At 49.1% G+C, this 71515-nt stretch overlaps 2 protein-coding genes across 3 annotated transcripts; both read left to right on the forward strand.

Moving 5' to 3' along the window:
* The first annotated feature begins 47788 nt into the window (after nucleotides 1–47788).
* LOC100275328 (uncharacterized) lies at nucleotides 47789–48614 on the forward strand. Of its 2 annotated transcripts, none has more exons than NM_001328143.1 (3): nucleotides 47789–47927; nucleotides 48019–48121; nucleotides 48257–48614. In NM_001328143.1, the coding sequence occupies exons 1-3, from the start codon at nucleotides 47870–47872 to the stop codon at nucleotides 48303–48305; spliced, it is 210 nt and encodes a 69-aa protein (NP_001315072.1). In that variant the 5' UTR covers nucleotides 47789–47869; the 3' UTR covers nucleotides 48306–48614. The 2 variants fall into 2 exon arrangements, with proteins under 2 accessions (NP_001315072.1, NP_001333618.1); NM_001346689.1 differs by having other exon boundaries at nucleotides 47802–47927; nucleotides 48257–48613.
* Nucleotides 48615–49072: 458 nt separating this feature from the next.
* Nucleotides 49073–52055, forward strand: LOC100191487 (U-box domain-containing protein 44). Its single transcript, NM_001136919.1, has 3 exons — nucleotides 49073–49473; nucleotides 49644–49944; nucleotides 50363–52055. The coding sequence occupies exons 1-3, from the start codon at nucleotides 49210–49212 to the stop codon at nucleotides 51817–51819; spliced, it is 2022 nt and encodes a 673-aa protein (NP_001130391.1). The 5' UTR covers nucleotides 49073–49209; the 3' UTR covers nucleotides 51820–52055.
* The last annotated feature ends 19460 nt before the right edge of the window (nucleotides 52056–71515 follow it).

Raw genomic sequence — 71515 nt, forward strand, 5'->3', positions numbered from 1 at the left:
TGACAGATACATTTAAATGATAAAAGATAATATGATAAGCATCTGAAGATGAAATATATCCATGACATATACATTTTAAAATTTAGGACAAGGATTTAATATTGAAAGATGCCAGCAAATTATTCAATGAGAACTAAGATCAGTTGGCATTCTAACTTGTACACATAGAATCAGTTATGAAATGAAATGACGTGCCGCAAAAACTAATTCTAAACAAAATCTGCTCCTTCTATATAGAGCGCTGAATTTAACTATCAACCTATATCGCCCTCCATTTGGTGGCAACAAGTAGCTCTCACTTTTGAGTACTTCTGTGCCTAACGACCACAATGTCGATAACAATGACTTCTTGCCTTCTCAGAGATTTAAACACCCCATGAATGCAACCCAACACTAATCTGTTGATATGTCAAGGACAGACATAACAAGAAACAACTTTTATTTAGGTGGCACCATATGTATCTTCAATAAGTAAGCAGGATTGGTGTGGCCTAGCAAGCGGTTGCAGGGCCTTCACATGTGCACACAGTGTCGTTGGAATCATGGCTTGCGCTCCTAGAGATGGGTAAGTATTTCATTAAAAAACCATGAAGTCGCTCCCCCTGTGGTGTATGTTCATTATTCTGCTGGTGTTCTTCGAGAGCTCCGTTTTATATGATAAGCCGCTCACTAAGTGAATATGTTTCACTGCCTTCTAATAGCCTTGGCTTCCATAGTCTCCTGCACAAATGTACATCATCCGATAAAAAATTTGAAGGGCGGGGAAACAGAAAAAAAAGATGGAACCAATCCAAGTCCCTTCTCTTCACCAGCCATAATTGAGTGTAGGGACTGCAGTTCTATGTCTTTTATAGGAATGAGAATAGGAGGGGATTAAGGAGTGAGCGCTTACGTTTGGTGGAGCCGAACATGGCTGCCGATGCTTAGTGAAGCTAGCGTTCCGTTGACGGGACTCAGCCTGCCTCATGAATTATATTTAAATTCCAGGCTAGTACTTGACACAAATATGAACCATGAACTTGGTATGGATTTGTGTTGCTTGCTTGAGCATTTTGCACACTTGAAAAAAAGTTTGACAAGTTTCATAATCCCTATTTGGTAGTATTAGCTCCCCTACATATGTGCTAGATGTTTGGATTGAGGTTTACAAATATGTTGATCTAGTCTCTAAGCTTATACATTGTTTGTACGATTATGCTTTTGTATTAAAATTATAATGATGCATGAATATTTTATGAGAACAAAAATACATGATCTGACCATCCATCAAGGATTCAACGTCCATGGTCAACCCACAAGGACCTCTCTCACTGGTAGCTGCTGACAAAGTAAAGCTACACTGCTACTGTTCCTAGCAAATTGATGGGATGACCAAACGAAGCTGATGGGCAGCATTTTGAGGAGATAGCATGTATTTTTTAAAAAATTGTATGTAATAAACAAAATGGAAGAATACATCCCATTGCAACAATGATCTGTATTCTTCATATTATAATATAGTTTGCTCTAAATTGAGAGGTTGATGTTGTCTTAAGTATAATTGATCTGTATTTATTGTAATAACTCAATATATTTGTAGTAATACTCCATTTATTTTATAAATGTAAGTCTTCTATCTTTCTCTTATTAACATTAACTAAGTCTATAGGGCATTGACTTTAAGTCTATAGAAATTACGTCGATAATTATAAAATTAAAATAGTTTTTATTAAATCCACCATGGCATAGATTATCATAGTTCTGTCATCTAGTGTTGTGTACTTTCTATTTTAAATTATAAGCATAGCACCAAGTAGAACGATTTATAATTTAAAACGGGAGCAGTAGATATTTGTATAACTTTCTAGACAGTTTGACTTACGCTAAAAGTAAAATAATTAGGGCTCTTATGTTATTGGAACGGATGGGTATTATTTAGGATTTTTGTAAGGCTGGTTATCCTATCTAATTTGTAGTCATTCACTGTTCTCTATTTCTAATCGGATACAGAACAATTTACACTATCAAGAAGGGAAACATCAAAGAAAAAGTTACAGTAAAATACAATGTTACCTGCAAAGAATTTCCTTCATGGTAAAAATGAATTGCTGTTATGTTTTACTTGGTCAGGAAAAGAACACACCGATGAGGACAATAGCAGGATTGCAACCACTGCAGTGTAGCCTGCTCTCGCGCTTGTGAGCCTTGCCACACCGCTCGCTGGGTTCGCCGCCTTCTGAGCCTTCCTTTTAAGCGCATTTATCTCAAATTTATTTATTAACTATATTTCTATTGTCAGATAAGAAGGCCTACTAAACCTGCTACCGTTGTCCTTCCTCCCAAAAAAGAACTGTAACCATCCAAAGCTCCCACACAATCCATGTTGCAGACCGCTAGAAAAACATGAACGAAACAAAAGAAGAAAACATGCACAAAATCTAGTAAAAGTAAGAAAGGCTGAGACACTTCTAAATCAGCTTTGGATTTGTGGTAAATCTTAGCAAAGGGAATACTTAATAAATAGACTACAGCAACAAGGTACAAAGAGGCGGAGGCTGTACCTAGAATCAGCAGTGATGGAAGCAGAGCTATCACCATCACCAGTTCTGTCAGCTAAGTCTCCCAATATCTCTGGTAGCTGTCTGGCTAGGCAATCTATAAGGTGGCCTAGGTTGGTTACACAACGAACTTATTAATTGTTTGAAAGCACAAGTTACCTTACCTTCAGGTGCGACGGAGTCTGCTGATGCAGACATGGATGCAGCCTGCGCACATGAAATCGATGAAGGCTGGGTATCTTATCCTTTTTAGAATGCAGAAGCAATTCAGTAGTCTTCAATCATCACCTCTTGTATGAGATGATTTTGTCTGCACAAGTCAATAGATTAGGAGAACATAGATGTTTCTTCATTTTTGCATGGACTTTTGTCCAGACAAGTACATCTGTTTTTTCTTCTTTATGGTATCTTGTTTGAATGTGAAAGGAGTTAACTCCTTGGGAAGGTATGAGTCTTAATTATCACTAAATTTTGAGATGTTTCCCTAGTATTTGGCAAAGAGCAACATATGCTATATATACACAGTTGTGATGCACTCACAACTGCAGATTTTCATTAACATATACCCTGTAAAATCTGTATACCACTTTACCATTCTAAATGTCTTGGAAAGAAGATAGTTGAGAATGTACCATAGCTACAGATTATAAGTTATTAAGTCAACTATATCATCTAAAGTAACTATATGGATTCATGCTTTAAAATGCTTTGGTTCCATTCATATACCATTACAATATAGTAGATGCCAGACCTCATCAGCACTCTACTAAATCAATCTTATATGTTACAAAAACAGGATTTGAGCCTAGCTCAGTTGGTGGGAGATATGGGCGTGCACCCCCCATTAGCTAAAGTCCTCTTTTTGCAATGTACCTAGTTCCTCCTAGGTTGGTTTAGTTTACTGTAAGGGCCTTCTTATTTTATATAAAACAGCAAACAACACTATAGAAAAGCATTGAACTGAAGTAGAATAAGGACATGGACAAATATAAGGAAGAACAAGATGACTGACACTCAACCTATATGCAGACAAAAAAATTGAAAAAAAGAACATAAACGCAAAATAGTCAAAATGGGATAAATGGTCTTAAAACAGATAACATGTAGATACCTTGCACACATCATTCTTTGTGCAAATCAGTATGCGTAATTCATTTGAATGAGTGGCCTCAAAAGTCAAAAATAAAACAAAAAACAGTAGTTCATCTTTGGGTTGTATGGAGACAGTTTATTCCTCAAAAGAAAAAGGGAACCATTGTGTGCAAATCAATCTATGTAGTTCATCTTCGGGTAAGTATTGCACAGACCAGAACCACCTCTTCTGCAAGGAAAAAGGAAACACAAGAAGTATAGGTTCCGTAGTTATCTCCTAATCATCCATTGCTCTCATTTTACATGTGCATAACTGCATATGCTTTAAGAAAAGTTAGCTCCATTTTGAATATAACAACCCTGAAGTAAAGGGAAAAATAATATTAGACTGATGAAAGCACCATGGCAGCACAAATATGCCAAATAGATCCACTATCAGGCACAAACTCAACCAATGAAAAAATTATATCCTTACTGCCATCGGTGGAGCTAACTTTTTTCATTGGTTAGGAGATAGCTCTCTCCGCACTTCTAAATCAGCTTACTCCGCACTGCCATCGGTTCCTTACTGCCAATGAAAATCATGATTTGAGAGCTCTCTCCGCACTGCCATCGGTTCCTTACTGCCAATGAAAATCATGAAACCGGAGCCTTCAGGCACAAACCGGAGCTCTCTCCGCACAAACTCAACCATGATTAGGAGATTGGAGCTCTCAAACCGCAACGCGCGCTTCCTTACTGCGCGGAGAGAGCTCCAATTCCTCACTGCCATTTCAACTTCTTAAATTTAATTAATTAGATCAAACCGATGAAATTGGCATGTAGATTTGTCTCGAAAAACAAATGACAAAATATATTTATAACAAATATATTATAATAAAACTCAGCATTACAGTTCACATTTTAGAGGTTAATGAATGAGGATGCATAAAGGTTGCTCCCACTCCCAGACATTGAATCAAGAAATTTACAAAACATGGATCTGCCAATCCAGGCGGTGGTCTCGGCTGAGTGAATCAAGTTTGCACTAATTTTCTTTCTTTCATGTTGGTCTCAGGGAAGGGGAGAAAAGAGAATAAGGACATTATGAACAACTTCAACAAAATTTGCCAGAGTGAATGCAGCAGCAATGTTCTCTATCACGAAACAGAACCTAGCCAAATTTGAGCCTATCATATCAAGACTGCAGTTGCTTATAACTTTTAGACTGCAGTTTGGGGCCCTCTGAGTAGCAGCGATCTCCTGCTACTTGGCCGCTAGTTGCAGTGTGCCCTGCAGTTGGCACAGCAGCACCATGTCTCCGAAGATAACACCTGCACTACCTTGGCATAGAGGGGGTGAATAATTTTCTAGGACATGCACAAATGTGCTTTGCCTCTCTGTCCTGCTTCACTACAAGGGCTATGTAAGTGTGTTGCACTCACCTACCTGTTGCTATATGTGTAATATATAATGCTAGTTTCCTGTTTAGCACATTTTTCCTCAAACAAGTGCCTATTATTGATTAAAGGCTGAATTGCGACTGCGGGTTTGAATGTGATTCTCGATGATGAATGGGTTCAGTGACATTCATGTATGGCAGCATAGGCTAATTTACTAATGAATAAATTTGTTCAATGACCATTTATGTTGTCAAGTGATTCCATGCACATAAAGAGCAAAAGGAGATTTTACACACGTGGAGTACTACCACATCCAAAGTTTGCTGAATATAAAAACATGTTGCCTTGTAGCACTATTGCAAGGGTTAATGTGTTGACTTAATGATTTGTGGCAACCTTAGTTAATAACAAAGTGCTTCAAAATTTCAGTGGCACAATTTCAGTGCTTCAAAATTTAATATGTGCTTCCTGGTTTAATGCACTTGAGTCAGTAAAAGAATCAACTTGCAAAATAACTTGCCTATTACAATTATGAAAATATTCATATCTAGAACGAGGTGGACGAAAAAATCTAGATTAAATTTTGCTCTCTAAGTATGATAATCAGGTATATAGAGTGTCTGTGTTTGGTTAGCTTAAAAAAATTAGCAAGACAAAGATTTGGCAACCAAAAGTTGAACAAAAATATTTGCTAGAAGTCGTATGAACACCAACCAAACAAATTTATCCTAAAGCAATATTAAGAGAAATAACTGAAAACAACCCTATTAAGCATTTGGCATAATCTTTTAATATAGCATTTGGGATAAAATTACAAAAGAGGAAAGAGAGAAAAACAACAAACATGACATATAGATGGCGTCCAAGCTATAATCACACAGCACCATATTACAAAACAAAAGAGGAAAGCGAGAAAAAAATCAGTACCTTATCCTCACCTAACAAGGGGAGGTGGAGTAGGATCTCAAGAGGCTCTGTATCCGCCGCCATCACAACAAACTCTGATATCCCCCTATTCAAGGTATTCATCGCTGCGCGTAGACACAAAAGACACAACTTGAATAGTATAAGCCTCAGAACTAACAGATTATAGGACAAGGGACGTGCACAATGGATTGGTGTGGTACCTTCGTTCGCTCCCTTCTTGAGCTGCTTGTAGTTAGTGGAGTGCTGGATGATATCGAGGATACCCATCGTTAGCTGCACATCAGCCAGCGGGTACGCCTTCGGGTTCACCGTGGACTCCATCGCAGGGGTTGATCTAGTAGACGGACATGGGCTTAAATACCATCAGATAGTTTTTTAAGTTAGAAGGTAAATAGGCATCAAATAGCCAAATAACTTGATATTAGAGTTTGAAAAATCAGTTTCGCACAGCAGGCAGGAAAGAGATGGTTGGGAATACCTGGAGGGCGTTCTTTGCCGGCGAAGTGCGGCGGCAGCGGTAGCCCTGCTGCCCTGTAGACTTATTCGGCCCGGGCTTGTGGCGGTGGTGTACTGTTTGAGTGGCAGGCTGGGGGCTGGAGTGCCGTGTGGGGGAGCCGAGAGGGGAGGCTGAGGCTGGTGGCAGCTAGGGTTACTTCGCAGTAATATATACGAGCGACGGGAGCAGCTGGCGCGACAACGCGAGCTCTAGCGACGGTCCTCCTCCGTCCGTCGGGACGACACAACCCGTGATTGAGCCCAATTTTCTAGTCTCAGATTAAGTGCAGGCTCACCTGCGACCATGTCGGGTGGGTATGGTATGGCTTCTTCTCCAGCGTGGCCACCGCCGATGCGAAGGGCTGGGCACTGGCGGGTGTGGGATGCAAGGCTGCCGCGCCCTCGGATGGTCGGATACAGTCGCTGTGGCGGCGACGAAGTTGGTGGCCAGCGCGGTGCGAACGCGGCGGCGAGAGACCGGGAGAGCTAGGTCGCTGAGCGGCGTAGGCGGAGGCGGCGCGGGCAGATGGGAAGCGAAGAGAGAGAGGCGGACGCAGCTCGACGCGACTCCGATGCAAACACAACGACGCTGCTGCGCATAAAACATGGACTACAAAATCCATCGACCTCCAAATCCAATATCACGATCCCCTGGCAAATGGCACAGAATCTAATTGCAGCCCGCGTCGGGCGAAGGGAGGCGCGGCGGCCGGAGCGACGGCAAGAGGCGGCGATACCCGGACGGCGCGGCGACGGAGGCCAGGTCTAGCGGATCCGAGGCGCGCGGCACCGGCGGCTGCCCCACGAGATGCGGCGAGAGGCGGTGGCGCACGGCGGGGTTGGCGGAGGTGCCTGGGTTGCCCATCGCGGCGCTACCCTCTGGAAGGCCTGGAGCAGGAACTGCCGGAATGCCGGCGGCGAGTGCGAGGGGAAGCCGGACTGGAGGCGGGCAGAGGCGGCGTGGGAGTGAGAGGCTGGAGGGAGCGGACTCAAGAAAGCTCAACGGGATTCAATGAAAAGTTCGGGTCCGTGAAGGGGCTGTGCACCTGTGCCTTTTTTTTCGCTTCCACGCGGCGGCACCGTATAAGGCAGAAATCCGCCGATTGCGGAGAGGCCAGCATTCCCGTGTAACTTTTAACTAGAAGTAATACAAATCAAATTATACTACAATGCAGATATAAAAAACAAAGTCTAAGAAATGAGTACAATATTCATGTGTTGCGACAATATAAATCATATAGAAAGCTAACTGCTTCAGTTGATCCAAGAAGAGGAGAGCCTAAAGCACACAAAACCATATATTCAGATACGTGGACAAAATATAGAGCAATAAGATGCATAAATGCATCGAGACTTACATCAAACTATTCAGACAGCTGTGAACCTGTGATAGTTCACAGTTTAGACAGAATTGGACGGTTTAATGGTAGTAATAAAACATCATGAGTTATCAGATTGGCCAAACCAATTCGTGTGGCCAATCTAATGTATTCGTATAATTGATTGTCAAAGCAAAAGATATTTGACAAAACAACTCAGTGGCCTACAGAGTGGAAGATAGTATTTCTAGCTAACCCACTAGAAATCACTTTTCCTCTTTGAGACCAAACACATGAAAGTATATAAATATGACTGATGGATGTGTCCATGGCTTCAAAACCAGAAGATTAATCAAATGGACTTTAGCAATGTAACATACTTCATGCGTCAGTTGATATCTTACTAATTAAAATTTTGTCTTGATCAGACAGAAGATGGCACTTTTGGTCTATAAAACTAGTGACTCTAGCATCTTATTCAAAGGTTTACCTGATACTTTGGTCAAAGTGAATTAAGGTGTAGATAATCTGTTATATCTGCAATTCCTCCACTAAGTTTCCTCACCTCGTTTCTTGCAGGGCAACAACAAACATTGTAATATCTGGAATGGGAACCATCATCACCATTATAGGCAAGCTGTGTACTTCAGATCTGAAGAAGGGCTGAGGAAAGGTAAGCATGTCCATGGGCATGTGCATTAGAATTGGGTTTTACTGATCTGAAAATTGTTGTGTTGGATAGACTGTCATATGCAAATATCATGCACTTCTAAATCAGGTAATACCTGATTTTTAGAATGACTGGCCCACTAAAATGAGTTCTCTCTCAATAATTCGCTTAAATGACTAAGGTTAAACGATGAAATAACTGAGTATTTTATATAATGACTGACACCAATAATTATAATGACTGACCTGAGAAAAATACAATAAATTGACTTTGAGATAAATATATCAAGTGAGATATAGTTTTGAAGTTTTCGTTACAACGAACACGATGGTAAAATCGATTTTTGATTTTGACACTTGATTCAATAGATATTAAATTTTAATTGGAGCACTCAAATATGCGTGTTTGCGTATTTTTTTTTTGAGGAGAACTGTGGCTGCATCGTGCGGGACGCTTCCAAAAAAAATTGTCAGGCTCGATTTGTTATAGGCCGTTGCATGCGCGTGTCCACACAGTTATATAAATTTTAGCTCTCTAAATCACAGATTTAAGAAGTTAATAACTTTGGGTGTAAAAAATATGAGTTCTCCAATAGTTCTTTAAATATATGTTGTAGTTTTGTTTTGTATCTATCCATATAAAAAAATAAAGTCACAAATGTCATCAATTACCTTTATTATCTATATAATGCAGTAAACATTTTTGTTTAGGGAGTGGCTAAATGGTTGCCAAATGTATAGAGGAAATAAGATTAGATGAGAAGTTATTAAATTTAGAAAGTTCATTTAGAGAACTGTTGGAGATGAGTTTTTGTGTTAACTACTTAAATTATTGATTTAGAAAGTCTATTAAAGAACTACTGGAGTTGTTTTAAATAGTTATTTGACATTTGGCAACTAGAATGACCCTAAGCAATCTCAACCCCGTCGTCGCCACACCCGTAGCCTTCGGCATCCATAGGCCATAAGGCTGGCTCCAGCAGTGTCCTATAAAACCTCCTGTCCTCTAAATATAGAGGTTTGTCAGATCCTTTATCCCTCCAACAAGAGACTCTAAAATGTCCTCTAAAATTTAGAGGATGCCATGCATGCGCTATATCTGACGGCAAGTCTCTCGTTCGCTATACACTGTTCAGTCACGCGCGTCATCGGCATCCGTTCTCTCCCGCGCTTTTTTTACGTCCTAGAGCAGTACGCTTCGTTAGAAAAAAACAATTGGTACTGTAGGTTACAAAATGATTTTTGCATCAGTCATGCGCTATATCAGTACGCGTCATTTTTGCATGCTACAAATGATTTTTTTTTATATCTCTCCCGCGCTGTACCTCCTGGAGCCGTACGCTTCGTTAGGAAAAAACAATTAGTAATGTAGGTTAGAAAATGTAATTATCTAAATAAGTTCCTAAATCATTTTTGCATGCTACAAATGATTTTTTTATCTCTCTCGTGTTGTACCTCCTGGAGCCGTACGCTTCTTTAGGAAAAAACAATTAGTAATGTAGGTTAGAAAATGTAATTACCTCAACTAGTTCCTAAATCATTTTTGGCATGCTACAAATGATTTTTTGTATTGCGTAGACGACTAACAAAAACTTATAATGTAGACGTCTGGTAATTATTTGCCTCAATATGAACTAATATTGTTTTCCTAATAAAATCAATATGTAATTTCGCGACGGTGGAAGCTTGTCAATTTGAAAAGAAATTTTCGTACCGATAAAATACTATGCGGCGTTTTATGGACAACAATTACACACAACAAAATAGGCAATAGTAATTAATATTGACAATTCGAATTTATTAATTTAAAAATTAATAAATCACTTTTTTGCACATCATTTGTATAGCGTGAATTGAAAATAAAACAAAGAAAACAGAAAAAGAAATAGAAAAGGGGAATCTGTTAACACTGTAGCTTTAGGGGACCGAATTTAGGGAACGCTGTTGGAGACTGGGAATATATAGAGAACAGAATCTTTTAGAGTGTTCTGTAAAGGACAGAGAATATTCTTTTAGGGGATGAAATTTAGGGGACGCTGCTGGAGACAGCCTAAGCTGGGAGAGAACTGATGAGAGTGAGAAACCAAAATCGGTGGCGGCCCATATCAAAAGAGGGCGATTCTTTCACTAGATTTACCTCTTCCTTTCCACACCTTGTACACACCATCTATTCACCTTGCACTACTTTGCAATCCAGGCTCTTCCTTTCCGCTGGTTTTTTTCCCCCATTCCGTTGGAAACATGCCATTGGATATAAAAACATCGAACGACGTAGCCCCGCACACTTACTAGTGGTTGAGAACTTTGGTCATGATGGACATCATACACCAAGGAACTCCACTTTTGTAGTTGGTGAATCTATCGCTAGATTATTTACCTTTTTCAGAGACTTGTGGTTTTTATTTTGTATGTATGTATGTGCCACCTTGCAGCACTTTCTGAATCGAATTCGAAACTTTTTATTCTTTCTCCACCTTTATATGTTAGAACATCTCCAAGAGGTCCCCACAAAATGACTCCTCAAAATCAGTCTTAAGGGGCATCTAAATAATTAGTGTAGGTAGATTTTAATTCTTTCTCTAATAGATCCCTTAAAGTGGTAGATTGTTTCTGTGGAGCCCAAAAAAACCCTTATTTGTAGGTATAAATGAGAGAGTTTTAAGGGCTATGAAAAAGTTGAGAGCGTTTTAGTGGAACTGTTGGAGACACATTTTTGTGTTTTTCCAAAAAATAGCTGAATTTAGGGAAGACTCCTGATGAGCTTTAGGAGATGCTCTTATAAGCCACAAGACTAAAATGGCAATCAAAGTTGTGGTTATGGGTGGCACAATTCCTACGTGCCACAAGTGTGTAAGAGGCCGTATTATTTTAAGTTGAAATTTCAATAGACTTGGTGCTTTAGCTGAATTTCACTCAAGTTCTGTCAAAATTCTCCTTTTTTTCTCCTTCTGGACGTTTTCGGTACCAGGGTGGGGATCTAAAAGCAACTCACTTATGACATAAAAACTTAAAAAAAATAATGCATCATTAGGCACGGCACTTTAGGAGCTATTGTTTTCAATCGATTAAAGTAAAACATGGAGCTACTTAAAATCTGGTCCTTTTTTTATATAGCTCCAGTCTATTAGTGGAATAATTTATTTTTTAGCTTGAGCTCCAAGATCAACTGTACTCATGGAGCTCGAGCTATTAAAAAAAACTTAGCAAAACATCTTCTCATAGTAGATAGGAGAGAGTGAGCTAAGGTTGTCTCCGGTAGCTTACTCATCCCATCTTTCATTTCATCTTTTATTTTAAATTTTACTCTGTGAACAATGCAGTTTACAGCGTAAAACAATGTTTTCTAGTTCTCTTGATCCAAGAGCGGGTTTGCGCCAAAGGTGAGGCAAAGAATCAGAGGACGCTGAGTAGAGATAAAAAAAAAATACTAACTTCTTCCAGCTCTATCTTCTAGATCTAACACAAATGGTTGTTTTATGATACTTTTATCCAAAATAGATTCAGCACTGCCTAGTAAAATTGCTTTTGAAGCTATATAAAAAGTTACCCTGCCGGTGAAGCAAACAAATGTGTGGCCTAATTAAGTCTACAACACAACAATTTCGTCAAAAAATCTATTGATTTAGCAATGACAAAAAAATTAAGTGTCAAAATTGTCTGCCGAATAAAACTTAATTTGGAGAAAACAAAAATGTCAAAATTCTCTCAACGTTAAGACGTACTTCCTCCATGTCTTTTTAGTTATCGCTAGATAATTTAATTTTGCACTATCTAGCGACAACTAAAACGAAACGGAAGGAGCACGTGCATATGGATGCGAGTTCCCGAGGCAATCTCCTGCTTGCAGCCGCTCAAACATGACTTCTTTGGAGTTTGGATGCTCTATCTCCACGACCGAAAGTTGTTCCTTTGACGGTTTGACCCGTGCGTGCAACTGATGGATGCATGTTATGTAAGCCTCTCGACGGAGGACCAGAGGGGAGGAAGCACGTGGGATTCGAGACGGCGACGGCGGCACGGCATCTCCCCGCCGCCGCGCGGCGTGGGCTCAGCGTGCGTGCAGTGCATGTTCCAGCGGGCTCCAACTCCAAGCCACCGGCGGCTGGACGTGGGTCACGTCCATGGTTGGTCGCATCCTGACGGCTCCGTGGCGCTCTTGGTCTCCCTCTGCTTTGGGCTTTGGCTGTCTCGTCGCCAGGATTCGTCTCCATCCGACCGACGCTACATGGATTTCGAGGGCTTGCATGAGATTTTAATTTTTGGATTTTAAATAAAAATAAATATGCATTATGTGTCTATGTGTTAAAATCTTCTAAATTCCAAGTTAGAAACCCACTAAGATTAACCTCCTTTGGATCAAAGGATAATTTCCTAAATCTTGCGTTTTTAAACTAATTCCTGTAAAATTTCTATACCATTACGGTGAAACTTCTGTATTTCCAAATAAGCGTTCTACCGTAAGAGGTCGTGTAGTTCTACATTTGTATAGGATAGGAATAGCCTCTTCCCTGACTTACGAGAAAAGATCCATCGTAACTGATTTACTCTTTATCTATAAATTGTAATTAATTTAGTATTTATCTGTAGCAGCCGTTCAATAATTCTAAATATAAATATGCAGCCACAGACTAGGGCAATCACATGTAATATATTTGCATTCCAATACTCTCCCTCAATCTTGATAAGTTAAGACTGTACTAAAGTTCTTCTAATCTTTTTCCCACAGTCTTGGTAAAATCGTCTGCCACCTCATCATTGGTTGATATGATTCGAACATCAAGTAATCCCTCTCCCACAAAATAATAGTTGATTTCAATATGTTTGGTACGTGCATGAAACACTGAGTTAGTTGTTAAATAAGTAGCATCACTATTATAGTATTATCACACATCATAATTTAGCACATAGGGTGCATAAATACTTAGCTCTTTCAATAAAGATTTGATCCATATAACTTTAGCAGTCACATTCGCTAAAGCTTTATTACTCGGTCTCTATACTTGATCTTGACAGTGTAGCTTGCTTTCTAGCACTATAGGACACAAGATTGTCTCTTAGAAAAGTAGCAAAACCACTGTAGACCTCCTATCATCAAGACTGTCAGCCCAATCAGCAACATAAAACACGCTAATTGTCATTAAAGTGGGCATTCTTATTCTAAGTCCAACATCTTATATGAGGTTCAGATATCAAATGATTCTTTTTATTAGTTGATCAGTGAATGTCAGTAGGTGGATATAGAAACTTACACACCTTATTACTTGAGAATGCAATATCTGGTCTTGTTAGGGTTAAGTAATTTAATAGTGTCCTCATTATGCTTCTGTAGTTTGTGGCATCCTCAACACCCAATAGGTTCCCTTGCTCTATGGACTTGGACAACAAAGTGGAGAATGGTTTGCAATGTGTCATTCCCACTCGTCTTATTATATCAGAGGCATATTTACCTTGTGAGAGATGTATTCCATCACGTGCCCTATGTAATTCTACTCCAAGAAAATAGTGTAGGTCTCCCAGATCTTTTAATACAAAATTAGAATGAAGATCATCAAGCAGGGCAGGGACAACTTCTTGTGAAGAGCTAGTGACTATAATGTCATCCACATATATTAGTAGAAATATAGTTATTTGTTCTTTATTATAATAGAACAATGATTTGTCAGCTTTAGATGGTATAAATCCAAGATGTTATAATTTATTGCTTAACCTTAAGTATCATGATCTAGGTGCTTGTTTCAATCCATAAATAGTTATATCTGACTTGTAAATATAATGAGGAAGAGACTTCCGTGCATACCCTCGTTGTTGCTTCATATAAAGATCTCCTCAAGAATGTCATCAAGGAACACATTTATCACATCTAGTTGCCTGAGACACCAACCTTTTGATATCACCATAAATGAAATAATTTTGATAGTAGTGGCCTTAATCACTAGATTGAAAGTATCCTCATAATCGATTACGTACCTTCGTTTAAATCCTTTAGCTACAAGACGAGCTTTTGTATTTATCTATGCCACAATCATCCTTTTTCTTGATTTTATATACCCATTCACAATCAATATATTTTTACATAATGTTAGGTACAAGACGAGCTTTTGTATTTATCTATGTTTAAAATATTTTTTAGCTACAAGACGACCTTTTGTATTTATCTATGTTTAATTTTTTTGCATAAATTACCTATATTTTAAACACAATCCCTTAAACTTGTTTTTATATACGCAATATATTGCTTTGCTACGAGGAGACATTATGATATAGCCACCCAACCTTAGAGTATCGCCGTGAAACATACAAAAACTCTTTACAATTGATTTTACAAAAACTTTTTACGAGAGATTTGAGAAAAAAGTGTGAGTTTTGCAAAAGAAACTTGATTTTAAAAAAGTGAACAATTATCACCATCACTACCATGAACGGGATGGTCGGTGTTGAGATAAAAAACGTGGGCCCAAATACTCGGGAGCGGGTGAGATAGGTGGCATGATGAGAGCACCTAGAGGGGGGGTGAATAGGTGATCCTGTGAAACTTGAAAACTTAAGCCACAAAAACTTGGTTAATCGTTAGTACAATAATTGCCAAGTGGCTAGAGAGGAGTCAAAACACAATAACCACAAGAAATCAATCACAGAGATGGCACGGTGGTTATCCCGTGGTTCGGCCAAGTACAAAACTTGCCTACTCCACGTTGTGGCGTCCCAACGGACGAGAGTTGCACTCAACTCCTCTCAAGTGATCCAATGATCAACTTGAATACCACGGTGTTCTTCTTTACTTTAATCTTTTCTCGTTTGCAAGGAATCTCCACAACTTGGAGTCTCTCGCCCTTACAATTGAATTTCACAAAGAAGCACGGAGTAAGGGAGGGAAGCAACACACACAAATGCACAGCGAAATGCGCACACACACGGCCAAGAATCGAGCTCAAAAGACTATCTCAAAGTTCTCACTAGAACGGAGCTCGAATCACTGGGAATGACAAACGAATGCGCAAAGACTGAGTGTGGATGATCAAGAATGCTCTTAGGTTGCTTAGATATCTCCTCCATGCGCCTAGAGGTCCCTTTTATAGCCCCAAGGCAGCTAGGAGCCGTTGAGAGCAAATCTGGAAGGCCAATCTTGCCTTCTGTCGTCGGGTGCACCGGACAGTCCGGTGCACACCGGACACTGTCCGGTGCCCGATCTCCTTCCTAAAATGGCGCAGCCGACCGTTGCAGATCTGGGAGCCGTTGGCGCACCGGACAGTCCGGTGCCCCCTTCTGACCGTTGGCCTGGCCACGTGTCGCGCGCAGATTCCGCTGCCGACCGTTGGCTCGGCCGACCGTTGGCTCACCGGACAGTCCGGTGAATTTTAGCCGTACGCCGTCGGCGAATTCCCGAGAGCGGCCACTTCACGCCGAGTCAGCCTGGCGCACCGGACACTGTCCGGTGCACCACCGGACAGTCCGGTGTGCCAGACTGAGCTGAGTCTTGGCTGTACACAGCCAAGCCCTTTTCATCTCTTTTCTTTTCTTCTTATTTCTGTTTCTAACACTTAGACAAGTATATTAGTACACAAAACCAATGTACTAAGGCTTAGAAACATACCTTTACTCTTGATTTGCACTTTGTCCATCCATGAGCATAAATTCACATTTAAGCACTTGTGTTGGCACCCAATCACCAAAATACTTAGAAATGGCCCAAGGGCACATTTCCCTTTCAATCTCCCCCTTTTTGGTGATTTATGCCAACACAACATAAAGCAACTATAACAAGTGCAATATCACTTCAAATAAAACTCAAATTTATTTTGATTCAATTTTGGCATATATGGATCATCCTTTGCCACCACTTGGTTTGTTTTTGCAAATCAAACTCAAATCTCTATCTCTAAATCAAACACACATGTTGAAGCATAAAGAGAGTCATTCCAAAAGATATTGATCAAAGATTTCAAAAACTCCCCCTTTTTCCCATAATCACTACTTCTCCCCACAAGAAGCCAATTTTTAACAAAAGAGACAATAAAAGACAATAAACTACTCTACTGTTTTCAAATCTCTCAAGTGGTAGCTGATCCATTTATGGCTTTGGCCTTTATTTTCTCCCCCTTTGGCATCAAGCATCAAAACGAGATCAATCTTGGCCCCATAACCCCATTGCCTCACCAAAATCTTCAATTAAGAGCAAATGGCAATAAGAGTTCATGAGATGAACTTGGAATAAGTTACCCTCTCATCGGAGTGCAGTGGAAGTCTTTCATGGTCCAAGTCCACCTTTTCCCTTTCAATTCTCCTTCGAGACTAAATCAAGCAAGCTCAAGCATATGGTTAGTCTCAAAGGGTCAAGTTGTAACACAACTCCCCCTAAATATGTGCATCACTTACACAAAGACTTGTGAGGTCCAGGGAATGTTTGTACAACTTGAGCACCACAATAAGCAACAAAATGCAGAATGAACATGATCAAAGGCATAAACACATGTATGCTACAATTCAATCCAAGTTCCGCGAATCTAAGACATTTAGCTCACTACGCAGCCTGCAAAAGGTCTTCTCATCTAGAGGCTTGGTAAAGATATCGGCTAGCTGGTTCTCGGTGCTAACATGAAACACTTCGATATCTCCCTTTTGCTGGTGGTCTCTCAAAAAGTGATGCCGGATGTCTATGTGCTTTGTGCGGCTGTGCTCAACAGGATTTTCCGCCATGCGGATAGCACTCTCATTATCACATAGGAGTGGGACTTTGCTCAGATTGTATCCAAAGTCCCTGAGGGTTTGCCTCATCCAAAGTAGTTGCGCGCAACACTTCCCTGCGGCAACATACTCGGCCTTAGCGGTGGATAGGGCAACGGAGGTTTGTTTCTTCGAGTTCCACGACACCAGGGACCTTCCTAAGAATTGGCACGTCCCTGATGTACTCTTCCTATCGACCTTACATCCAGCATAGTCGGAGTCTGAATATCCAATCAAGTCAAAGGTAGACCCCTTTGGATACCAGAGCCCGAAGCAAGGCGTAGCAACTAAATATCTAAGGATTCGCTTCACTGCCACTAAGTGACACTCCTTAGGATCGGATTGAAATCTAGCACACATGCATACGCTAAGCATAATATCCGGTCTACTAGCACATAGATAAAGCAAAGAACCTATCATGGACCGGTATGCTTTTTGATCAACCGACTTACCACCTTTGTTGAGGTCGGTGTGTCCGTCGGTCCCCATCGGAGTCTTTGCGGGCTTGGCGTCCTTCATCCCAAACCTCTTTAGCAAGTCTTGCGTGTACTTCGTTTGAGAGATGAAGGTGCCATCCTTGAGTTGCTTCACTTGGAACCCAAGGAAGTAGTTCAACTCGCCCATCATTGACATCTCGAATTTCTGCGTCATCACCCTGCTAAACTCTTCACAAGACTTTTTATTAGTAGAACCAAATATTATGTCATCGACATAAATTTGGCACACAAACAAATCACCATCACATGTCTTAGTGAAAAGAGTTGGATCGGCTTTCCCAACCTTGAAAGCATTAGCAATTAAGAAATCTCTAAGGCATTCATACCATGCTCTTGGGGCTTGCTTAAGTCCATAGAGCGCCTTAGAGAGCTTACACACGTGGTCGGGGTACCGTTCATCCTCGAAGCCAAGGGGTTGCTCCACGTACACCTCCTCCTTGATTGGTCCGTTGAGGAAAGCGCTCTTCACATCCATTTGGAACAACCTGAAAGAATGGTGAGCGGCATATGCTAGCAAGATACGAATTGATTCTAGCCTAGCCACAGGAGCAAAAGTCTCCTCAAAGTCCAAACCTGCGACTTGGGCATAACCTTTTGCCACAAGTCGAGCCTTGTTCCTTGTCACCACTCCGTGCTCGTCTTGTTTGTTGCGGAACACCCACTTGGTTCCCACAATATTTTGCTTAGGACGAGGCACCAGCGTCCAAACTTCATTCCTTTTGAAGTTGTTGAGTTCCTCCTGCATGGCCAATACCCAATCCGGATCTAGCAAGGCCTCCTCTACCCTGAAAGGCTCAACAGAAGAGACAAAGGAGTAATGTTCACAAAAATTAACTAATCGAGACCGAGTAGTTACTCCCTTGCTAATGTCACCCAGAATTTGGTCGACGGGATGATCCCTTTGAATCATCGCTCGAACTTGGGTTGGAGGTGCCGGTTCCGCTTCTTCCTCCATCACATGATCATCTTGTGCTCCCCCTTGATCACACGCCTCCTATTGATGAACCTGTTCATCGTCTTGAGTTGGGGGATACGCCGTTGTTGAGGAAGAAGGTTGATCTCGTTCATCTTGTTCCTGTGGCCGTACTTCTCCAATCGCCATGGTTCGTATAGCGGCCATCGGAACATCTTCTTCATCTACATCATCACAATCAACAACTTGCTCTCTTGGAGAGCCATTAGTCTCATCAAATACAACGTCGCTAGAGACTTCAACCAAACCCGATGATTTGTTGAAGACTCTATACGCCTTTGTATTTGAGTCATAACCTAACAAAAACCCTTCTACAGCTTTGGGAGCAAACTTAGAATTTCTACCTGTCGGCGTTTCGAGACCGGGGGGTCCCCGAGCCGACGAGTGAGTGTGCTGCGTGCCCTAGCCCAGATGGGTCGAGCGCGTGGGCGAGCGCGAAGGGGGGAGAGGCGAGGTGGCCGGAGACGGGCGTGAGAGAGGTGGAGATCCCGCGGCCTTCGTGTTCGTCCCGCGCCCAGGTCGGGTGCGCTTGCAGTAGGGGGGTTACAAGCGTCCACGCGGGTGAGGGAAGCGAGCGGCCCCAAGAGAGCGCCTGTCTCGTCCTCGTCCCCGCGCGGCCAACCTTCTCTAAGAAGGCCCTGGTCCTTCCTTTTATAGTCGTAAGGAGGGGATCCAGGTGTACAATGGGGGGTGTAGCAGAGTGCTACGTGTCTAGCGGAGAGAGAGCTAGCGCCCTAGGTACATGCCAATGTGGCAGCCGGAGAGGTCTTGGCACCTTGCTGGCGTGATGTCGTGGCCGTCGGAGGAGCAACGGAGCCTGGCGGAGGGACAGCTGTAAGAGCGGTCGAGTCCTTGCTGACGTCGCCTTGCTTCCGTAAGAGAGCTGAGAGCCGCCGTCGTCACAGAGCTTGTGGGGCGCCATCATTGTCCATCTGGCGGAGCTAGCCAGATGGGACGCCGGTCTTGTTCTCCGTGACCCGAGTCGACTCGGGGTAGGATGATGATGGCGCTTCCTGTTGACGTGGCGGGCACGTGCCCTAGGTCGGGCGACGTGGGGGTTCCTCCGAAGCCGAGGTCGAGTCTGTCTTCCGTGGCCGAGGTCGAGCCCGAGCCCCCGGGTCGGGCGAGGCGGAGATCGTTCGGCCGAGGCCAGGGCGGAGTCCGAGCCCTGGGGTCGGGCGAGGCGGAGTTTCGTCGTCTTCTGGGGCTGAGCCCGAGTCCGAGCCCTGGGTCGGGCGGAGCGGAGTTCGTCGTCTTCCAGGTCTTAGCCCGAGTCCGAGCCCTGGGGTCGGGCGGAGCGGAGTTCGCCGTCTTCCGGGTCTTAGCCCGAGTCCGAGCCCTGGGGTCGGGCGGAGCGGAGTTCGCCGTCTTCCGGGTCTTAGCCCGAGTCCGAGCCCTGGGGTCGGGCGGAGCGGAGTTCGCCGTCTTCCGGGTCTTAGCCCGAGTCCGAGCCCTGGGGTCGGGCGGAGCGGAGTTCGCCGTCTTCCGGGTCTTAGCCCGAGTCCGAGCCCTGAGGTCGGGCGGAGCGGAGTTCGCCGTCTTCCGGGTCTTAGCCCGAGTCCGAGCCCTGGGGTCGGGCGAGGCGGAGTTTCCCATGGTGCCTTTGGCAAGGCCTGACTGCCTGTCAGACTCACTCTGTCGAGTGGCACTGCAGTCGGAGTGGCGCAGGCGGCGCTGCCCTTCTGTCAGACCGGTCAGTGGAGCGGCGGAGTGACGGCGGTCACTTCGGCTCTGCCGGGGGGCGCGCGTCAGGATAGAGGTGTGTCACACCCGGTTTTGAAGGTAAACCGAATGCGAACCATGTACGTGCCAGGATCAGTAATTCACGTACACAGCGATTACATAAATGATTCATCATAGCACAATGCTTCGAATTACAATAAAGAGTAAGTAATAATATTATAGACTAGAGTCATTTACATAATATAAATCAAAGTACACAGAATCGAAACGTAGCCAACGTAAACAACCCACCACAGGCAGCTGACTGGGGGAGGTCGCTAGCCTAATCCTCGAACTCATCAACGTCCTGGAACTCCTGGAGATCCACCTCGACGCCTTCTTCTTTACCTGAGCATAGATTGCACCAAAGGCAACCTGGTGTTTTGTGAAAGCAAGGGTGAGTACACATCAACGTACTCAACAAATGTCCCGTTTGGCTGAGGTGGACTAGCTTTATGTGGGGTTAAGCTCAAGCAGTTGCTTTTAGTTGGTCAGGTATTTATTATTAGTGGAAGCCAAGTTTTATCATATAACCAACCCGTGAATCATTTCCTCATCGAGGAACATCATTATCATCATCGAACCAAAACCATCAATAGAACCATTTTATCTCAGATCATCGGTATCTCGAACCATCTGTATCTCTAATCAAAGAGGATCCCAAGGCCGCTCATAACCGTGAGCACGGCTGATATATCAGTTTCATTACCCTCTGCAGAGGTCGCACACTTTACCCATGAGCCGTGATTCCCGTTTTGCCTGGGGATCATGACTCCCCATTGATCACTTCCTAGGTGGTCCGGTAGGGTATCACTACGTAGCTTTTACAAAGATTCCCTAGAGGTCATAGCCGCCCGTTAGGTTTCTCCAGTTTGATAAACACAGTACTCCTCCCCGCAGGAGGGTGACTAACAAAAGCAAAACGAAAGGACCTCGGCACCCAGCCTCGGCAGAGCAAGCACTGTGCCTGGACCCCATTAACAGCACGACGGCGAAGCGACTACACCTCTAGTTCCTCTAATTAATTAGCTAAGGGCATCCCATTTCACCCTCATGGTTGCACTGTTATCCCGGGCGGTCTCTCAACGAACAGGTCCTTACGGAGAGGTACTCGGGAAACAACCCGAGTCCCCTAAATGCCACAAGTATATCATCATATCCAGAATAAAATCATAGTATCATCATTGTATCTCATCATGTTCATTGATTAAAGTAAAGCGCTAGCATGTAGCTAACCATAGTAACCCAAAAGGTAATCAAGGACAAGGTAAATAGAAAGCTAGTCAATCCTTATGTTGTTCATAGTATGCGGGACAGTGAATTATACAGTAAATGGGACATAATGGGTCAGAGAACACTTGCCTTCACCAAACAGATGCTCAGGGTCTTTGATCTCATAGAACTCGAAGAGTTCAATCACTTGGTCGCCATGCTTGATCGTCGATTCCTCGAAGCTCAGAAACGAACCGCGATCTAATCGCAAAGCGACGCGAAGACGAACAGGCACAAGCAAACAAACATATATATGCATAAGAACATTACACCATACAAGATAAAATGTTATAAAAGCGAGCAATATAAAATAGAGAGCGCTTCTACGGTTACGCGAGAAAAAGAACCATGATAGACGAAGCTATGGTCGAGGGGTTAGCGCGTTTACGTTAAACAAGTACTAATTAGAACATCTAATTCAACATAATTATATTAATTGATATTAATCAAATGTAAATTAATACTACTACTTAGTTTTGACTAACTTACTATTTTAATAGTTGACAATTAAGCAAGTAACTTAATGAATATGAGCGATTCTAAGCGAGACGAATTAACGACGCACGACGTGCAAACACGATGTGCGCAACGCGCGGACACAAACGACTTAGCGCGCGGACAACGCGCGATACGCGCGAACGGCACGCGGCAAGGCGTGCGACACACGCGAACGGCACACGACAACGCGTGCGAACGACACGTGCGACACTCGCCAACGACACGCGACGACGTGCGCGAAACAGCACCGCGGCACGCGCGGACCGACATGCGAAACTAATAAATAAACAACGTGATTACACTAAACAATTATTAATAAGTAACATTTCAGTTCAGGTTAATCATATTGGTGACTAATTATAAATGCGCGAATCGAATTCCTAAATTAGATTTTTAAATTGAAATGTCGTTTTAGTAGCCACTGGTTAAACAAACGTTTAACTAAATTAAATAAAATGTGAAAAAATTGGGATAAATATTTCTAAATTAAGATAATTTTAATACGAATCTAACGCAACTTGAATGGATCGAATCGGGTTTAAAACGCAAAAGTTATGAATGTTTTAAACCATACTGTAATTCGCGCGGACTAAATTTACAGAATTGTCATCTTCTTCCTCTCTTCATCTTCTTCCTCCCATCCATGGAAGAGAGAGGAGGGGAAGGGGAGGGGGCTGCGCAGGGGAGGTCGGGGTTGGGCCGGCCGGGGGCGGGCGCGCGGGGCGCGGCCATCGCTGCCGGGGAGGGGTGCGCGCGGGCGCGGGAGCACGGGACGCGGGCGCCACCGCCGGCCACCGCCGCCGCCGCCGGGGAGGGAGAAAGGGGCGCCGTCGAGGAGGGGAAACGGAGGGGGGAGGGGCGCCGCCACCGGGGAAGGTGAGGGGAGAGTGGGAGAGGCTCTGCACGGACGGGAAAACGAAGAAACGAAGAAACCCTAGGTGCAACAATGGAGGTTTCTCACCGGGGAAGAAGACCCTCGCCGGAGCCGAGGAGAAATCCATCGATTGCCGGAGATTTGGGGATCCAATCGATGAACCGAACGCGCTGCGACGAAGCCTTCGACGAGACGAACGCAGCGGTACCCTCGGATTCCGCAGACGATGCACGGATTGGGAGTAATTGCTCGCCGGAGTTGTCGCCGGAGTTGGAACCGCCCCGAACTTCGGCGAGCAATACCGGGAGCTAGGGATTGGATTTGGGGGAAACGTTTGGTGTTCTGGAACGGGCTCGACGAGATGAAGCCAGACATGTATATATACCTAGGGTTTGGACGAGATAAAAATTCAGTTAAAATTCGGATTTTACTATTTTTAAAATTCGAAAAAGCCTAGAAATCCATATTTTGTGCTCAAAATATTATAGATACTTTCAAAAATTCCAGAAAAATTCCTATAAATGTTTTGGGACCTAATGAACTCAAAAAACATAATTAGAATTTCTAAAAACATTTTTAAGTTCCACAAATAAATAGATTTTGGTTTCCGGAAAATAGAAAAATATTCCAAAAAATATGAAAATTTACCGAGCGCTTCTATAAGATATGTTAACATGTTTCAAACACATTTTGCACTTAGAAACACCATGCAACGGCATGAATGCAACAACCAAAGTGCCTCTAGGGCTCATTCCACTAGGTTTACGCTAATATAAAACAAAATAATTCTCCATTTTTAGGGAAAAGAGAAAGGAAAGCGAAGAACTGAGAGAGTAACACCTGAATTTAGTGGATATTAGAAAAGAAATTTTATACCCCCAAATTCAGGGTGTTACAAATCTAACCCCCTTAACAGAATCTCGTCCTCGAGATTCAAGAAGAGGCTAGCAGGAAAATGAGATTGGTTCACTAGTCTTTCATAGCCTTTTCTAACTCAACTTTGACTCCGCCAGCTTGACTTGTGGATTGGTTGCTTTGACCATCAGATGCTTGAGACCGATTGATGCAATTCTTGAGGATGTCATGGACCTGTGGGTTAGGACCCACACACGCTTTCGCTGCGCCAATCTGATCTTGTTGGTTGATGTTGATTGCATTGTCTTCATTGGGGTTAGCGGCTAACCCCCTTAACAAGAGCATTGATACACACTTGATGAAGATGTCGTCGACTCTGATCTTGACTGATTTGGAGGAGTTGGAGATTGCCAAATGGACAGGTGTAAGAGGAAAGAATAGCGAGAAAAGGTAAGTATAGACGGATTAGAGAGAGCAGGGGGAGAACCCAACTACTTAACTCTATGGCACTCACCTAGTAAACAGATTCCATTACGGTCCAAGGGCCACAACACATCAACACTCATTCCAAAGAAGCAAATCAGTCATAGCAGAAGGACAAACATCATGAGCACACATCAACAAACATCTCGTTGATATACGTTCCTTTTAATTAAATGGTGGTCTTTCCTTAAAAAAGGGAAACTACTCTAAGGCCAACAAAAGGCAAGGGGAATAATAAGACATGGAGGCTAGGGGCATGAGCATAATAAAGGATGGAGCTAAAGCAATGATTGTAACCGACAAGGGAGAGAATGCAACCAAGGTCAGGATAGGTAAAACACCATTCTCAAATCGAGATGGAAAAGATGATATTTCAAAAGGTAGGCATAAGATAACATCATGGAAAGATCTAGAGATTACAAAGGTAAGGGAGGTGAAAGGCAAAAACACACCAAAAGATAGAGTTAGGACAAGACTTGCAACGCGACAGAGGAAAAAGGGAATGAACAAGAGCGGGATAGGCAAGACGTCACTCTTGAAATGAAATGGGAGAGGAGGCTTTAAAATGCAGGTGCAAGATAAGCATCAAGGTAAAAATCGAGGGATGACAAGTGTTAAGGTGATAATGGACAAACACACAATAAAGGATGTATTTTAGACAAGACTTGCAAGGCGTCAAAGAAGGGGGAGCAGTCAATGGCGAAATAGGTAAGACATTATCCTCGAACAAGGATGGAAAAGAGAAGGCTTTTAAAGGGAGGTTCAAAGTAAGCATGAAGGTAAGGGTATGAATATTACAAGGGCTAAAGGTGATACCGAACAAGAATGTAAGAGAGGAAGTAAATGTGCATAAGAACCAAGGATATAAGTACCACAAAGGATGAAGTTCAGACAGGATCTGCAAGTGGAAAAGAAGAGGATACGTCAAAGGGCCCGATAGGTATACTATCACTCTGAAATTGAGGTGGAAGAGAGGGGGTTTTTAAGAAGTAGGAATAAAGATGAGTATTCAGGCAAGATCGATGGACGACAAGGTGAGGGTGATAGCAAATAAAAACATAGCAAGAGATGGAATTAACACAAAACTTGTAAGGCGACAAGAAGTGAAAAGAAATCAAGGGAGAGATGGGTAACTCGCAACTCTCAAACTAGGTTGAAAGGAAGGGGAGGCTTTTAAAGGATAATTTCAAGGTAAGCATTTAGGTGAAGATACATATATTACAAGGGTTAAAGGCGATAACAGACAAGGGCGTAAGGGAAGAGGTGAAAGTGCAGGGGAACCAAGGGTACGGGTACAATAAAGAATGAAGTTAAGGGAACCAAGGGTACGAGTACAACAAAGAATGAAGCTAAGGCCAGGCTGGCGCGTGGCAAATATGAGGTTACGACCAAAAGGCGGGATAAGTAGAATACCACTCCCGAAATGAGATGACAAGTTGGAGATTTTAGATAACAGACATAATGTCATCACCAAGGTATGGTCGAGAGATGGGAAAGGTCAAGGCAACGCTAAACAGAGACACGACATAGGATGGAGTTGAAGATTTACAAGCGATGAGGAAGAGGATACGACCAAGGGAACAGTAGGTAAAGTACAATGCTCAGATTGAGATGGAAAAGAGGAGATTTTAAAGGGCCAGTATAAGATAAACATCAAGGTAAGATATAGAGGTGATAAGGGTAAATGTGATAATGATGAAAAGCATAATCCATGGACAGAGTCAAGGCAAGACTCACCAAATGGCAAGGTGGAGAAAACAATCAAGGATAAGATAAGTGAGGTTCCGACAGAAGAGTTGAAGTAAAAATTCATCACCGAAGGAAGTTACAAGGAAACAACGAGATTACCACAGGTGCGCAAAATAAAATGATCACTCATGGATCATTAGGAAACAAGGGTGGTCAAGGGCATGTTAACTGAAATATTTCAAACAGATATTGGGACATAAAGGTAAGCATATATAAAAATAAGAGTATGCAAGATTCAAATGGTACGAGCATACCAAAACCAAGAAAGTACAAATTGCCAAAAAGATAGCGACTTATCAATAGAATAGGAAAGGGTCTCAAAAGACAGTAAGATCATGGACATATAAACTGAAATGTTTAAATAGGTAGTAGAGGTACAAGGGTAAGTGATTTAGATTAAGGGATAAGGGTATTAAAAATGCAAGGATACGAGCATGTCAATAACAAAATGGAATAGAGATGGTCAAATAGTAGCAATTTAATAATGGATGAGGAAAGAGTCCCAAAAGACTAAATGCTATGGTCAGGGGGCATCTACAAAGATGTCGCAAGCACAAGATGAGATCAGATCTAATAGATTGAGAGAAGTATAGACCATACTAGAATAAAATACTTTTTGGCAAGGGGGCATATAGGAGCACAACATAGAATTAGTCGAGGTGACTAATATTTTGAAGCAGAATCAAGGATGAGATGAAGTAATAATCAATAAGTCCTTAAAACGGCAGTGCTACTCTAGGTCAGCGGTCCTACAGTCAGCAAGGCTTTGATACCACTTATGTCACACCCGGTTTTGAAGGTAAACCGAATGCGAACCATGTACGTGCCAGGATCAGTAATTCACGTACACAGCGATCACATAAATGACTCATCATAGCACAATGCTTCGAATTACAATAAAGAGTAAGTAATAATATTACAGACTAGAGTCATTTACATAATATAAATCAAAGTACACAGAATCGAAACGTAGCCAACGTAAACAACCCACCACAGGCAGCTGACTGGGGGAGGTCGCTAGCCTAATCCTCGAACTCATCAACGTCCTGGAACTCCTGGAGATCCACCTCGACGCCTTCTTCTTTACCTGAGCATAGATTGCACCAAAGGCAACCTGGTGTTTTGTGAAAGCAAGGGTGAGTACACATCAACGTACTCAACAAATGTCCCGTTTGGCTGAGGTGGACTAGCTTTATGTGGGGTTAAGCTCAAGCAGTTGCTTTTAGTTGGTCAGGTATTTATTATTAGTGGAAGCCAAGTTTTATCATATAACCAACCCGTGAATCATTTCCTCATCGAGGAACATCATTATCATCATCGAACCAAAACCATCAATAGAACCATTTTATCTCAGATCATCGGTATCTCGAACCATCTGTATCTCTAATCAAAGAGGATCCCAAGGCCGCTCATAACCGTGAGCACGGCTGATATATCAGTTTCATTACCCTCTGCAGAGGTCGCACACTTTACCCATGAGCCGTGATTCCCGTTTTGCCCAGGGATCATGACTCCCCATTGATCACTTCCTAGGTGGTCCGGCAGGGTATCACTACGTAGCTTTTACAAAGATTCCCTAGAGGTCATAGCCGCCCGTTAGGTTTCTCCAGTTTGATAAACACAGTACTCCTCCCCGCAGGAGGGTGACTAACAAAAGCAAAACGAAAGGACCTCGGCACCCAGCCTCGGCAGAGCAAGCACTGTGCCTGGACCCCATTAACAGCACGACGGCGAAGCGACTACACCTCTAGTTCCTCTAATTAATTAGCTAAGGGCATCCCATTTCACCCTCATGGTTGCACTGTTATCCCGGGCGGTCTCTCAACGAACAGGTCCTTACGGAGAGGTACTCGGGAAACAACCCGAGTCCCCTAAATGCCACAAGTATATCATCATATCCAGAATAAAATCATAGTATCATCATTGTATCTCATCATGTTCATTGATTAAAGTAAAGCGCTAGCATGTAGCTAACCATAGTAACCCAAAAGGTAATCAAGGACAAGGTAAATAGAAAGCTAGTCAATCCTTATGTTGTTCATAGTATGCGGGACAGTGAATTATACAGTAAATGGGACATAATGGGTCAGAGAACACTTGCCTTCACCAAACAGATGCTCAGGGTCTTTGATCTCATAGAACTCGAAGAGTTCAATCACTTGGTCGCCATGCTTGATCGTCGATTCCTCGAAGCTCAGAAACGAATCGCGATCTAATCGCAAAGCGACGCGAAGACGAACAGGCACAAGCAAACAAACATATATATGCATAAGAACATTACACCATACAAGATAAAATGTTATAAAAGCGAGCAATATAAAATAGAGAGCGCTTCTACGGTTACGCGAGAAAAAGAACCATGATAGACGAAGCTATGGTCGAGGGGTTAGCGCGTTTACGTTAAACAAGTACTAATTAGAACATCTAATTCAACATAATTATATTAATTGATATTAATCAAATGTAAATTAATACTACTACTTAGTTTTGACTAACTTACTATTTTAATAGTTGACAATTAAGCAAGTAACTTAATGAATATGAGCGATTCTAAGCGAGACGAATTAACGACGCACGACGTGCAAACACGATGTGCGCAACGCGCGGACACAAACGACTTAGCGCGCGGACAACGCGCGATACGCGCGAACGGCACGCGGCAAGGCGTGCGACACACGCGAACGGCACACGACAACGCGTGCGAACGACACGCGCGACACTCGCGAACGACACGCGACGACGTGCGCGAAACAGCACCGCGGCACGCGCGGACCGACATACGAAACTAATAAATAAACAACGTGATTACACTAAACAATTATTAATAAGTAACATTTCAGTTCAGGTTAATCATATTGGTGACTAATTATAAATGCGCGAATCGAATTCCTAAATTAGATTTTTAAATTGAAATGTCGTTTTAGTAGCCACTGGTTAAACAAACGTTTAACTAAATTAAATAAAATGTGAAAAAATTGGGATAAATATTTCTAAATTAAGATAATTTTAATACGAATCTAACGCAACTTGAATGGATCGAATCGGGTTTAAAACGCAAAAGTTATGAATGTTTTAAACCATACTGTAATTCGCGCGGACTAAATTTACAGAATTGCCATCTTCTTCCTCTCTTCATCTTCTTCCTCCCATCCATGGAAGAGAGAGGAGGGGAAGGGGAGGGGGCTGCGCAGGGGAGGTCGAGGTTGGGCCGGCCGGGGGCGGGCGCGGCCGCACCGGGCGCGCGGGGCGCGGCCATCGCTGCCGGGGAGGGGTGCGCGCGGGCGCGGGAGCACGGGACGCGGGCGCCACCGCCGGCCACCGCCGCCGCCGCCGGGGAGGGAGAAAGGGGCGCCGTCGAGGAGGGGAAACGGAGGGGGGAGGGGCGCCGCCACCGGGGAAGGTGAGGGGAGAGTGGGAGAGGCTCTGCACGGACGGGAAAACGAAGAAACGAAGAAACCCTAGGTGCAACAATGGAGGTTTCTCACCGGGGAAGAAGACCCTCGCCGGAGCCGAGGAGAAATCCGTCGATTGCCGGAGATTTGGGGATCCAATCGATGAACCGAACGCGCTGCGACGAAGCCTTCGACGAGACGAACGCAGCGGTACCCTCGGATTCCGCAGACGATGCACGGATTGGGAGTAATTGCTCGCCGGAGTTGTCGCCGGAGTTGGAACCGCCCCGAACTTCGGCGAGCAATACCGGGAGCTAGGGATTGGATTTGGGGGAAACGTTTGGTGTTCTGGAACGGGCTCGACGAGATGAAGCCAGACATGTATATATACCTAGGGTTTGGACGAGATAAAAATTCAGTTAAAATTCGGATTTTACTATTTTTAAAATTCGAAAAAGCCTAGAAATCCATATTTTGTGCTCAAAATATTATAGATACTTTCAAAAATTCCAGAAAAATTCCTATAAATGTTTTGGGACCTAATGAACTCAAAAAAACATAATTAGAATTTCTAAAAACATTTTTAAGTTCCACAAATAAATAGATTTTGGTTTCCGGAAAATAGAAAAATATTCCGAAAAATATGAAAATTTACCGAGCGCTTCTATAAGATATGTTAACATGTTTCAAACACATTTTGCACTTAGAAACACCATGCAACGGCATGAATGCAACAACCAAAGTGCCTCTAGGGCTCATTCCACTAGGTTTACGCTAATATAAAACAAAATAATTCTCCATTTTTAGGGAAAAGAGAAAGGAAAGCGAAGAACTGAGAGAGTAACACCTGAATTTGGTGGATATTAGAAAAGAAATTTTATACCCCCAAATTCAGGGTGTTACAAGGTGTCAGGCCGCCTTTGCGTTAAATGCTCCTGCAACTCGGTCAGTCGGTGCGGCGATTTAGTCAGGGTTGCTTCTAAGCGAAGCCAAGGCCTCGGGCGAGCCGGAGGTGTGTCCGCCGTTAAAAGGGGGGCCTCGGGCGAGACGGAAGTCTCTCGAGGTCGGCTGCCCTTGGCCGAGGCTAGGCTCGGGTGAAGCGTGATCGAGTCACTCGTGTGGACTGATCCCTGACTTAATCGTACCCATCAGGCCTTTGCAGCTTTATGCTGATGGGGGTTACCAGCTGAGAATTAGGCGTCTTGAGGGTACCCCTAATTATGGTCCCCGACAGTAGCCCCCGAGCCTCGAAGGGAGTGTTAGCACTCGCTTGGAGGCTTTCGTCGCACTTTTTTGCAAGGGGACCAGCCTTTCTCGGTTGCATTTTGTTCCGGTGGGTGCGCGCGAGCGCACCCGCCGGGTGTAGCCCCCGAGGCCTCGGAGGAGTGGTTACACTCCTTCGAGGTCTTAATGCCTCGCGTAATGCTTCGGCTGGTCTGGTTGTTCCCTCATGCGAACTGGCCGTAGCCCGGGTGCACGGTCGGGGCCCAAGCTCTCGGGCTGGTATGTTGACGCCGTCAACGGTTTGGCCGGAGCCGGGTTTGCGAGAGCAGCCCCCGAGCCTCCGCACAGGGCGAGAGGACGATCAGGGACAGACTCGGCTTTTTTACATACGCCCCTACGTCGCCTTTCCGCAAGGAGGAGGGGGGGAGAGCGCCACGTTACCCTCGATGGGCACCGAACATGGTGTCTCCGGTGAGCTGCAAGCGGGTAATCCGAGTGGACGTCCGTGCCCCGTTCGTTGGGGGTCGGCTAGGGGCCCAGAGGCACGCCCAAAAGTACATGCGGGTGATTTGCCGGACCCGGTCCCCTGGCGACGGGGTCCGAGGGCTCGATGCCTCCCTCCGATGGGATTCCGTTACAAGATCGTTCCCGCTGGTCTCGGAAATGTCCTAGGGTACCTCGGGAGCGCAGCCCGAGCCTCGGTTATGTATCGAACGTACCCCTGGTCATCCCTCGCTCGGCGTCTGAGGCGACTGTGAACCCTTCGGGGGCCAGCCTTCGAACCCCTGATCAGTAATGGGCACGGAGCCCGAGTAGCCTGAGGCGGCCATGGTGCCCTTCGGGGGGCTGGCCTTCGAACCCCTGACCAGTAGTGGGTGTCGGGCCCACGCGATCTGAGGCGACTGTTGAACCCCTCGGAGGGCCAGCCTTCGAACCTCTGATCAGTAGGGGGGGCTCGGAGCCCGGTTCCTTCACGGAGAAGGATCCTTTTCGGGGTATCCCCCTTTCCCGGTCCCTGTTGCAAGAGATAGAGAAAGAGGAAAAAGGAAAAGGATACGAAATCGAACGACGTGGCGTACCTTTTTTGGCGCGGTTATTACGGCGAAGGCAAAGCGTCGCCCGCTTCTCCTACCAGAATCGCCGCGTGTCCCGCCGCGGAGTTAATGCGACGGGGCGAGTGGTTGGCGGGGCGACCGTTGCGCGTGCGCGAGCCGTTCGAGGAACGGCTGTTTCGCCTCGCGTTTTTTGAATCCCGCGTCCGGTCCGGGCGGAGCGCTGGAAACGGTTTCGCCCCGGCCTTCATATACTCGAGAGGGGGTCTGGTGACGGTTCTTTGCTCTGCTTCCTTCCTCTCCCTTTAGGTTTTCGCAACCCGGGAAACTTTAGTCGGAGAAGAGAAAAACCGCCCTTCCTGCCCCCCGCGCTGCCATCTCTTCCATTTTGGTGATGGCGGATCGAGTGACCATAATCCCCCCGCGCGATCCGTGGCCTTTTTCCACGGTGACGGCGAGCGATCTGGAGGAGCTGGTCGGCGAGGGTTTGCTCCGCCCCCTCACCGATAAGCAGCGGCCAGAGTGGATTCCTCCCGTGGGCGGAGCCGCTCCGTCCCCACCGCCGGGGTACGTCGTGAGCTTCGTCTCCTTCCACGAGCGGGGATTCGGTGTGCCGATGGGCCGCTTTATGCGGGCCATCCTGTTCCACTACGGGGTGGAGTTGCATAACCTTACCCCCAACTCCATCTCGCAGGCCGCTATCTTCGTAGCGGTATGCGAAGGGTACTTGGGGATCGCCCCCCATTGGGATTTGTGGACTCATCTCTTCCTCGCCGAGCTTTTCGCCTTGTCGACGGGGGAGAGGAGGATCCGTGCAGCGGTGCGGGCCGGCGGCTGCACTCTTTTGCTGAGGCAGTCGCGGGCGTCACAGTACATTCCTGCCATTCTTGCGTCCTCGAACAAGGGGTGGCAACGCCGGTGGTTCTACCTCCGGAATGACGGTGAGTTGCTCCCACCGTTCTCCCAGCGAGTAGTTACTGCTGCCACCGACGCCTGGCGCCACGGGACCCCGCACGAGAGACAGAAGAATCTCGAACCCCTTCTCCAGGCCCTGAAGGAGTTGCGGGAGGGGGGACTCACCGCTGCGGGAGTGGTCGCCGCCATCCACCGTCGGAGGGTGCTTCCATTGGCGGAGCGGCGGCTGCCGCTCTGGGAGATGACCCCGGAGGCTGACTGGGAGGGCTCGCGAATGTCCCCTGATCCTCTTCCCTTCAACGCCCTCCAATGGCGGGTGTCGGCTGCGATGGGGAAGCCGGACCCCCACGCATACTCCCAGCTTCGGATGCGCCTCGACCAGGGGTGTGTAACTTTGGTGAGTGTTCGCTCCTTCTTTCTCCGTACATCGGGTCGCTCCGGGTCCTTATGATCGGGTTCCTTTCTCCCCTTCTTTTAGGATGTGGGGTGGCACAAGCCCTCCCAGCCACGGGTCCCGGAGGACGCGGTGGACCGTGCAGCGCGGCGGGTCGCCGCGGAGGAGAAGAAGAAAAAGAAGGACGCGGAGAAGGCCCGGGCCCGTGAGCGGAGGCGGGCTCGGGACGCCTTGGAGAAGCGTCGTCGCCAGTAGGAGAGGGAAGGACTCCCGAGGGAGCCGTCGCCGGAGACGCCCGACGACGACGATGACGACGATGATGAGGAGGAGGACGACATGGCCGCCCGTCTCGGCCTCGGCCCCAGCTCGGGGTGTGGCCAGGAGTCGTCGAGCCAGCCCCCGCGCGGGCCGACACCATCAGTCCCCGGAGTTGGGGCGTCGGGGTCCCAGTCCGAGGCACGGGGGCGACCCGAGGTGTCACCTGTTCCCTCGGCCGGAGGAGCTGAGGTGGCTTCGGAGGGCCAGGTCAGGGCGTCTGCTCCCCAGGGGCCGCCGCTCGTACCGGTGGCGCATGGGGGTGACCCTCAGGTCATCGCGACCGCGCCCGGGCAATCTACTTCCCGGGCGTCCACGGCGAGGGTGGCGCCGAAGATGCCGGCGAAGCGGACCTCGGCGGCCGTCTTGGGAGCCGGGATCCAAGAGACCTCCCCCCAGGCGCGGTGGATAATGGCCCGAAGTGGGTGAGTATCTCGGAATGTCTTCGTCTTGGCTTCCCATTCATATGTCTCGGCCGTGATCTTTCTTTCCTCCTTTTTTTTATATCCAGCAAGCGAAGTCATGGCCAGACCGACCTGGCACCCCGGAAGGCCCTCAAGACGGCGTCGGACTGTGTGGCCAGCGCCGCCCCGGGCCTTGTCATTCAGCCGACCCTTTCGCGGGGTACTTCACCGCAGGGGGCTCGGGCGTCGCCGGTTTCTGAGGAGCGGGCTCCCGAGGCCGGCTCTTCTGCCGAGGCGGCCATCGTGGTTGAGGAGGCGGCTGACGCCAACGTGGCCCTGAGCCCGCCTGTCGTGCCGGCCATGCCGGCGCCCGCCACCGCCGAGGTTGCCGCCGTCCCTGTCGGAGTGCGACCAGTTGCCGCCAGCGTCGGGATGGCTGATGCGTCGGCGCCCAAGGCCTCAAAAGAGGTGGGCGTGGACGCGCGATCCGTCCAGCCGGGTGACAGCCTCATCGCTGTGCGGCGAAGCCCCGAGGCCCGGCGCCCGTTGCTCCGATTCCGGACCCGCGAGGCCTCGGACCCTGTCTTCGTTCTCGACGATGAGCAGGAGGACCAGTCCTGGGATGAGCTCCGTGAGTGTGCTGAGGCAACGGTGGGGTCGCTCCGGTCGTCGCTGGAGGTTTTCTGCAGAGACGTCCCCAAAATCCTCCAGGTAGCGGTTTCAGGCATACCTTTTTCCTTCTGTGAGCGAGACACTCGTCGTGACGCCCTGTTTCCTTTCCCTAGGATCTGACGGACCGGAGCGCCGCCAAGTCGTCGTTCATCCGCCGCGAGGTCGATGTCTGGGGCTCGCTGTGATCCCTGAGGTCCTCGCTCGCCGGGGCTACCGCGCGTCTTTCTCAGCAGGATGCCAAGGTAGCGGACCTCCAGCTGCTCTGCGCCGACCTGAGAGCCGAGGCGGCAGCAGCGCGTGCGGAGGCGCAACGGCAGCGATCGGAGCTCGTCCTGGTTGTCGAGGAGCGGGACCAATCTCGGGGTCGGGCTGCCGAGGCCGAAAGCCGAGCTGAGACCCTCGCGGCCGACCTAGCCGCGGCCCAGGTCGCGGCCTCGGAGCATCGTGCCCGAGCCGGAGGTACGTCTTGGTCCTCCCTAGTTCTTGTTCTTGTCCGTTTCCTTTGCTTGTGCTTGAGGTATTTCTCCTGGTTGCTCGCAGAGCTTGAGTCCGCCCTTGACGAGTCCGCCAAGGCGCTCGCCGAGGCGTTTGCCGGAGCTGCCGAGCAGAGGGAAGCTGACCTCGCGGCCATGTCCGAGGCCGTCTCGGACTTTTATCGTATCCTCGGCTCCGGCGACGTCCCTTCAGGAAGCTCCCCTCAAAGCCGTCTTCGAGCCTTGGGTGATCACGCGCGTGACAGAGTCCGCGAGGCGCTACACCACGGCGTCAGGCGGGCCTTCACCGTGCTCGCTTCCCACTACGTTGTGGACCTGGAGCGGGTTAGTGAGGGGTACTGTCTTCCTGACGAAGACGATGCTGCCCTGGCAGAGGTCCAGCGGCTTGACGCGGTCGCCGCGGGTCCGAGCGCGGTGCTGGCGACCACCTTTGAGGCGGAGATCCTTCCCCCTGCGCCGTCACCGGAGGCCGAGATGGACCTCACCGACGGCGGGGACGGAGCTGAGGGCGCGACTCCTTCCCAAGGCGGCGCCTAATTCTTGTTTGAACAATTTCTTGTTGGATGTGCGTCTCACCGCGGCCGCTGAGGCCTGAACACTTTGTCTTTCTTGCATGAAGTCGTACTCTCCTTTCTTTCCATCTGCGTGTTCGTCCTAGCTTGTCAATAATAGGGTGGCTTCTCGAGTTGGGTCATTCTTCGTGGCAGGTGATGAGTGAGGTATCCCTAACCCGGAGGCACAGGAGTTCCTCGGCTCAGTCGGCCTCGCCATTTACATGTACCCGCGTTCGCTCCTCGAGACCCTGCTTCTGACATAGCCAGGAGAACGCAAGAGGCTCCTTTTTTTGATTGAAAATTTTCGACGTGGAGAAGTATGCCCAATCTCGACGCAGAGGGGTTCCCCCTTTTTAGCCCCCGAGGGAGGGTCGGGCTCTGCCGAGGCGAGGCCGACCCTTCCTTGATGACCGAGGCGCAGAGGCTGCCTGACGGATCAGACTCAGGTCCGAATATCCAGCGAGTGCTCGGCGACATCCCTCGGTATGCCAGGCATGTCCGAGGGACTCCACGCAAAGACATCGGCGTTTGTGCGGAGAAAGTCGACGAGCACTGCTTCCTATTTGGGGTCGAGCCCGGACCCAATCCGGATCTGCTCGGAGGTGTCGCCACTGGGGTCGAGAGGGACGACCTTAACCGTCTCCGCTGGCTCGAAGTTGCCGGCGTGACGCTTCACGTCTGGCACCTCCTTGGAGAGGTTCTCCAGGTCGGCGATGAGGGCCTCGGACTCGGCGAGGGCCTCGGCGTACTCCACGCACTCCACGTCGCATTCGAACGCGTGTTTGTACGTGGGGCCGACGGTGATGACCCCGTTGGGGCCCGGCATCTTGAGCTTCAAGTAGGTGTAGTTGGGGACGGCCATGAACTTCGCGTAGCATGGCCTCCCCAGTACCGCGTGGTAGGTTCCTCGGAACCCGACCACCTCGAACGTCAGGGTCTCCCTTCGGAAGTTGGAGGGCGTTCCGAAGCAGACGGGGAGGTCGAGTCGTCCGAGGGGCAGGACGCGCTTCCTAGGTACGATCCCGTGGAAGGGCGCAGCGCCTGCCCGGACGGAGGACAGATCGACGCGCAGGAGCTTGAGGGTCTCGGCGTAGATGATGTTGAGGCAGCTGCCCCCATCCATCAGGACCTTGGTGAGCCTGACGTTGCCGATGACAGGGTCGACGACGAGCGGGTATTTCCCCGGGCTCGGCACGCGGTCGGGGTGGTCGGCCTGGTCGAAGGTGATGGGCTTGTCGGACCAGTCTAGGTAGACTGGCGCCGCCACCTTCACCGAGCAGACCTCCCGGCGCTCTTGCTTGCGATGCCGAGCCGAGGCATTCGCCGCATGCCCTCCGTAGATCATGAAGCAGTCGTGGACCTCGGGGAACTCTTCTGCTTGGTGATCTTCGTTCTTGTCGTCGTCGCGGGCCCTGCCACCCTCGGCGGGTGGCCCGGCCCTGTGGAAGTGGCGCCGAAGCATGACGCACTCCTCGAGGGTGTGCTTGACGGGCCCCTGATGGTAGGGGCACGGCTCCTTGAGCATCTTGTCGAAGAGGTTTGCACCTCCGGGGGGCTTCCGAGGGTTCTTGTACTCGGCGGCGGCGACAAGGTCCGCGTCAGCGGCGTCGCGTTTCGATTGCGACTTCTTCTTGCCTTTCTTCTTGGCGCCGCGCGGAGTAGACGCCTCGGGAGCCTCTTCCGATGGGCGGCCCTGGGGCTGCTTGTCCTTTCGGAAGATAGCCTCAACCGCCTCCTGGCCAGAGGCGAACTTGGTGGCGATGTCCATCAGCTCGCTCGCCCTGGTGGGGGTCTTGCGACCCAGCTTGCTCACCAGGTCACGGCAGGTGGTGCCGGCGAGGAACGCGCCGATGACATCCGAGTCGGTGATGTTGGGCAGCTCGGTGCGCTGCTTCGAGAATCGCCGGATGTAGTCCCGGAGAGACTCTCCCGGCTGTTGCCGGTAGCTCCGGAGGTCCCAGGAATTCCCGGGGCGCACGTACGTGCCCTGGAAATTGCCGGCGAAGGCTTGGACCAAGTCGTCCTAGTTGGAGATCTGCCCCGGAGGCAGGTGTTCCAACCAGGCGCGAGCAGTGTCGGAGAGGAACAGGGGGAGGTTACGGATGATGAGGTTGTCGTCGTCCGTTCCTCCCAGTTGGCAGGCCAGGCGGTAGTCCGCGAGCCACAGTTCCGGCCTCGTTTCCCCCGAGTACTTCGTGATAGTAGTCGGGGGCCGGAACCGGGTCGGGAACGGCGCCCGTCGGATGGCCCGACTGAAGGCCTGCGGACCGGGTGGTTCGGGCGAGGGACTCCGATCCTCCCCGCTGTCGTAGCGTCCCCCACGCCTGGGGTGGTAGCCTCGGCGCACCCTTTCGTCAAGGTGGGCCCGACGGTCGCGTCGATGGTGCTCGTTGCCGAGGTGGCCCGGGGCCGCAGGCGCGGTGTTGCGCGTGCGCCCGGTGTAGACCGAGGCTTCCCGCATGAATCGGGAAGTCGCGGCATGAGGTTCCGAGGGATATCCCTGCCTTCGGGAGGCAGTGCTCTCGGCCCGTCGGGCCGCAGCGCCTTCCAGGAGATTCTTGAGCTCTCCCTGGATTCGCCGACCCTTGGTGGTTGATGGTTCCGGCATCGCGCGGAGGAGCATTGCTGCGGCTGCCAGGTTCTGACCAACCCCGCTGGATGCGGGCGGCGGCCTGACCCTGACATCGTTGGCGACGCGGTGCTGGAGACCCTGGGGCAGGTGACGGGTTTCTTCGGCCGGGGGCTGGCCCGCCCATACCTGCCCGACGTCCCGGCGGATCGTCTCAAGCGCTCCTGTTCCCTCGTCGAGCCTGGCCTGCGCCCCGCGGACTTGCTCGAGCTGTGGGTCGTGACCCCCCGCCGGAACGGGGACCACAGCTAGCTCCCGCGGGATGTCGTCGCGAGGCACTGGCCTAGGAAAATCACCGTCCTCCGGCATGCCAAGATGGTTGCCTTCGGAGGGATCCCCCAGCTCAACGTGGAAACATTCGCGGCTTGGGCCGCAGCCCTCGTCGTCAAGGCTGCGGCTTCCGTCGGAACAGTCGGAGAGGCAGTAGTCACATGCGGTCATGAAGTCCCGCATGGCACTGGGGTTGCCAAGTCCAGAGAAATCCCAACAGATGCTGGGATCGTCATCTTCCTCGGACCCGGAGGGCCCGTAGGTCGAGACGTCCGTCAATCGGTCCCAAGGCGACCGCATACGAAACCCTAGTGGGGTTGCACTCGCCTCAATGAGAGCGCCCGCCAAGGCGAGGTCGCTTGGCGGGTTGAGGCCGAGTCGAAAAGACGTAGGATGGGAATTAGTCGGTACCTTTTGGTCGACGAGGAGCGACATAGTCACATCGGGGACTGGTTGCACCGTCATCTCAGGTACGAGGGCGACGTCCTGCAAGCTCTCCGCGAGTGCGCCGGCGTCGTCCACTTGCTCGGAGTTGGCGTGTCGCGGGGGGAAGGCGCTTGCCTTCGTCTCGAACGCGAGGTCGACGCCCGGCGTGCCTTCCGTCGGGGCACTGGGGACGTCGATTCGCTCGACAGCCGACGAAGCGCGGCCTCCCGCTTGGCCTTGGTTGCCCCGCCTCCTCCTCCGTTGGCGGGGGAGAGGACGGGGCGAGCTCGAATGTTGTCCTTCCACCGCGCGGGGAAGATGTCGCCGATTCCGCCGCCGGCGAGCGGGTTGTCGGCCGCCGTTGTCGTTGTCGCGCGGCGGTGGAAGGAGTATCATGTCGTAGCTGTCGTCGAAGGACATGAACTCAAGACTCCCGAAACAGAGCACCGTCCCGGGCCGGAGAGGTTGCTGGAGACTGCCCATCTGGAGCTTGACGGGAAGCTGTTCGTCAGCACGCAGCGGGCCCCTACCTGGCGCGCCAACTGTCGGCGTTTCGAGACCGGGGGTCCCCGAGCCGACGAGTGAGTGTGCTGCGTGCCCCAGCCCAGATGGGTCGAGCGCGTGGGCGAGCGCGAAGGGGGGAGAGGCGAGGTGGCCGGAGACGGGTGTGAGAGAGGTGGAGATCCCGCGGCCTTCGTGTTCGTCCCGCGCCCAGGTCGGGTGCGCTTGCAGTAGGGGGGTTACAAGCGTCCACGCGGGTGAGGGAAGCGAGCGGCCCCAAGAGAGCGCCTGTCTCGTCCTCGTCCCCGCGCGGCCAACCTTCTCTAAGAAGGCCCTGGTCCTTCCTTTTATAGTCGTAAGGAGGGGATCCAGGTGTACAATGGGGGGTGTAGCAGAGTGCTACGTGTCTAGCGGAGAGAGAGCTAGCGCCCTAGGTACATGCCAATGTGGCAGTCGGAGAGGTCTTGGCACCTTGCTGGCGTGATGTCGTGGCCGTCGGAGGAGCAACGGAGCCTGGCGGAGGGACAGCTGTAGGAGCGGTCGAGTCCTTGCTGACGTCGCCTTGCTTCCGTAAGAGAGCTGAGAGCCGCCGTCGTCACAGAGCTTGTGGGGCGCCATCATTGTCCATCTGTCGGAGCTAGCCAGATGGGACGCCGGTCTTGTTCTCCGTGACCCGAGTCGACTCGGGGTAGGATGATGATGGCGCTTCCTGTTGACGTGGCGGGCCCGTGCCCTAGGTCGGGCGACGTGGGGGTTCCTCCGAAGCCGAGGTCGAGTCTGTCTTCCGTGGCCGAGGTCGAGCCCGAGCCCCCGGGTCGGGCGAGGCGGAGATCGTTCGGCCGAGGCCAGGGCGGAGTCCGAGCCCTGGGGTCGGGCGAGGCGGAGTTTCGTCGTCTTCTGGGGTGAGCCCGAGTCCGAGCCCTGGGTCGGGCGGAGCGGAGTTCGTCGTCTTCCGGGTCTTAGCCCGAGTCCGAGCCCTGGGGTCAGGCGGAGCGGAGTTCGCCGTCTTCCGGGTCTTAGCCCGAGTCCGAGCCCTGGGGTCGGGCGGAGCGGAGTTCGCCGTCTTCCGGGTCTTAGCCCGAGTCCGAGCCCTGGGGTCGGGCGGAGCGGAGTTCGCCGTCTTCCGGGTCTTAGCCCGAGTCCGAGCCCTGGGGTCGGGCGGAGCGGAGTTCGCCGTCTTCCGGGTCTTAGCCCGAGTCCGAGCCCTGGGGTCGGGCGGAGCGGAGTTCGCCGTCTTCTGGGTCTTAGCCCGAGTCCGAGCTCTGGGGTCGGGCGGAGCGGAGTTCGCCGTCTTCCGGGTCTTAGCCCGAGTCCGAGCCCTGGGGTCGGGCGAGGCGGAGTTTCCCATGGTGCCTTTGGCAAGGCCTGACTGCCTGTCAGACTCACTCTGTCGAGTGGCACTGCAGTCGGAGTGGCGCAGGCGGCGCTGCCCTTCTGTCAGACCGGTCAGTGGAGCGGCGGAGTGACGGCGGTCACTTCGGCTCTGCCGGGGGGCGCGCGTCAGGATAGAGGTGCCAGGCCGCCTTTGCGTTAAATGCTCCTGCAACTCGGTCAGTCGGTGCGGCGATTTAGTCAGGGTTGCTTCTAAGCGAAGCCAAGGCCTCGGGCGAGCCGGAGGTGTGTCCGCCGTTAAAAGGGGGGCCTCGGGCGAGACGGAAGTCTCTCGAGGTCGGCTGCCCTTGGCCGAGGCTAGGCTCGGGTGAAGCGTGATCGAGTCACTCGTGTGGACTGATCCCTGACTTAATCGTACCCATCAGGCCTTTGCAGCTTTATGCTGATGGGGGTTACCAGCTGAGAATTAGGCGTCTTGAGGGTACCCCTAATTATGGTCCCCGACACTACCCTTCATTACTAGAATGTAGCACTTGCTCCCAAATACACGAAAGTAAGATACATTGGGTTTGTTACCGGTTAGTAGCTCATACGACGTCTTCTTGAGGAGGCGATGAAGGTAGACCCTGTTGATGGCGTGGCAAGCCGTGTTCACGGCTTCCGTCCAAAAGCACTCAGGGGTCTTGAACTCTCCTAGCATCGTCCTTGCCATATCAATGAGCGTCCTGTTCTTCCTCTCTACCACACCGTTTTGCTGTGGTGTGTAGGGAGCGGAGAACTCGTGCTTGATCCCTTCCTCCTCAAGGAACTCCTCCACTTGAAGATTCTTGAACTCGGACCCGTTGTCGCTCCTTATCTTCTTCACCTTGAGCTCAAACTCATTTTGAGCTCTCCTGAGGAAGCGCTTGAGGGTCCCTTGGGTTTCAGACTTATCCTGCAAAAAGAACACCCAGGTGAAGCGGGAAAAGTCATCAACAATAACTAAACCATACTTACTTCCTCCTATGCTTAGATAGGCGACGGGTCCGAAGAGGTCCATATGTAGCAGCTCCAGGGGTCTTGAGGTGGTCATCACATTCTTGCTGTGATGTGCTCCTCCCACTTGTTTACCTGCTTGACAAGCTGCACAAGGTCTATCTTTTTCGAATTGCACGTTAGTCAAACCTATCACGTGTTCTCCCTTTAGAAGCTTGTGAAGGTTCTTCATCCCCACATGTGCTAAGCGGCGATGCCATAGCCAGCCCATGCTAGTCTTAGCTATTAAGCATGCATCTAGACCGGCCTCTTCTTTTGCAAAATCAACTAAATAAAGTTTGCCGTCTAATACACCCTTAAAAGCTAGTGAACCATCACTTCTTCTAAAGACAGACACATCTACATTTGTAAATAGACAGTTATATCCCATATTGCATAATTGACTAACCGATAGCAAATTATATCCAAGAGACTCTACTAAAAACACATTAGAGATAGAGTGCTCATTAGAAATTGCAATTTTACCTAACCCTTTTACCTTGCCTTGATTCCCATCACCGAATATGATTGAATCTTGGGAATCCTTATTCTTGACGTAGGAGGTGAACATCTTCTTCTCCCCCGTCATATGGTTTGTGCATCCGCTGTCGATAATCCAGCTTGAACCCCCGGATGCATAAACCTGCAAGGCAAATTTAGGCTTGGGACTTAGGTACCCAACTCTTGTTGGGTCCTACAAGGTTAGTCACAATTGTCTTAGGGACCCAAATGCAAGTTTTATCTCCCTTGCATTTTGCCCCTAATTTCCTAGCAATCACCTTTCTATCCTTTCTACAAATTGCAAAGGAAGCACTCAAAGCATGATATATTGTAGAAGGTTCATTAACTTTCCTAGGAACACTAACAACATTTCTCCTAGGCATATTGTGAACAACATTTCTCCTACCAACATTTCTATCATGCACATAGAAAGAACTAGAAGCAAACATGTCATGAGAATCATCATAAGCATTGTAACTCCTATAAGCATTTCTAGTTTGTCTCTTATCATGGTACATAAAAGCATGGTTCTTTTTAGCACTACTTGCCATAGGGGCCTTCCCTTTCTCCTTGGCGGAGATGGGAGCCTTATGGCTTGTTAAGTTCTTGGCTTCCCTCTTGAAGCCAAGTCCATCCTTAATTGAGGGGTGTCTACCAATCGTGTAGGCATCCCTTGCAAATTTTAGTTTCTCAAAATCACTTTTGCTAGTCTCAAGTTGGGCATTAAGACTAGCTACCTCTTCATTTAATTTAGAAATGCAAGCTAGGTGTTCACTATAAGCATCAATGTTAATATCTTTACATCTAGTGCACGTTACAACATTTTCTACACAAGAGGTAGATTTACTAGCAATCTCTAACTTAGCATTCAAATCATCATTAATGCTCCTTAATTTAGAAATTGTCTCATGGCAAGAAGATAATTCACAAGAAAGCATTTCATTTCTTTTAACTTCTAGAGCATGAGATCTTTGTGCTTCTACAAATTTATCATGTTCTTCATACAACAAATCCTCTTGCTTTTCTAAAAGCATATTCTTATCATTCAAGGCATCAATCAATTCATTGATTTTGTCTACCTTGGTTCTATCTAGGCCCTTAAACAAACATGAATAATCTACTTCATCCTCATCACTAGATTCGTCCTCACTTGAAGAAGCATAGGTAGAGCTTCGAGTACATACCTTCTTCTCCCTTGCCATAAGGCATGTGTGACGCTCGTTTGGGAAGAGGGCTGATTTGTTGAAGGCGGTGGCGGCGAGTCCCTCGTTGTCAGAGTCGGAAGAGGAGCAATCCGAATCCCATTCCTTTCCAAGATGTGCCTCGCCCTTGGTCTTCTTGTAATTCTTCTTCTTTTCCCTCTTGTTTCCCTGTTCCTGGTCACTATTATTATCGGGGCAGTTAGCGATAAAATGACCAATCTTACCGCACTTGAAGCATGAGCGCTTCCCCTTTGTCTTGGTCTTGCTTGGCTGCCCCTTGTGACCCTTTAGCACCGTCTTGAAGCGTTTGATGATGAGAGCCATCTCTTCATCATTAAGTCCGGCCGCCTCAATTTGTGCCACCTTGCTAGGTAGCGCCTCCTTGCTTCTTGTTGCTTCGAGAGCAAGAGGTTGCGGCTCGTTGATCGGTCCATTCAAGGCGTCGTCCACGTACCTCGCTTCCTTAATCATCATTCGCCCGCTGACGAATTTTCCTATGACTTCTTCGGGCGACATTTTGGTGTACCTGGGATTCTCACGAATATTATTCACCAAATGAGGATCAAGAATGGTAAAGGACCTTAGTAATAGTCGGACGACGTCATGGTCCGTCCATCGCGTGCTTCCATAGCTCCTTATTTTGTTGATAAGAGTCTTGAGCCGGTTGTATGTTTGGGTTGGCTCCTCGCCCCTTATCATCGCAAATCTTCCAAGCTCGCCCTCCACCAACTCCATTTTAGTAAGCATGGTGATGTCGTTCCCCTCATGAGAGATCTTGAGGGTGTCCCATATCTGCTTGGCATTGTCCAAGCCGCTCACTTTATTGTACTCTTCCCTGCACAAGGATGCTAATAGAACAGTAGTAGCTTGTGCATTTCTATGGATTTGTTCATTTATATGCATAGGGCTATCCGAGCTATCAAATTTCATTCCATTCTCTACAATCTCCCATATGCTTGGATGGAGAGAGAATAAATGACTACGCATTTTGTGACTCCAAAATCCGTAGTCCTCCCCATCGAAGTGTGGAGGTTTGCCAAGAGGAATGGAAAGCAAATGCGAATTCGAACTATGTGGAATACGAGAATAATCAAATGAAAAGTTTGAATTGACCGTCTTCCTATGGTCGTTGTCGTCGTTCTTTTGGGAAGAAGTAGACTCATCACTGTCGTCGTAGTAGACGATCTCCTTGATGCGTCTTGTCTTCTTCTTCTTCCCATCTTTGCGTCTGTGGCCCGAGCCCGAGTCGTTGGACTTGTCATCCCTTGGCTCGTTGACGAAGGACTCCTTCTCCATGTCGTTGATCACGATTCCCTTCCCTTTAGGATCCATCTCTTCGGGCGGTTAGTCCCTTTGTGAAGAGAACGGCTCTGATACCAATTGAGAGCACCTAGAGGGGGGGGGGGTGAATAGGTGATCCTGTGAAACTTGAAAACTTAAGCCACAAAAACTTGGTTAATCGTTAGTACAATAATTGCCAAGTGGCTAGAGAGGAGTCAAAACACAATAACCACAAGAAATCAATCACAGAGATGGCACGGTGGTTATCCCGTGGTTCGGCCAAGTACAAAACTTGCCTACTCCACGTTGTGGCGTCCCAACGGACGAGAGTTGCACTCAACTCCTCTCAAGTGATCCAATGATCAACTTGAATACCACGGTGTTCTTCTTTACTTTAATCTTTTCCCGTTTGCAAGGAATCTCCACAACTTGGAGTCTCTCGCCCTTACAATTGAATTTCACAAAGAAGCACGGAGTAAGGGAGGGAAGCAACACACACAAATCCACAGCGAAATGCGCACACACACGGCCAAGAATCGAGCTCAAAAGACTATCTCAAAGTTCTCACTAGAACGGAGCTCGAATCACTGGGAATGACAAACGAATGCGCAAAGACTGAGTGTGGATGATCAAGAATGCTCTTAGGTTGCTTAGATATCTCCTCCATGCGCCTAGGGGTCCCTTTTATAGCCCCAAGGCAGCTAGGAGCCGTTGAGAGCAAATCTGGAAGGCCAATCTTGTCTTCTGTCGTCGGGTGCACCGGACAGTCCGGTGCACACCGGACAGTCCGGTGCACACCGGACACTGTCCGGTGCCCGATCTCCTTCCTAAAATGGCGCAGCCGACCGTTGCAGATCTGGGAGCCGTTGGCGCACCGGACATGTCCGGTGCACACCGGACAGTCCGGTGCCCCCTTCTGACCGTTGGCCTGGCCACGTGTCGCGCGCAGATTCCGCTGCCGACCGTTGGCTCGGCCGACCGTTGGCTCACCGGACAGTCCGGTGAATTTTAGCCGTACGCCGTCGGCGAATTCCCGAGAGCGGCCACTTCACGCCGAGTCAGCCTGGCGCACCGGACACTGTCCGGTGCACCACCGGACAGTCCGGTGTGCCAGACTGAGCTGAGTCTTGGCTGTACACAGCCAAGCCCTTTTCATCTCTTTTCTTTTCTTCTTCTTTCTGTTTCTAACACTTAGACAAGTATATTAGTACACAAAACCAATGTACTAAGGCTTAGAAACATACCTTTACTCTTGATTTGCACTTTGTCCATCCATGAGCATAAATTCACATTTAAGCACTTGTGTTGGCACCCAATCACCAAAATACTTAGAAATGGCCCAAGGGCACATTTCCCTTTCACATGACAAAAGCGGATGTCACGAAGCTCAAGTGTCTTATCAAGCGTGCCCATGTCGGGATTCGAGCAGGGGTATTTACAGGGTAACCATGGGGAGCAAACCTAAATACAATTGTTCCCATGGTTACCTACTATATTCCTGAAATATGTTGTGGAATAGGATAATTATAGTACAGTACTAACTCGACCTGACTACATCGAGATATCTACCTGTCTGAGAATCTAGACTATGGGTCTGATCTAGGCCCGTCATGTGGTCCTTCTTCATCTTGTGGGCTCTGTCCCTCGTTTGTGGTCTCAGGGACTCCGACATGGAGTTCGAGGTACGTGTGCCTTTGGCCCACGCTCGCCTTAGCCATAGTCGGCCTCGAGGTCCGAGGTCTTCGCAGGTTCCCATCGGCTTGACTTGCACGAAGGGGAGTCGACGCCGACACGGTCATGGTGATCCTCTATACGGCCTTTGTCCTTGAGGCGATGAGCACTCGTTGCAGTCAGACTTTGCTCCATTGGTGTTGCGTATGAGGGGTTGCGAGGGATCTTCTGCATCGTGGCCCACACTAGTTGTATGGGAGACCCAATGTCTCTGGTTACGTTTGGGTCCTGCATTCACAGATAGGGTTAACTTGATTCCGTGCGAGGTCACATGATGGTTGGTTCGAGGTCTAGTTTGGCCTTCGCCCCAACAATCGGTATTTCCCGGTCATGGGAGGACCCCAAAAAAGTTGGCTCAAACAGAATAGATGTGAGCAAGGTGGACTATCTCGTCTCGCATAAGGACTAGTTTGTCATTACTTTTTACCTAAACATTCAGAAGTACAACCACTCGAGATTGTATGTGCGGTCGATCAGTCCAAACCTGCATGGGCTAGCCCGAGGGTTACAAGTGGTTGGGGAGCACTAGGAGGAAAAGGAAGGAGAATGTTACCGTCCTGAACATTGGGAGAGAATATGGTCTTGTTCCTCTCAGTGTAACCACCAAGGTGATACCGTGCAGGGGATGATAGTGTTTCAGTAATCGGGTCTCACGATAGTGAGATTGAAGAAACCAAACTAATGGGTAAAGTGTACAGCTCTACGCGGAGTTATATATCTATTCGAATTACGCTAACTCATCTAACGGACGGAGGGCAAGTTCTCTTCACACTCGTGTATACGAACGTGCAGAACATTATTTCACACGGTAGAATGCTCTGTTTACAGAGTGGGGTTTAAAATGAGGAGTAAGGTAAGCGATGAGATGGAAAGGCTGCTGGAGATAACCTTGTTGCTGTGGTTGGGTGATCCATCACAATCAGCAACCAGAAATCACAATTGTCGTACGACGAGAGAAAGCTCTCCGGAAAGGCAACAGTAGGGAGAAGTTTGGATGAGAGTAGAACCAGCTGAAGAAGAAACCAAGCATGACGCGGTGTGAACAGGCAAAGGTGCATCTCACCCTTTCCTTCCCGCTACGGAGAGAACCGGATTCCTCGTGACATGAATATGGTCATATCCACGTCGGTCAGGATTCGATGAACAAAGGGCGCACGCAGTTTATTTCATCCGGCCGTCGATGTCTGACCGCGTGTCTGCACACATGCTGGAAAGGGAGAAGCGAAACGCGCTTCGCCGACCACGGCTCTGCATTGGCCGGGCGGCCTTATCTGGACTGGACCTATAGACACCTGGGCGCGCGAATTGCAGCTTGCAGGCAAGGCAGCCCCGTCCCGTCCCGGTGTGGCTATAAGCCTATACGTACCCGTACGTCAGAGCTACTGCTATATATATAGAATCCAGACCATTGGTGTTGCTCACGCTTCCACTACAACAGCATCATCGATCGCCGAGCGTGCGTGCTCTAGCTCTAGCAATAGCAGCGAGGAGACGGTCGAGGATGGATCAGAACAACAGCAACAGGCAGCAGCAGCAGGCGCCGCCGCCACCACCCGCGGGTCAGATCGATCGATCGATCGTCATCTCCGAATAAATCCGTGTGGATGGACGGATCGACGGACACATATTGCTGACATGGCTTGCTTGCAGGCTACCCGACGGCAGGCGCGGAGCAGCAGGGAGGCAGCGGCAGGAAGCAGGGACGCCGGGGGAAGACGACCTCGCGCGGGGAGAAGGGCTTCATCGAAGGATGGTAAACTACCAATCACAAACTTAATGATCCTTCAGTCGTCCGTCGGTCCACCCGTTTCTCTGTCCTCTTCTGCTACAAAAAAATAACCTCAGGAATTAAGAACTGCTACTGTGTGGCGTGTTTTTGGTTTTTCAGCATCGCGGCGCTCTGCTGCTGCTGGATCTGCGAGATGTGCTGCGACTAGGCAGCCCCCCCTTCCCTCCGCCGCCAGGCTTTGAGCCTTTGACAGGAACGGAGAGATCTGCTCCACCCATAGCTGCAGTTGTGGCTGCACGTACTTGTTGAGCTGTTGTGTTGTGTCCATCTCGGTACTTTTTGATTTGTTATTAGTAGTAGCTGTGATGACGATGCATGGGCTGCTCTGTCTTCTGCAGCTCTAGCATTACACTCACTACTACGTGTGCGTGTTGTACCGTTTTGTATTGAGTGGTGACTTGAAGGTGGCGCTGGTGATTTGTACTACCTTCTATATATGCATACTCCTTGGTACGCAAAATAACAAAAGTGACGAAAGCTAGCGCAGAGAAATGCAAATGGGCTTGGGCCGTATCGGCATACTGGGCCGTGAGTTTCTAATAACGCATTTGGGCTTCTCCGCCTGGGGCCTCCGCAGTCCGCACAGGGACGCCGTACATCGGCCGTGGGACTCTTGCCTGACTCTTGGATTGGATTGGGCGGCACGCGGTAACTCTGTCGTCTTGTGTTGGAAGCCTTTTGCCCGTCACGACTCTCGGCGGCCGGCCGAGTCAGCACGGACGGACCAACAACCGACCGAGGACTACGGAACGGGTCAAAGCCAAGCCTACCACAGAAGAGAGTCAGAGACGCGTTGCAGCGAATGGCACATCGCCCAATCCGCCGTATCTTACTCGCGATCGCGACCTGCTACCGTCACATGAATCCTACCTGGACTAATAAAACTGATATACACGTCTTGCTCCGCCGCGCCCATGGACGACGACTTGACCGCTTCGCCGTGCCCACCGCCCGCTTACTCCACTCTCCACACTCCCTCGCTTCCTCCGCTCGGTTCCATCCCTTCCCACCCCACAAAAGCCCCCACCGCCGTCGCCGCACCGGGCCACGCGATGGCGATGGCGAGGGCGGCGGTGGACGTGGAGGACCTGCTGGTGCGCGTCAAGACCGGCGCGGAGGCGGACCTCGCCGCCGCGGCGCGGGAGGTGGCCGCGCTGGCAGCGAACGGCAGGCTCGGAGAGGACGACGACGAGGATGGCCTCCTCGTCGCGGCGCTGCTCGCGCGCCTCGCAGCCGCCGCCGCCACCGCCGACGCCAGGGTCAGCGTCATGGCCGCGCTCAGGCGCCTCGCGGGCTGCGTCGCCGGCGAGAGCAAGGTGACTTCACTGATACACGCCCGCCAGGCTCCAGTCCACGCCCTTCCTTTTCCTTCTTATTATCCCTGCTAATAGTAAATACACGCTTGCGCGCGCTCCGTGTTCGACGCTATGCTCGTACGCCACTGCTCCGTGACCTCTATTCTGACGATCGGTGCATTGCTCCACAGGAGAGGCTGGCCAGCACCGAGGCGCTGTCCAGCATCGTCCGCTCCCTGTCCAGGGACGCGGACGAGAGGAGGGAGGCCATCGCGGTGCTGCTGGACCTGTCGGACATCCCGCAGGTCCGCCAGAGGATCGGCAGGATCAAAGGCTGTGTCGTCATGCTGGTCACCTTGAGGAACGCGCACGAGCCAGGCACCGGGGATGACGCCGATAAGTTGCTCGCCATTCTGTCGTCCAACCCGCAGAACGTGCTGTTGATGGCGGAGGCTGGTTACTTCCGCCCGTTGATACAGTACCTCAAACAAGGTAATTATCATCTGCCATACTATGTCTCAAAATGAAAGAAAAATAAATGTTTTCTCCGAATCTCGAAGCCCTTTTTTAACAACACAAGTATCTGCAATGAGCCATTACAATTTTACCCAATGTTATTAAAAAGTTCAGAAACTTCAACTCTTATAAGAACAACAGCCTCTCGGAGAAAATGGAAGAGAAATTGCAAGTAAAACGATGCGAGAGGAGTAAGAATTTTGGTTCCATCACTTCTGCACACCACTTCACCTATTTCTTATCCGTCAGGCTACAATATTCTGGGAAAGAATAATTCACTAGATTAACTCCAGCCTATAAAAAAATTGGGAATTCAATGTAGAATGCAATTTTCTCCACTCTATCTAACCATACCATCACCTAATAAGCTTCCGCCCTCCTGTTTCGTTTGCAGGTTCAGACATGAACAAGGTCCTCATGGCAACGGCCATCTCGAAAATGTTCCTATCTGAACATATGAAATCTTCCCTCGGCGAGGATGGAGCTATTGAACCGCTCGTGGACATGTTTAAACATGGAAACCTTGAAGCCAAGCACTCGGCCTTAGGCGCCTTGTGTAATCTCTCTAGCTCTCTACAGAATGCAGAACTCCTGATAAATTCTGGCATAACAGGACCGCTGCTCCAGCTCCTTTTCTCCGTGACGTCAGCACTCATGGCCCTCAGAGAGCCGGCCTCGGCTATACTCGCAGCTATAGCACAATCTGAGCGTATTCTACTTCATAAGGATGTAGCGCCTCAGATGCTCTCGCTTCTTAATTTATCGAGTCCGGTGATTCAACTTCATCTCCTGAGGGCCTTGAACAGCATTTCCGGGCACGCGAATGCTAAAAGAGCCAGGAGTAAAATCAGGCAAAATGGAGGAGTGCAGCTGCTTCTACCTTTCCTGACAGAAAAGAATGTGGGTATCAAAATCGCCGCGTTGCACTTAATGTTCCATTTGTCGAAAGACTCTTCTCAAGAATTGGCTGAGCAGTTCAGGGAGACCCATCTGGATATTTTTGTGAAGATCATCTCTTCCCCTACTTCTCGAGACGAGAAGGCTGCAGCTGTCGGTATCCTGAGCAACCTCCCAGCGACAGACAAGAAGGCAACTGAGATTCTGATGCGGGCAAACTTGCTCCCTATTCTGATCACCTTGTTTGAGGCAAACATGGCCGCTGCCGTGACACCTCAAAGAATGTGGTTGCTTGAGGGCATCGCTGGTGTGTTTATCCGGTTCACAGTCACCTGGGACAGGAAGCTGCAGAGTTCAGCAGTTGGACACGGGGTGGTTCCTTGCCTTGTGAAGTTGCTTTCAGAAGGATCGGTGGACGCCAAGTCTAAAGCGGCAACATCCTTGGCCCAACTGTCACAGAGCACGATGGCGCTGCGCAAGTCAAAAACGCCAAGGTGGCTCTGCGTTCCTCCATCGGCCGAATCCTACTGTACAGTCCACAGCTGCCAGTGCACAGTCAAAAGCACCTTCTGCTTAGTAAAAGCCGGCGCCGTCCATCCTCTGGTCCAGACACTGGAAGGCGAAGAGCGCGGAGCTGATGGAGCGGCGCTGGAAGCGTTGGGCACCCTTATGGAGGACGAGGTCTGGGAGAACGGGAGCAGGGTGATAGAAAGGGCGTCAGGCATCCATGCTCTGCTGAGGATCGCCGAAGCCGGAGAGCCGAGCTCCCAGGACAAGGCGATATGGATGCTGGAGAGGATGTTCCGGCTCGAAGCCCACAGGGAGCGGTACGGCGAGATCGCGCAGGCTCTGCTCATCGATCTCGCCCAGAAAGGAGACCCTGCCCTGAAACCGATGATCGGCAAGATACTGGCTCACCTTGAGCTGCTGCAAACACAATCTAGCTACTTTTAAGCGTGCTGGCGGGCGTCGCTGCAGATACCAGATCGCCAGATTTGTGGGCCGTGAAGTGTGCATACCTGTAGCTTTAGGAGCCATAGCAAACTGTGCTGATATTTGGCGTTGGTAAGTTCAAATCTGAACTGACCATGCCCAACTATTAAAGGGCACATGGATCGTTATTTTTCTTGTAAGTAGATACAGCGAGTTTTGCTCCAAAGAGGAAGAAGATGCAGACTGTAATGAAGTGTAAAGTGATGATAGTGGTTATAGATAAGATGGAGTACTGTGTATACAAACAAATTGCCATCTCCACAGCAAACTCGTTCAACAGATTCGCCTGTGATGTGAAAGCGTTTATGACTCGTCGTGATGCCATGTGATTCAACTTGATATGCTGATGTTTTTTTACGTGCACAACTAGGGCTGGAAACGAGCAGATGCGAACAAAATGTTGACTTGTCTCTTATGGTTTAGATTGATGATAAATGATTGACAATGGATAGCGTCGCGGGGTCGAGTCATAGACTGACCGAGGCATGAGATTATGTATGTAACCATGTATATCGACTTGTAATGTGCAGGTGTGGAACATAAGGACGGTGGTCGACGACTGAAGTGAAGGTCATGCGAGCTCGACGGTGATGGACGACTGTTGGGTCTTTACTGACGGATCGGAGCAGCCAGATGACCATCCATGATGGCTGACACCTGGGACTCGCACTCGCGCAAGGACGTGGCGGAGCGGGCCGTGTTGGCGGTACGGTCGAGGACTGACAGGAGACATTTCCAGGACGTGGAGGGCCATGCACGTGGTGCGATACTCATGGTGGTTTGGGAGTTGAGCCTCAAAACCACCTGCACTATGGATGACGTGTTTTGCTGAGTTTGTGCCTCAAAACTCGGCGGTGGTGGTTCCAGAGGCAATCGGTGGCGGCACGTGGTGTCACAGCGAAGGGTGCGTCAAGGCGAAACAACTTCGTGTGGAGTGTGTGGTCGTCAGATCGAAAACCTAGTAGTTGGTCTATTTTGCCACAGGCGAAGTGGATGGACTCTATGTAATTAGGGTAGTTTAGAAATAGAAATAACCCTCTGTAAATAAAGGGGTGGTTAGTTCAACATCTCTTGGCTACCATTGATTTAGGCCTTTTGTTTTAGAACTCCTAGTTTTCTCTTTAGGTTGTCACCAGTTGAGCCAAGGGATCCACAATGTTTTTTGTAATTGTCGACTGTGTTTGTGATCTGCAAATTTAATCCGAGAAAGGGTCGCCGATATGACCCACAACTTTCGGTTGGCTTCAATCTAAGTTTGTTCCCTTGCTGAATTTTTTGAACTCTCGCGTTCTTCAGTTCTTCCCTTCCCTTCTCTCGAGGACTTGAGAAAAACCATCGAGTTCTTGTGTTCCGATTGTTGTTGGGATTTGTTGGTGGTGAGATATACTCCTAGGATCACTTCTTACGCTCTATTGGTGTAGTTTATGGTTCTGATCTTAGCTTATCTCATTTTGAGTTCGTTATATAAAACCCAAAGTCCCAAACATTACCCCAATTCTGTTCGTATTTTCATATCTGCGGTTGATTCACAAGTCTGATTGAGCTCTAAATTTGTGGAGACCTTGGAAACATATTTGTCTAGGTGTGTGCAAAATTTATTTTAATCAGAGTTCATTTGGTTTAGGTTCTCATCCGAGAACATAATTTCGTGTTGCTGAAATCAACACTTATTAGCGACACAGTTTTGGATCGATTCAGACTTTTCGGTGTTCGATTAATAATCCGTTTGTTTTGCTGGTATGTGTGTATTAGAAACATTTCTAAATTATGGGATAATTGGTTTGCTGATATGATTTTGGTTTGAGCACTTTCTTCATCTCGATTGAACTGAAGTGCTCAAATTCAGCTTTTAGGAGCAAAATTTGATTGGCTTACATTCACTGTAACACTCCAAAATCCAGTTCTAGATAAATTAGAAAAACTTATTTCGTGATTTAAATAAATGTGTTTTCAAATAATAGATTACCTAAAAAATTATTATGCGAATTATCTTTTGTGTTAAAGATCTATTCTCTAAAAAATTTAAGTTAAACTATCTCTTAATATAGATTTTATATAAGAAATTATATCCTTTTAAATAAATGTCAAGATTATAAATTTATTTTATTGTACTTATAAAATATGGCTATGTGTTTCAATTATTTTATTTAATAATCATTATTGTAAAACATCTTACATGAATTATTCCTTTTGAATTGGTAAATTAATTAATACAATAATTTGTATTCATGTTGAGTTTTTGTTTGTTGCAATTTAAGCTTTAAATAGAAAATTTAACTTAGCTATAAATTAGATTTAGATTTTAAATTTAAAATAGAAAGCAGAAATTAGAAATATAAGCTAAAATAATGTATCGATGTATATTTGGTTGGTTTATTTGTACATGACGTTCTTTAGGTAAAGTTGATACAAATTAGGATATCACAATGAGATATTTAAGAAAATACTCCTTTCAACTTGCATGTAACACCCAAAAATTAATTTAAAATTTAAATAAAAATATATTCTAAAATTTATTTAAATTGGAGGTCTAATATGATTAGTACAAATTAACAATAATATTATTAGAATAAAAGAGACGGATTAGAGTTCCAAACAGATATGATAGGATTTCAACAGATAAGTATCATATTAGATCTGTCATGTAACCACCCACTTCCCAATCTATATAAATACATGCCACCATAACATCTTAAGTCATCAATCATATACTCATCTTCTCTTTAGCCTCACATCAGCGTCACCACCATCCAAGCCACAACAACCCGCCGCTAGCTAAGCTTGCAGCTATAGCCGCTATTACCAACTCATCGAAGTTCGAGTTCCTCCCCAGCTCTAGCGGCAAAACTGGCGAGAAATTTCTCTTTCTGTTCATCTTTCGGGGCAACCCAGAAAATCGTCGTGACCGGCTCGGCGAGAGCTTCGTCATCGCGCTTCCGGTTCGTCGATCAGATCTCCGGTTCATCGTCAAAAAACCGAGATGACCAACAACAACGCGAGATTGAAGGGCTTGATTGAAAGGTAAGTTAGTGGTAGATTAGAGATCTTTCCCGCAAAATAGGCTTGATGCTTCCCGCCTAATAGATAACCACCATCATAGGCCCTTTTACATACAAGACTATCATACAACATGAATTTAACAGTGCGTATAATCATTACAAGTTTGCATCGGTTGTGTCATGTATTTATAAACAAACCTTTTCCGCCTTTAACAAACATATCTAATCAATCAGATCGCATCATGTGAGTTATTTCTGTGCAGCCCTACTAATTTATTAAAAATACGATATCTTCTTGTTCAAATTATTGGTTTTAATTTGTTTAAATTGTGTTAGGATCATATTAATTTTATGTATGCAATAATAACATTGTTTTAATTATACCACATATTTTAAATAAGTAGTTAATTAATTAATTAATTATTTTTTAATTAATTTTAATTGGCTAGGTAATCTAGTTAATCTAATTTATGATTGTAACCTACGCTTATTATAAATAATTGTTAAAGTGATTAATATCAACTCAAATATTTCAATTAATACATGCTTAGTTTAAATGCAACATCTATTAGATGTTTTGCACCTAAAAATATTATTTTACCCATAACTTTTTTTTGTTTTAACTTTGATTTTAATGGTTCTCGAACCTACGATCTCATAGCGACGCGTAGAATATCCTTACGCTTTTTTGTTCTTATGCTTTGGTGTAATGTTAACGTACCCATTATTTGCTTGAGTGTATGTATTTCTACGAGTAGAAGCGAGATCACGAGAAACCCGAAGACCAAATTGGAGAAATAATTGGAGTTGCACCGAAAAGGAAAGTTGTGCTCTTGATCACTCTTCTTTACCTAATAATGTTCACGTTAATCGTTGTGACATGTCAGGTTAAGTCGATGAGACCTAATAGGTTACCCTAGTTTTGATTACCTCACACCTTGCAAACAAATGAACCATTGGGTAGATTGGCTATGCTCTACCTGGTTTTGGGATTAATGTTATATCTGAATTATGATCATGTTCCATTGTTACCATTGGTTTAATTATTGTTCATGGTAAGATTATTGTGTTAATTGGAACATGGAGCTTAATTTGAGATAACAGTGCTACCACAAGGGTGGAATGGGAGACCCTTGTATGACTAATTAGGAAAGCTAGTGGAGGACTACCTTACCCAAAAGGGGCTAAGCGATAGAGGAGTTGTTGGTGTAGGGAGGTTCTTGGGTCAATCATGCTGCGATGGCTTTTCGAACGAGGGATTCCTATATCGCTCTTCTCACGAAATTGTAGCGATTTTCTAAAGCTAGTGGAACTTTGTAGAGGGCTCGTAGTGGATCCCTAGCCATTCACCTCAGGAGTGTCTAGGGGCCTTGCAAACCCTGGCTAGATGGGATTCACGACTTGTGGGTAAAGGGTGTAACCTTTGCAGAATGTAAAACTGGTATATCAGTCGTGCTCACGGTCAAGAGCAACTCAGGACTCTCGCATGATTAATTTATGTGTCGGGTACCATAATTAGGGGTACCCCTATAACATCCCAAATTCTAACCCAGGTTTGAAACCCTAATCTAACCCCCCCTTTCTTATTACCTATTCCAAAACTCTCTTAGATTTTCCCCATCATATGCATACACTTTGCTTGAATATGAGCACCTCATTTAGATTTTATTTTCCAGCACCTAGATTATCTACTAAATAAATTGTTCAAAAGAAAAAAAATACAAAAATGGGAAATAGGAATTAGAAAATAAAAAGAAAAAGAGAAAACCCTCCCCCCTTGCTGGGCTGGATTCAGCCCATACCGCGGCCGCCTCCTCCCCCCCCTCGTGCCCGCACTCCCCCCTTACGGCCCAATTGCTGGCCCGCTCCCCCGCGCGCGCAGCCGCCCCACTCCCCTCCCTCTCTCTCGCTGACGAGCCGGCCCCACCTGCCAGCCGCTCCCTCTCGCGCGCTCCCTCTCGCTGGCAGACCGACCCCACCGGTCAGCCGCTTCATCGTCCTCCTCGCGTACGACTCACCACCGTCCCCTCCATCGCCGTCCCCTCGCCCATCCCCTCGCCGCACAGGAGAGTTTGGCACCGCCCCGTCCTCGCCGCTTGACCGCGTCCTTGCCCGGTACCACCCTCGCCGTGAGGTCTCGTCGTCGCCGCTGTGCGGCATTAATGCCGGCGCTGTGCACCTCACCGGCGCCCGTCGAACTCCGCCGCTCCCTTTCCCTCGGGCGCCTATAAAAAGGTCGCCCCGGGCACCTCCTTCCCCGCACCGGCCTCAGCCACCCCTCTCCTCCCCTCGCCCGAGCTCAATTCGCGAAGCGACGCCGTCTTCTCCCTCTCCGGTGAGCCTTTCCCTCTCTTCCCCCTCCCCCTCTGGATTGCGTAGCAAGAAATTGGCTAGGTCTATCATCTTCGCCACACCGCCGCGAGTTTGGAACGCCACTCCCCTACCCCAATCCCCGCCCGAAGCTCACCAGCGGCGACTCCCGCCGTGGAGCTCCGCCACATCCTCGCGGACAGCCCCCCTCCCGGCCCCCTCTAGCCAAATTGAGCCCGCCCCTAGGTTTGCCAGCCCATCCTCGTGCTAAGGCACCTACCTGTTGCCCAAGAACTGGGTCACCGGCGGCGAATCGCCGCTGAGCCCACCGGCGGCTGGGTCCTCCCCCGCGGACGACCAGTTCATCCCGCCGTCAACCGCTGACGCCGTTCTCTCCCCCTTCCGCTCTCTCTGGCGTGTGGGCCCCGCGGCGACGCCGTCGCCCTCGCGCGCCCGTGCCGTCTCCTGCCTTGGGCCGCAACTGGGCCGGCGCACTCGCGCCCGCGCGCGCTCTGCGCTCGGCTGAGCCAGTCCCCCCCCACGGCCCGCCAGAGGCTTAATTCCTTTTTCTTTTTCTTTTTCATCCTTTTCCCCTTTAATTAGTACTTCTCAATATTTTATGCACCAAAAATTATCAAAAATGATTTCTAAAGTCACATGCAATAATGATGTTAGAAAATGACACACTAAAATTTGTAAACCACTGTTGATGTATTGTTTTATTGCCTGTTTTCCTAGAAGAAGCGGGGACCGTTGATCCGGAACCCGTAGCCTCGGAAGAAGGGTCGGAGCCCGATCTCCCGGAAGTAGATCTTTTGTGCCAAGAAAGCTTCGACGAAGGCAAGTCCATCCTTCCCTTGATGCATAAATTACCTATTCTTTCTACCACTACCTGTGCCAGGATTTCAGGGTGGGATACTTGCATTGTGAGCAGAGAGATAGCCCGCATTAACGTAAGTCTTTTGGATACAAGATGTGGGTTGGGAAAAAGGACAATATGTTACGTTAGATAAGGTTTCTTTTAAAAGAAATATGCGATGAAGGGTATTCACCCTCATCACCTTAAGGGCGGGATGATCAGGGACTCCCTGGTTTAGGGGAGGGCCTAAGGGGCTGGCTCAGCTGGTTTAGGCGTGAGCAGAAGGATTGTCCCCTCGTATAAGGACTGGTTTGTCATCTTCACTACCCGTACTCTTTAATAGTACAACCACTTGAGACTGTGTGGGCAGTCACTCAATCTAAACTCGTGCGGTCCGACCCCAGGGTTATGAAGGCTGGGGAGCACCGGGAGGATAAGGAGGGGGAAAGTTTTGTCCGGTTTGGATATGGTGGTGGCCTGACTCCTTCCGGATAACCGTTAAGGTTAGGACGTGCGAGGAAGGAAAGAGATCCGGCATTCGGGTCTCGCGACGGTGAGATCGCAGAAACCGGACTAGTGGGTAAAGTGTACCCCTCTACGCAGAGTTGAAACCTATTCGAATAGTCCGTGTCCACTGGTATGGACGAGTCTGGTTTGGTATGACAATTAGAGATTTTCTATAACCTCCGTGAATGGGGAAATGGGTGGGTAAGTGCCTACTGAAAAAGAAAACAAGGCCACGGGAGCGGGAAGCTCAATGGTGGTTGAATATTTTTGTTACTTTTAAGTCTTTGGGAAAAACATTACAGCAACTGCCTTTCTCTAAGAAAATGAAGAGTGATTTCAACTCCACCAAATACAACATGTATAATATATGTATCTTTCTCTCTACGGGAGCGGGGTGGGCTTGCGGAATACCTAGTGTATTCACCTAGATTTATTTATGTTTTTCAGCAGCCGAAGACTTCTTTTCTGCTATGCTTGATTGAGAGGGCTGTGTCTGCACCCAGTTTTGCCTGTGGCTTGGGCTAGTATATTTTTCCTACTGCGCTTTTTTTATTCTGGCTCTCCCGAGCTTGTACCTTGATATTGTAATAACCTCTATTTAAACTCTGTACTATTTGAAGTAAGGAATGTGTTTACTAGCCTCCTGGGACTAGTAAGTGTATCACATTTGAGTCCCAAAGGATCGGGATGCTTCAGGTGGTATCAGAGCCCATAGGACTGGCCGTAGGTCACAGCCCTGATCCTAAAACTTGCCTTAAAAGAAAATACCTCTTACCCCAAGAAAAGTCTTCTCTCCTCTTCCCCGATATTAACAGACCCTTTTCCTATTCCAGATGGAGTACTCTCTGGTCATTAGGACATCCTACTGCTCAGAGATGGAAGGGTTCCCACATCTGTTGCAAAGTTGTGCGCTTCGCATGGGAATCCGCAAAAAGCCAGAATATGTCTGGAAGGAGTATCTCGAGAACGGTATGGAAAAATGCTCTATGGCAGTCTACCTGGGAGAAAGCCGAAACTATCCGAACCACCCTTCTTTCCAAGTCACTTTCACCGGATACCGCTTCCTAGATACTTGCCAAAATGTTGCCCGGAAAGCCCTCCGACAACTATGCCAGAGCTACAACAAAGTGATCTTTGAAACCCCCCTTCGCTACTTCCCACCCAGCAACAAAAATACACCTACCTGGAGGAAAAGACTTCAGGCCCTGTCAGGAGGGGACCCTATTGAGGATGACCCCACCATCGTCTACATGGCTGGATACCTTCACACCCTTGATAACCAATATGATGACCTTGCCTCCCACTGCACTCACCTAAACTCCCGGGTAGAAAGCCTAGAGCAAAAAGTCAGGGAACTTACAAAGGAAAAAGCGTCCCTTCAAGAGAGCCTCGAGATAGCAGAAGGCGAGGAAACCAACACCCATGAAGCCTACCGCACACTGAAAATGGATTACGACAAGAAACTAAAGAAGCTCGCCCCGGCAAGAAAAATCCGCAAGAAGACCAAGAGTCAAGGATGTCAGACTGAGCAGAAGGAAGAAGCCCCTCCAGCCCTACCCCCTACCAGGATAAGAAACTCATCCGACACCGAGGAAATGTCCCTAGCCAGCCTTGATGACCTTCTCAAGGAATTTGGGGGCACTTTAGAGAAGGAGTTTGGGAGTACCCTCGATAGCACTCGCGTGTAATGAACGTATGGTAGTTATGTGCTGTAATGTGTAATGAATCGGTGTAATGAATAAAGTAACTAATTGAAAAAAAAATTTGGCATGTGCATGGTAGTAACTCTTTTCCCCTGGCAGATGGCTTCGGATAAAACCACGCCTACCGCCTCCGGGATTGGAGCAGGTTTTCCCCTAAGAGCTGAAGGAGAAGCTGGCGGAGAAGGGGGTGAGACCCACCTCCCTGCACCTCCGGAACTACCACTAGACTTGGCCCAAGTCTAGCCAATCAAACCTGACTCATTGAAGTCCTCACTAGAAGTCTAGAAAACCAGCGCCCAGGTGGTGGAAGACCACAGGACAAGATGGGAGAATTTCTGAGACTCAAGCCTCCCACGTTCGCGGGGTCCAGCAATCTCCTCGATGCAGATGACTGGCTGCACACGATCAAGAGGAAACTGGAGGCCATCGGATGCCCCGAAAATCAGCGAGTTCAACTGGCTGCTCATCAACTTTCGGGAATGGCCTTAGCATGATGGGATACCTTCAGCGAGGCCGTCAGAGATGCTACATGGGCAGAATTCGAAACAGCCTTTCGTGAGCACCATGTACCCCAAGGGATAGTTCAACTCAAGGAAGATGAGTTCCAGGAGCTAACTCAAGGTGGAAGAACTGTCAGTGAGTATGTGCACAAGTTCACAGAGTTGGCACGTTACGCGCCTGACGATGTCAGCACCGAGTCTAGGAAGATGGCCCGTTTTCTGAAAGGGCTAAGACCCGAGCTTACGACCATCCTCGCCAGCCAAGACTTCCTCAACTTCTCTCACCTCTCCAACAAAGCCATCCAAGTGGAAAGGGCAAAAGAGGAAGAAAAAGGGCACCTCAAGAGGAAATTCTAGGTTCTCCGAGCTCAGCAGCAAGATCGTCACCAGAGAACTCGACCCTTTGGGCTTCCACCCAGGGGACCAAGCTTCAATAGACCAGCTGGACCCACTCTGTCACGCTACAGTCAGCAGAGTCAGAGCTCCCTTCAGGCCCCCTCTGTTGCAAGCAACCAACCGTCAGCAAATGCCTGTTGGCACTGCGGAGACCCCAGTCACTTCAAGAATAACTGCCCCCAGTTGAAGGCACCCGGACCCACCTACTCCAACTCGGTGAATGGCCCCAAGATTCCCTCGGCACCTACCTCCAAGGCACCTCCCTCCAACAGTCAGCAGAACAGGACCCAATACCAGGGCAGAGCATGAGTCAACCACGTCGACGCTCAAGAGGCCCAGCAAGCTCCGGGTGTAGTGCTCGGTGAGTTCTTTGTTGAATTTACTCCCGCTATTGTGTTTTTTGATTCAGGAGCATCCCATTCATTTATAGCCACTAAGTTTGTGTAAAAGCATGGCATCCCCTCTACACCCCTAGAAATCCCTTTGGTCACCCGAACCCCGGGGTCAGACCTTTTATGCCAGCTCAGGTGCTCCCAATTCAGAATTCTTTTAAGTGGGGTAGTGTTCCTGGCAGACTTAACCGTCTTGCCATCCCAAGGGATTGATGTGATCCTAGGAATGGATTGGCTAACTAAGCACAAGGGTATCATAAGTTGCGTAAGTAAGACCGTCCTTCTCACCGACCGCCAAGGAAAAGCAGTTTCCTGTCAGGCCCAACCGCCCGCCAATGATCCAATGATGTTTAATCTGGCAGCAGAAAACATATCCGTAATATAAGAGTTTGTGGATGTATTTTCGGAAGAGTTGCCTAGAATGCCACCAGAAAGAGGAGTGGAGTTCTATATAGATCTCATTCCTGGCACTGCGCCCATCGCAAAGAGACCATACCGCATGGCCCCCACAGAGTTAGCAGAATTGAAACTCCAGATTACAGAGCTGCAACAAAGAGGGTACATCCGTCCCAGTTCGTCTCCCTGGGGAGCACCCGTCCTTTTCGTTACCAAAAAGGATGGAAGTAAGAGAATGTGTATCGATTACTGGTCCTTGAATGAAGTTACAATCAAGAATAAGTACCCACTCCCTCGGATCGACGACCTCTTCGACCAGCTGCAGGTTGCCAAATATTTCTCCAAGATAGACCGCAGGTCAGGATATCACCAACTGAGGATCAAGGAAGCAGATATTCAGAAGACTGCATTCGTCACCAGATACGGACAATATGAATTCACAATGATGTCGTTCGGGCTAACAAACTCACCCGCCTTTTTCATGAACCTCATGAATAAGGTATTTATGGAAGAATTGGATAAATTTGTTGTAGTCTTCATCGACGACATCCTTATCTATTCCAAGAATCGCAAGGACCATGAGCGTCACCTTCGAATCGTCCTCGAAAGACTCAGGGCACATCAACTTTACGCTAAGCTCAGCAAGTGTGAATTCTGGTTAGAAAAGATAGCCTTCCTTGGGCATATCTTGACCGCAGAAGGAATAGAAGTAGACCCATCCAAAGTAGAAGCCGTTTCAAAATGGAAACAGCCATCCAACGTCAGCGAAGTACGAAGCTTTCTAGGAATGGCAGGGTATTACCGCCGCTTTATTAAGGGATTCTCCAACATAGCAAAACCTATGACCGAACTTCTCAAAAAGGACAATAAGTTTGTGTGGACTCCAAAATGTGAGGGAAGTTTCCAGATCATCAAGGAGAAGCTTACGACCGCGCCTGTTTTGACACTACCAGATGTACACCAGGATTTCGTCATCTTCTGTGATGCTTCAAGGCAAGGCTTAGGGTTTGCCTTAATGCAAAATGAGAAATTTATTGCCTATGCATCCGACTTACTCAAGCCGCACGAGCAGAACTACCCCACCCACGACTTGGAGTTGGCAGCCATAGTGCACGCCCTGAAAATATGGAGGCACTATCTGATTGGAACAAATGCCACATCTTCACCGATCATAAGAGTCTGAGGTACATCTTCACTCAGTCAGACCTCAACCTCCGTCAAAGAAGATGGCTTGAATTGATCAAGGATTATGACCTCGAGATCCATTACCACCCCGGAAAGGCCAACGTGGTAGCAGGCGCCCTCAGCCGAAAACCTTTCGGGATAAAGGGGACCAACTTTTTAGAAGATTGGAAGGAGGAATCAGATCAGCTAAATGCATGTCTGGGAGACAACGGTAGCCTGGAAGTCAAGCCAGTGCTAGAAGATCTCATATGAAAGGCTCAACGCCTGGACGCGAAGACCGCAAGACTTACAGAAAAAGCTCGCAAGGAGCAACTTCCGGACCTTAGGACAGATGAACAAGGAGTTCTTTGGTTCAAGAACCATCTGTGTGTACCAATGGGAGAAGCACGAGTAGTCCTACTCAATGAAGCCCACAACTCAGCTTACTCCATCCACCCAGGAACCACCAAGATGTACCTGGACCTCAAAGTCAGATACTGGTGGAGAGGGATGAAGAAGGAGATAGAACAATATGTGGCCCTATGTGACACCTATCAGCAAACAAAGGCCGAACACCAAAAGCCTGCAGGCCTATTGCAACCCCTCGCAGTGCCTGAATGGAAGTGGGAGGAAATAGGCATGGATTTTGTAACCGGACTGCCCCGAACGCAAAAAGGGAATGATTCTATCTGGGTAATAATCGATCGTCTCACCAAGGTGGCCCACTTCATTCCAGTAAAAACCACTTTTGGAGGAGCCACCCTTGCCCGGATATATCTTAAGGAGATAGTTAGGCTCCATGGTATTCCGCGAAAGATAGTGTCAGATAGAGGGACACAATTCACCTCAAAATTTTGGAAAGGCCTTCAGCAAGCGATGGGCACCAAGTTAGATTTCAGCACCGCTTATCACCCCCAGTCAGATGGTCAAACGGAAAGAGTCAACAAGATCCTCGAAGATTTACTAAGAGCCTGTGTGTTAACATTCGAGAGGGATTGGGAGTCCAGTTTGTCGTACGCTGAATTCTCATACAACAACAGCCATCAGGCCAGTATCAAAATGTCACCGTTCGAAGCATTGTATGGAAGAAAGTGCCAGACCCCCCTAATGTGGTCCAATGTAGGGGAAAGGACACTAGAAGGACCCGACTTTGTCAAAGAAGCCAAAGAGAAAGTTGCCCTGATCCGCAAGAGGTTACTTGAAGCTCAGAGTCGACAGAAAAGTTACGCGGACAACAGACGGAGAGAACTCAGATTTGAGGAAGGAGATTTCGTATATCTCAAGGTCTCCCCGATGCGTGGTGTCAAAAGGTTCCAAGTGAAAGGAAAGCTAGCACCGCGTTTCATTGGCCCCTACCCCGTCATTAACCGAGTGGGACCCACAGCATATCGCTTGGAGCTACCAGAATCCATGTCAGATATTCACAATGTGTTTCATGTGTCCCAACTCCGTAAATGCCTGCAAGTACCAGAGAACCACATCGAGGCAGAGACAATTCAGATTCAAAAGGATCTCCAGTACCGGGAAAAGCCAGTGATGATTCTCGACTCAGCAGTCCGAAGGACCCGCACCTCAGAAGTGAGACTCTGTAAGGTTCAGTGGAGTAGAGAAGGAGAAGAGGAAGCCACCTGGGAAAGTGAGGACTCTCTGAGGAGGGAATACCCTTACCTTTTCTCGAGCCCCGTCTGAATCTCGAGGGTGAGATTCCTTTAAGTGGGGTAGGTTTGTAACATCCCAAATTCTAACCCAGGTTTGAAACCCTAATCTAACCCCCCCTTTCTTATTACCTATTCCAAAACTCTCTTAGATTTTCCCCATCATATGCATACACATTGCTTGAATATGAGCACCTCACTTAGATTTTATTTTCCAGCACCTAGATTACCTACTAAATAAATTGTTCAAAAGAAAAAAAAAATACAAAAATGGTAAATAGGAATTAGAAAATAAAAAGAAAAAGAGAAAACCATCCCCCCCTTGCTGGGCTGGATTCAGCCCATACCGCGGCCGCCTCCTCCCCCCCTCGCGCCCGCATTCCCCCCCCTTACGGCCCAATTGCCGGCCCGCTCCCGCTCGCGCAGCCGCCCCACTCCCCTCCCTCTCTCTCGCTGACGAGCCGGCCCCACCTGCCAGCCGCTACCTCTCGCGCGCTCCCTCTCGCTGGCAGACCGGTCCCACCGGTCAGCCGCTTCGTCCTCCTCCTCGCGTACGACGCACCGCCGTCCTCTCGCCCACCCCCTCGCCGCACAGGAGAGTTTGGCACCGCCCCGTCCTCGCCGCTTGACCGCGTCCTTGCCCGGTACCACCCCGCCCGTGAGGTCTCGTCGTCGCCGCTGTGCGACATTAATGCCGGCGCTGTGCACCTCACCGGTGCCCGCCGAACTCCGCTGCTCCCTTTCCCTCGGGCGCCTATAAAAAGGTCGCCCCGGGCACCTCCTTCCCCGCACCGGCCTCAGCCACCCCTCTCCTCCCCTCGCCTGAGCTCAATTCGCGAAGCGACGCCGTCTTCTCCCTCTCCGGTGAGCCCTTCCCTCTCTTCCCCCTCCCCCTCTGGATTGCGTAGCAAGAAATTAGTTAGGCCTATCAGCTTCGCCACACCGCCGCGAGTTTGGAACGCCACACCCCTACCCCAATCCCCGCCCGAAGCTCACCGGCGGCGACTCCCACCGCGGAGCTCCGCCACCTCCCCGTGGACAGCCCCCCTCCCGACCCCGTCTAGCCAAATTGAGCCCGCCCCTAGGTTAGCCAGCCCATCCTTGTGCTAAGGCACCTACCTGTTGCCCAAGAACCGGGTCACCGGTGGCGAATCACCACCGAGCCCACCGGCGGCCGGGTCCTCCCCCGCGGACGGCCGGTTCATCCCGCCGTCAACCGCTGACGCTGTTCTCTCCCCCTTCCGCTCTCTCTGGCGTGTGGGCCCCGCGGCGACGTCGTCGCCCTCGCGCGCATGCGCCGTCTCCTGCCTTGGGCCGCAACTGGGCCGGCGCACTCACGCCCGCGCGCTCTGCACTCGGCTGGGCCAGTCCCCCCCCCACGGCCCACAAGAGGCTTAATTCCTTTTTCTTTTTCTTTTTCAGCCTTTTCCACTTTAATTAGTACTTCTCAATATTTTATGCACCAAAAATTATCAAAAATGATTTCTAAAGTCACATGCAATAATGATGTTAGAAAATGACACACTAAAATTTGTAAACCACTGTTGATGTATTGTTTTATTGCCTGTTTTCCTAGAAGAAGCGGGGACCGTTGATCTGGAACCCGTAGCCCCGGAAGAAGGGCCGGAGCCCGATCTCCCGGAAGTAGATCTTTTGTGCCAGGAAAGCTTCGACGAAGGCAAGTCCATCCTTCCCTTGATGCATAAATTACCTATTCTTTCTACCACTACCTATGCCGGGATTTCAGGGTGGGATACTTGCATTGTGAGTATAGAGATAGCCCACATTAACATAAGTCTTTTGGATACAAGATGTGGGTTGGGAAAAAGGACAATATGTTATGTTAGATAAGGTTTCTTTTAAAAGAAATATGCGATGAAGGGTATTCACCCTCATCACCTTAAGGGTGGGATGATCAGGGACTCCCTGGTTTAGGGGAGGGCCTAAGGGGTTGGCTCAGCTGGTTTAGGCGTGAGCAGAAGGATTGTCCCCTCGTATAAGGACCGATTTGTCATCTTCACTACCCGTACTCTTTAATAGTACAACCACTCGAGACTGTGTGGGCAGTCACTCAATCTGAACTCGTGCAGTCCGACCCCAGGGTTATGAAGGCTGGGGAGCACCGGGACGATAAGGAGGGGGAAAGTTTTGTCCGGTTTGGACATGGTGGTGGCCTGACTCCTTCCAGATAACTGTTAAGGTTAGGACATGTGAGGAAGGAAAGAGATCCAGCATTCGGGTCTCGCGACGGTGAGATCGCAGAAACCGGACTAGTGGGTAAAGTGTACCCCTCTGCGCAGAGTTGAAACCTATTCGAATAGTCTGTGTCCACTGGTATGGACGAGTTTGGTGTGGTATGACAATTAGAGATTTTCTATAACCTCCATGAACGTGGAAATGGGTGGGTAAGTGCCTACTGAAAAAGAAAACAAGGCCACGGGAGCGGGAAGCTCAGTGGTGGTTGAATACTTTTGTTACTTTTAAGTCTTTGGGAAAAACATTACAGCAACTGCCTTTCTCTAAGAAAATGAAGAGTGATTTCAACTCCACCAAATACAACATGTATAATATATGTCTCTTTCTCTCTACGGGAGCGGGGTGGGCTTGCGGAATACCTAGTGTATTCACCCAGATTTATTTATGTTTTTCAGCAGCCGAAGACTTCTTTTCTGCTATGCTTGATTGAGAGGGTTGTGTCTGCACCCAGTTCTGCCTGTGGCTTGGGCTAGTATATTTTTCCTACTGCGCTTTTTTTATTCTGGCTCTCTCGAGCTTGTACCCCGGTATTGTAATAACCTCTATTTAAACTCTGTACTATTTGAAGTAAGGAATGTGTTTACTAGCCTCCTGGGACTAGTAAGTGTATCACATTTGAGTCCCAAAGGATCGGGACGCTTCAACCCCAAACACTCCTAAACTCGGCTGGTAATCACCATCAGCGCAAACTGCAGAGACTGATGGGCGCAATTCAGGTCAAGACCTCGACTACTCAAGGGACACAATCTCGCCTCGCCCGAGCCCGGCCTCGGGCGAGAACAGTAATTCACGCCTCGCCCGAGGGCCTCCTCAGTAACGGGCGCTCCCTCGACTCACCCGAAGCCCAGCTCGGACAGGCTTCGTTGTGAAGCAACCTTGGCCAAATCGCCTCACCAACCGACCGTATCATAGGCACATTCAATACAAGGATCGCCTGGCGCCTTATCCTGACACGCGTGCCTCAGTCGGCAAGGTCGAAGTGACCGCAGTCACTTCGCCCTCCCACTGACTGACCTGACAGGAAAACATCGCCACTCGCCCCTCTCTGACTATTGTGCCACCCGCCAGGGTGAGGCTGACAGCAGCTGAGTCCAGCCTCAGGCGCCATAGGAAGCTCTGCCTCGCTCGACCCTAGGGCTCGGCCTCGACCTTGACCTCGGAAGGTGGACTCCGCCTCGCCCGACCCTAGGGCTCAGCCTCGATCTCGACCTCGGAAGGTGGTCTCCGCCTCGCCCGACCCCAGGGTTCGGCCTCAACCTCGACCTCGGGCAGAATCGCGTCCTCGCCTGACCCCAGCCTCGGCCTCAGGAGGAGTCTCCGCCTCGCCCGACCTTGGGCTCGGACCGACCACGCCGCAGGGGGTACATCATTACCCTACCCCTAGCTAGCTCAGGCTACGGGGGAACAAGACCAGCGTCCCATCCAGGCTCGCCCCGGTAACAAGTAATGATGGCTCCCCACCTGCGTCCATGACGACGGTGGCTCTCAGCCCCTTAGGGAAGCAAGGAGACATCAACAAGGTCCCGACAGCCCCGACAGTTGTGCTTCTACAGGGCTCAAACGCTCCTCCGACGGCCACGACACCGCGTACACAGGGCTCTAGCACCTCTCCGACAGCCACGTTGGCATGTACATAGGGCTCTGGCTCCTCTCTGCCGGACACGTTAGCATATTGCTACACCCTCATTGTACACCTGGACCCTTTCCTTGCATCTATAAAAGGAAGGGCTAGGGCCCTCATACAGAGGGTGGTCGCGCGGGACTCCCTCTCTCCCTTGCGAACGCTTGTAACCCCTACTGCAAGCGCACCCACTCTGGCGCAGGATAACACGGAGCCGAGGTTTACTCCCCTTCGTGTCCCGTCTCGCGCCAACCCATCTGGGCTGGGGCATGCAGCGACAATTTTACTCGTCGGTCCAGGGACCCCCGGGGTCGAAACGCCGACAGTTGGCGTGCCAGGTAGGGGCCTAGTGCGTGTTGACGAACAACTTCCCGTCGAGTTCTAGATGGGTAGTCTCCAGCAACCTCTTCAGCCTGGGACGCTGCTCCGTTTCGGGAGTCTCGAGTTCATGTCCCTCGACGGCAGCTACGACATGGTACTCCTTCCCCCACAGCGCGACAGCGACAACGACGGCCGTCAGCCCGCCCGGCGGTGGCGGACTCGGCGACGTCTTCCCCCCATGGCGGAAGAGCAGCATCCGGGTTTGTCCCGTCTCCTTCCACGCCGCAGGAGAAGGAGGCGGGGCAACCATGGCCAAGCAGGAGGCGACACCTCGTCGACCGTCGAGCGAGTCGACGACGCCGGTACCACAGCGGGGGACATGTCGGGTGCTAACCTCGCGCCTGAGACAACGACGAGTGTCGCTTTCCCGCAACACGCCAACCCCAAGCGAACAGATGACGCCAGCACGCTCGCGAAGGGCCTGCTGGGCGTTAGCCTTGTACCTGAGATAACGGTGCAGTCCGTCCCCGACGCGACTTCGTCACCGTCCATCGATCGAGAGGTACCGTCCGTTTTCCACCCTGTGCCTTTTAGATTCAGCTTCGATCCACCAAGCGATCCCGCTTCGGTGAGCGCTTTCATAAGGGCATATCCTAACCTTCCGGGGTACCATATGTGGTCGACCTGGGACCGACTGACGGCCGTCTCGACCTACGGGCCCCCGGGCTCCGAGGAAGATGATGAGCCCGACTCTGGTTGGGATTTCTCCGGGCTCGATAATCCTAGCGCCATGCGAGACTTCATGACCGCATGTGACTACTGCCTCTCCGATTGCTCCAATGATGGCCACAGCCTTGACGACGAAGGTTGTGGCCCAAGTCGCGAATGTTTCCACGTCGATCTAGGGGGTCACGACGAAGGCAACCACCTTGGTATGCCGGAGGACGATGATCCCCTTGGGCCTGCGCCTCGCGTTGATATCCTGCAGGAGCTAGCTGTGGTCCCAGTCCCTGCAGGGGGTTAGGACACACAGCTCAAGCAAATCCGCGAGATGCAGGCCAAGCTCGATGAGGAAGCAGGACAACTTGTGCAGCTCTGGCAAAACATCGAGCAGGAGTGGGCAGGCCGAGCACTAGCCGGAGAAGCGTGTCATCAGACCCAGGACGTCCAGCGCTGTATCACTAACGATGCCAGGGCAAGGCTGCCCCCGGCTTCCAGTGGAGTCGACCAGAACCTGGCTGCAGCGGCAATACTACTCCAAGTGATGCCGGAGCCATCCACCACCGAGGGGCGGCATATCCAGGGAGAACTCAAGAATCTCCTGGAGGATGCCGCGGTCTGACGGGCCGAGAGCTCTGCCTCCCGAAGGCAAGGGTACCCCCCGGAGCATCGCGCCGCGACTTTCTGATTCATGCGGGAAGCCTCGGTTCACACCAGGCGCATGCGGGACGCGACGCCTGCGGCCCCGGGTCGCCTCGGCAACGAGCACCGCCGCCACGACCGTCGAGCCTGCCTCGACGAAAAGGTGCACCGAGGCTACCACCCCAGGCGTGGGGGACGCTACGATAGTGGGGAGGATCAGAGTCCCTCGCCCAAACCACCTGGTCTGCAAGCCTTCTGCAGGGCCATACGATGGGCGCCGTTCCCGACCCGGTTCCGAGCCCCGACTACCATCACCAAGTACTCGGGGGAAACAAGGCCAGAACTGTGGCTTGTGGAGTACCGGCTGGCCTGCCAGCTAGGTGGAACAGATGATGACAACCTCATCATCCGCAACCTCCCCCTGTTCCTCTCCGACGCTGCCCGAGCCTGGCTGGAGCATCTGCCTCCTACGCAGATTTCCAACTAGGACGATCTGGTCAAAGCCTTCGCTGGAAACTTCCAGGGCACATACGTGCGCCCTGGGAACTCCTGGGATCTCCGAAGCTGCCGCCAACAGCCAGGGGAATCCCTGCGAGACTACATCCGGCGATTTTCAAAGCAGCACACCGAGCTACCCAACATCACCGACTCGGATGTCATCGACGCGTTCCTCGCCGGCACCACTTGCCGCGACCTGGTGAGCAAACTGGGTCGCAAGACTCCCACCAAGGCGAGCGAGTTGATGGACATCGCCACCAAGTTCGCCTCTGGTCAGGAGGCGGTCGAGGCCATCTTCCGGAAGGACAAGCAGCCTCAGGGACGCTAGCAGGAAGACGTCCCCGATTCCAAATCAGACAAATATCATAAGAACAAACATTCAAGTGCATAGATAAAATAGTTTTGTTTTTATTCCTATGAGTAGGTCTCCTATTCCTAAAGGTCACTTTAGGCACAGGATTTCAATGTGTGAAATCCACATTGGTCTTTAGAAGGAACATGTAAGAATAATCAGAGTAAAGCGGAAATAGATGAGAAAAGATTTAAGGAAAGTTTAGAAAGAATCAGAGTGGCAAAGGTAAGTAGAGAATGGTTGTCCAGTTCTATCTAGGTTTTGTCCTACAGTCAACATTCCTCTGATACCACTTCTGTCACACCCGGATTTCAGGGGCACCAAGACCCGGGCGCGAACATAATCACCAGGTGTGCTGGGACCAAG

This window comes from Zea mays, chromosome 3 (assembly GCF_902167145.1).
Source record: "Zea mays cultivar B73 chromosome 3, Zm-B73-REFERENCE-NAM-5.0, whole genome shotgun sequence".
In the NCBI taxonomy this organism is placed as follows: domain Eukaryota; kingdom Viridiplantae; phylum Streptophyta; class Magnoliopsida; order Poales; family Poaceae; genus Zea; species Zea mays.

Excerpts from the sequence above, each read along its gene's own strand:
- LOC100191487 (NM_001136919.1), top strand. The coding sequence starts at position 49,210 with ATGGCGATGGCGAGGGCGGCGGTGGACGTGGAGGACCTGCTGGTGCGC. Across the intron at positions 49,474-49,643 it reads GCGTCGCCGGCGAGAGCAAG|GAGAGGCTGGCCAGCACCGA; the intron begins GTGACTTCACTG and ends ATTGCTCCACAG. Across the intron at positions 49,945-50,362 it reads GATACAGTACCTCAAACAAG|GTTCAGACATGAACAAGGTC; the intron begins GTAATTATCATC and ends TTTCGTTTGCAG.
- LOC100275328 (NM_001328143.1), top strand. The coding sequence starts at position 47,870 with ATGGATCAGAACAACAGCAACAGGCAGCAGCAGCAGGCGCCGCCGCCA. Across the intron at positions 47,928-48,018 it reads GCCGCCGCCACCACCCGCGG|GCTACCCGACGGCAGGCGCG; the intron begins GTCAGATCGATC and ends GCTTGCTTGCAG. Across the intron at positions 48,122-48,256 it reads AAGGGCTTCATCGAAGGATG|CATCGCGGCGCTCTGCTGCT; the intron begins GTAAACTACCAA and ends TTGGTTTTTCAG.